We start from the raw sequence: 72,089 nt of genomic DNA on the forward strand, positions 1-72,089 counted from the left end.
TCAATTATGTATTTCTGAGATTCACCCACATTGTCACATGTAGTTTTATATAATTTATTCCTGTTAAGCATTCATTGTATATTTATCAAAGTTTCTAGATTCAAAATCAATATACAAAATAGAAAGTGAAATGAATAAGCAATACAATTCACAATAATATAAAAATTCATTTAAATTCTCAAAAATATGTGAAAAACCTCTGTAATATTAGGAATAACAATAATTACTGAATTTTTAGAAGACTGAAAAAAGGGTGAATTGGCTTGTTAATATATTGTCAGACTCAACACTTCATAGATTTCAATCCTCTCCAAATTAGCCTAGAAATATAGCATAGTCTAATACAGAGTCAAGCAGGATATTTTCCTACAAATAATGAGTCTAAAATTAATAGGCATTTAAAATGCAGTGAAATACAAATGATTCTTGAATAAATGTAGAGGACTTACATTGCCATTATTAATTCTGATTATACAGCAATAATATTTAAAACAATGTGGTTTTGGAGAAAGGAAAAATGTATTGATGAATGAAAAGGAATGTAGAGCTAAGAAAGAGACTTTAAAGATTATTCATTTGTTTTGTAACAAAGGAAACACTATGGTTCAGTATAGAAAATTACTGTCTTTTCAATAAAGACATATTAGATCATTTTGATAAGTAAATGTCTTATATTAGTTCATTAATCAAGATGGATTGCAAATCTAATTTTAAAAGGTAATACAATAAAATTTTATAAAAAATAAGAGATCATATTACCCTGAGTTTAATTCCTGGTACCATAAATAAATAAATAAATAGATTCTCTCACTTAAAAAATTATGTATAAAAGATATTTGAATGATCTCTAAATGGTGTTTAAATGTTCAATGCAAAAATAATTTTCACTGTGAATTTTATCATACATGTGTAAATAAGTTATATGACAATATAATTCAAAGCTAAAGGAGGGATAACTAGGAATAATCTATTATATACTTTTTTTTTTTTAAAGAGAGAGTGAGAGAGGGGGGGGGAGAGAGAGAGAGAGAGAGAGAGAGAGAGAGAGAATTTTTAATATTTATTTTTTAGTTCTCGGCGGACACAACATCTTTGTTGGTATGTGGTGCTGAGGATCGAACCCGGGCCGCACGCATGCGAGGCGAGCGCGCTACCGCTTGAGCCACATCCCCAGCCCCACTATTATATACTTTAATGAAAACTCGATATATATGTAGATGCTGGTAGATAAATATGACAACCACTAACATATTTTAAGTAAATAGATTAATAAAGAAAAAGTACAACTAAAAGTCCTAATGAAATTAAAATTGAGTATTTTTAAAAAGTATGAAAAGACTGAAAATTTGGTACATGATAGATAAAGGTAAATATGAGACTAGAGAGAGTCATGGCATCAAATCATGAAGACTTTGCCAACATGAGATGGGTAGACATTTATGTAATTGGCAGTCATTTATGAAAGACTTGAGCAAAGTGATTTGTATTTTAGAAATATTACTAACAGCAATGCAAAGTGCATTATTATATAACATTGAAAATAGATGATACAGGGGGAAGATAAGGGCATTAAATACAAAGGTGCATGAAGATTGATGTCAATATGCTGTAGTATATTTTCTAATTTTTTTTCTACGACTACATACATTCATCAAAAAATCATTCAACTGAATACCTTTTGAGAGGAGTGCATTCTACCATTTTTAAATCCTGTGTCAATAAACTTAGGGAAAGATGTAAAATGCATGGGGGTAAGAAAACACATGCAACATTTTAAAACAAAGATGATGAAAGTTTAAAGAGTGACCTAAAGGGAAAGGAGATTCAGATAGCAAAGATAATTACAGAGAAGAATTGGCCAGACTTGGTGATTACTAGAGAGAAGAAATAACATTCAATGTTTCTGACCAAGGAAATTAGGTAAGTTGCAGTTGCTTTTAGTCAAAATAGGAAATACTAGCCTAAACATTTGTGGGAACAGCACAGTGAATAAATTTGAGTAAAAAACTTGGTGATTATAGAGAAGCAAAATTTTTAAAATATTTGAATAATTATTTATTGAATTTGATGTTATTTGAATCACTATGACTAGAATACTCAATGAGAAAACTTAAAGGAGAAAATATATTGGGGACTCATGGTTTCAGAGGTCTCAATCTGTAGCCATATAACATCATTACTCTGTGCCCAAGGTGAGGCAGCACATCATGAGGAAGGATCCATTGGAGGGGTCTTTCAGCTTAAAGTGGGATTAGGAAACGGTGAGAGAAAGATCAGAAGGGGAAAGGGATGCTGGGAAGAGGCACCCTTCCAGGGCATGTTCTCCAGTGACCCACCTCCTCCAGCCATGTTCCACTTGCCTACAGTTGCTACCCAGTCAGTCCATTCAAACTGGAATGGCCTGATTAGGTTAAAGTCTCATAATCTAATTATTTTACTTATTAGTATCACTGCATTAGCAGGAGCATTAAGGAAGGAGGAAACACATACCAAAATCACAATGCAAAATGCATTTAGTCCATCTCCAGGAGTCCCATAGTCATAATCATTTTAGCATTGCCCAAGTCCAAAGTCTCCTCTGAGACCTGAGACATATTCCTGGCTGAGAGCCTCTGTAAAAATCAAAAGCAAGTTTCATATATCCTATATACAGTGGCACAGAGTAAACTTTCTTTTCTAAAAAGGAAGAATACAGACATAGAAAGAAGGCATTGGGCCAAAGCAGGACTAAAACCCAGCCAGGCAAACTGGTCCTGTAGCTGCCTATAATTCCATGGGAATTTCAAGCATCTAGTATACATGACTGTGAGATGTGCTTTCTAAAGAGCTTGGACAGCCACACTCCTTTGGCTTTGCTTGCAACACACATGTATTCTCTTTTAACCTGGCTCTCTGGAGCCAGCAGCTTTTGTCCACAGACAGCCCACATTACTGACACTTCTCAATTCCTTGGGGCTCCATTCTAGCTTCAGCTGGACCTTTCCAGCTTTCTGCATCACTCTCTCAAGGGAAGCCCACTGGGACTCCGACCCTACTACACTTTGCTTGGACTCCCAGGCCTGCCTTTGAAATCTTGGTGGAAGCCTCCATGACCCCTTAACCCAGGCATCCTGCATTCCTATAGAACAAGTATCACATGAATGATGCTGATGTCTCCCACCAGCTGGCACAGTACCTGTTAGAGTCAATACTATAGTGACCTCTGAGTGCCTGGGTGGCTCCACACCCTGAAACAACATCTAGGGCCCCCTGAACAAGCAGGATGCCTCCATGACCTCTTCTTAAAGGAATTTTCTCTTGTGAAATCCTGGCTGCTTCTGCCACATATAGTAGTTGGTGAGTAAAATATTTTATAACTTTGGGCTATTACTGTCTCTCATTTTGGATTCTCAGCATGTTTAGATATTTGGTTTTGTCTAGTTTGCTTTGGAAAGTTAATCTCTTTTTCTTTGATTCCTAAATAAAAAAAAAACCCAAACAGCAGGCAATTTGAGGATCATAAGCATATTTATATAGTAAGTAGTTATTCATCATATTATATTTTATGTTTGAAGAGTTTATATAGCCACAATCTCATAATTTTCTTTTTTAAAAAGGAATTTTCTGTACACTCTTGAGCTTGCAGTGGGTGTGGTCTTGTAAATTCCTGAGATGTCCTGGAGGCATCTTTCCCTGTAGTCTCTGTGCAAAGTGTTAGCATCTCTTTAGGAGCAGCAATATCTTCAACAAGTGTACCATCCTTGGCACTAACTTTGCATGCATTTTTTTTGTCAAACTGAAAAAAAAATACAAATAATCTGTTTTTAAAACTCTTCACCTCTGTTTTTTGATCCTGTTTCTCACAGTAAAACTGGCTAAAGGCTGCTGGTAATATTCATGACATTGACTCAATGCTGTGCTACCATAAAATTTTCTTTGCCAGATTAATTAGTCCATCATTTCAGAATTATGCCTCATACAAAGTCTCAGGACATGAGTAAAATATTATCAGATTCTTTGCCAGAATTTAACATAAGTGGTCTCAAGTTCAGTTTCCAATAGAGTCCTCATTTCCCTCTGAAACATCATGAGCACAGTCCACATTCTTTACAGCATTCTGGTCTTCTGAGCTCCCACAAGAATCACCCATTAAACTCTGATTACTGCATTCTGTAGCTTTTCCAGCTTGGATCTCTTACACTTTTAAAAATTCTTCCCTCCAACCAGCCATCTAAGGCTTTTTAACTACAAGGTCAGGTTAAGTCACAGCAATGACTCTGCTCTGGTTACCAATTTCTAGTTTAGTCAGCTTTTGTGTCACTGTAAACAAAATACTTAACAGGAACAACTTAGAGGAGAAAAAGTTTATTTTGGGCTCATAATTTCAGACATCTCAGTCTATACACAACCAGTTCATTGCTCTGGGCCCAAGGTGAGGCAGCATATCACAAGGGGGGCAGTGCTGGCAGGGGAAATTTTCTCATTTCATAGAATGTTAAGGAAGTGAAGAGAAGGGGATGCAAGAAGAATCACTGTTTCATGGAATTCCCTCAGAGACCTCCCTCATTCAGCCAAGTCCCACTTTTTTACTACGCATTCAGTCCACTCAAAGTAGGATGGACTGGTTAGGTTACAGCTCTCATAATCTAATTATTCTTCCTCTGAGTATTCCTGCATTAACACAGGAGATTTTGGGGGACACATACCCAAATCATAATAATATGCCTTTAAGAACACAAGTTGGAAATTTGTATTTGTTGGCTAAATATATTGGTCCATAAGTCTGGAATGAGGCCAGTGATTGGAAATTTGGTCACCAGCATCTTGTACTCTGTTACTGTCCACTTCAAACTGTTCTACTCTAGTTCAAACTCACACAGGTAGTTGCAGTCTGCTCCCACCCTGTTTATTCTATACTCTGATCCTGCCTTAACATTGCCGTCAGCTGTGTCTTTAATGTATTCAAAACAGAGGTGTCACTGCTTCATAAACCACTTCACTGTTTTCCATTGCATTTAAAATGGATTGACATTATTTAATCACACATTTAAGGTCCTAACATCAGAACCCCACCTATCTTTGCAGCATGATTACCCACTATTCCTGTATTTTTGGTCTTCATTCTCTAGCCAAGTAAAATCATTCGTGTTTTCCAGGCGCAACCTGCAATTAATTATCACTGTGCCTTTCCCCATGATGTTTTCTTCTCTGGAAATGCCTTTTTTTCTTCTTTTGTGCCAGGTGTGATTCATCCAACCTCAAACATTCTCCCAGCAAACTCATGCACACCTGTAAAGACAGAATATATTTCTTAACCTAACAAATGAATGGAATCACCCTATCCATCCCTTGAAATCCTATCAGCTTGCATTTTGCAGAATTTTTCAATTTATGTTTTTACTTACATTGAGCTGTATAAAAAGTATTCCTTCATTCCACATAACAAGCCCCATTTTACAGATGAGTAAAATTCAAAGACCCTGGATGATTGCATCACTTGATCATAAAACTTGTATTTGGTAGAGCTTGTATTTCACAGTGTTCTGGTTCTAAATATAAAGCTTTACTTCCATGAGTTTTACCTTCTTTTAAAACACCTGCATTTGCTCTTGTGATTTGAATTACTTGCATTATCCAATTCTATTAGTGTAGAATCTCCTTGGGGTTTTTTTTTTTTGTGCCTGGTTTATGTTGTTGGCCATGCTTAATGTGATGCTCAATATATGTACAATTTCCAGTATATGTTTTGCTGAAACATTGTGAAAGAGACTCTGCAAAGAAAAATTAAATATTTTAAGAGATACCCTTTTCATCTTGCCAATATAAAATGGCACTGCTATCACAGTTTTCATTAAAAAATCTTTTTTGTAGTTGTAAATAGACAAAATGCCTTTATTTTATTTGTTTATTTTTATGTGGTGCTGAGGATTGAATCCAGTGCCTCACACAAGCTAGGCAAGTGCTCTGCCACTACAGGTTTCATTTTTAATGAGAAGAATAGAACAGTTCAAATGACTTTTCTTTAGTGATGAATTAACATTAATGCTATACCTTCGATAAAAAGAATAATCATTTTAGCAACAGAATCCATTACTTACTTCACTCTGAAAAAATTCACTCATAAATATACAACTATTTCTGGAATTAAAATAGTGATATAGTGAAGAAAAATAAAATTTCAGTGAGTCAAAAGGAGTGATCAACTTCATACTACATCATCAAATTCATGTATTTCTATTTCTAGATTTACTGTGGACTATTCTGGGTAACTGAATCTTTCACCAATTTTTTGTTTTATTCCCTGTTAAATAAAATTGTCCTAAAGGATAAAGTTTTACCATAAAATGGTTGCCTATCCAAGGTCCTTTATAATTCTTTTGAGATACAAGCTGACATATTAATGCAATTTTGCAGGAAGTTTTTTAAGCACAGGAAGTTTTATGTTATCAGTACATAGCATGTATTTCTGTTATTACACAGGTGGTCAAGAGCTTCTTGCATGGTTCATGTTATATCATTGGGTAATCTATACCTGGACACGTCACTAAGAGCTGGTAGTGTGGAGTTTTAGTGGTCTTGTTTACTGAATAAAAATTTTGGTGGTATATTGCACCTCTGTAATCATTAATCACCTCTGTAATCAAATTAGGCTCTAATTTCTTCACAAGGAGGGTAGGAATGCCTTACCTTAATACTTCATCCACATGTGCCCTAGAATTACACTTTAAAAAGCTTATTATTTAGGCAACCCTGTCTAGTTTATACACACAGGGCAATTGATCCAAAGTATTCCCACTTGCTTGCCCCATTGCTGTTATAAGTTCTCCTCTCTTAACTTGTCTAGGCAAAGATTAACTATTTTCTAGTCTCAGACTTATGTTGGCACAGAACTAGCCATCTTACATCTCCCAGGGTCAACTCTGAAAGCAGGAAATTTTTTCCCTTTTTCTTATACCCAAAGATTGCTATATGTCCTATTCTAGATATGTCACTTTTTCCTTGCAGAGGACAAACTTATTACTTCAAGTCCTAAGGAAATTACTTAGTACCTATGATCTTGTTTTCTTCCTATGGGCCAAAGTTCCCAAGTTCTCAAAATGTTAAATAATCCCAAAGCCATTTGTGTCAAATAAAACAATAATAGAACAAAACTTAAAGAAATGTAAATGTTTGAGTTTTAAAACTGTTGTCCTACTCAATAATAAATAACAAAATAAAGAGTAAGAAAAATAAGATATGGTGAGTTATTCAGAAGACTTTCAATGCGAATCACACTTTACACAAGATTTTAGATGATTAGGCGGTGTGCCTATTGCTTAATGGGAAAGATGAATTTACTTATTATTAAAAAATTAAGAAGAGTACATTGGGATGTGGCAGGCAAAGTGGATGGCAATATAATAGGCTTTGTTGGTCAGTTGGGATGCTGTAGAATGCCATAAACTAGATGGTTTTTGGACAATAACAATTTCTCACAGTTCTGGAAGCTAGGAGTTTGAGATCTTCCTTGTGGTGGACTGCCACCAACTTCTTGTTGTATCTGCTGATGAAAAAAGGAAGGCTAAAGAACTCTCTTGGATCTAAAAATAGTGCCCACCAGAGGGGTGGCAGGGGAAAGGAGGGGTGAGGGGGTTAGCAATGATGGAAGAATGTGATAGACATCATTATCCAAAGTACATGTATGAAGACATGAATTGGTATGGACATACTTTATATACAAACAGAGATGAAAAATTGTGTTCTACATGTGTAATAAGAATTGTGAAGCATTCTACCACCATATATTTAAAAAATAAAAGCAACTTTAAAAAATAAATAAAAAATAAAAGTAGTGCCCTCAAAATTCCATTTATCAGGACTCCACCATAATGATGGAAAACCTCCCAAAGTTCCTACCTTGTAATATCATTGCATTTGATATTAGGATTTCAACATATGGAGTGGGAAATGGGAAGTGGGAGCACAAACATTCAGTTCATAATAGTGGAGCTCATATTTGTATATAATCGTTTTCTTATTTTTCTGTTGTGCTCAATAGTGAGTGAGGTAAGTTTTCAATGCAATTTAATTTCTCTGTGCAATTGATAGTGATGGATACACTGGTGGAGATTTTACTCTGTAAAATATAGACATGGAAATGGTAACTTTCCATGATGAAATATGGAAACATACCCTAAAATTATTTGCAGTTACTTAGTTGTTGCCTGATTATTCAAAATTTCAAAGTATTTTTAATTGGGAATCATCACCCATGCAACATTCTTAAAATTAATTCTTGCTTTTCCTTACATAAATCAGGAAGTTCCATCAAGGAATTTCATTTCCATGATGACAAGAAACTGAAAAAAAATCATGATTAAATATTTAAATGGTCATAAGAGCGTGTTAATTTGCCTAGATGTGATTTCAGAAAATGTTCTCCAACTTTACCTTGTGAATATCAAATATGTTTAATGAAACATAATATATACCATTTCTGCTTTGTGATGCTTGAAAATACTGTATCACTTTTAAACTAGAGATGAACTGAAATAGCTGCTTTCAATATAATTGGGAGAAAAGCAGATAAAATGTAGATTACCTAATGCTTCCTTATGTATGTATTAAATTTACTGACCACCCCTCCCCCCAAAAAATCCTCACCTAGTGTCCAATCTTGATGTTTTGATAGGAATCCTTTGATAAATGTTTGACTTTTGGAGAAGTTAATATGTGTGATGAGCCTACTTGAACATATTACAATGTGAAAAAGTGAAGAAGTAAAATGACAGGAAGTAAGAAATTGACACACATATAATATATGTAAAAGCAACACAGAAGCTATCTGAAAGAAGCACCCAGTCTCAAATCTGAAAAAAAAACTAAATAAATGAAGTAGTATTGGTGTATAATCAAGAGTTTAAATATAAATCATGTAACCAATCTGTTATAAAATTGTGATTTAATCAATTAGCCAATAAGAACAGGAATAACTCCCACATGGAAGAATTCCAAATAATCCACCTGGATATTCTTCTCTCAAGGAGCTACAGTGTAACTTTCTACTATAGTGTGGATGCACATGGTAACTTCCTTTAAACAATATGAATGAAAAAAGATGGAAATAAGTAACTTTACAGTGCAGAAACCTTATCAACAACTCCAGTTAGGTGAACAAGATCAGGATCAACTGTGATAAGAGAAATTCATTGTATTTGCCCTTATTTTTATCTGAACTTAAGTATTTTTTAATATTTATTTTTTAGTTGTAGGTGAACACATACCTTTACTTTATTTATTTATTTTTATGTGGTGCTGAGGATCTAACCTCGGGCTTTGCATGTGCCAGGCGAGCACTTTATCACTGAGCCACAACCCCAGCCCTGAACTTAAGTATTGAAACTTGTCTTGTCAATTGCTGGGAGAAGATAGGGAAGATATGTATTTAAATAACTGATTTTATTTAGAGCCAACTATCATACAGTTCAGAATTTATATACAGAGGAATCTTTGCCTAAACCTTCATACTATACATAGTTCATGACAAGAGATGAGTATGTATATTTAAAGCTCAGCACTAGTATACTTTAGTGCTTAGAGGTTAGAAGAGGAGTTGTTGGCATGGGGCAAGAATGCTCTCCAGATGCTCAGCTTCATTTCCACATTGCATTAAAAAAAAATCACTCCATGGTAAAAGCAAATGGAAAGGCTAATTGCATGGGTCAGATTGTTGTTATTACTTTACCTAAAGGTAATATTTAGTGATTAGTGCCTCATGAATTTTGCTGTATTATGAAAGCAGTTGTTAAGCAAATGTTAAAGTCACTAAACTGTGCATACAATTTCAAAAGAAGCCTGAATAGTTCATGCACTTCCTATTTTCACAGTAGGCATACATGTGTGTATATGCGTACATATGCTGCAGACAGTGAATTTTCATCTGAGTCTGTTCATTTAACTTCACTTTCTTAAACATTTTGGAAACAAAATTATGAAAGAGTTCATCGCCATTTTAAAGATTGGAGAATTTGGAATCCCTTTGTGTCTCTTTTTGAAGACTTTGTTTGAACCATTTGGCAATTATTTTACCATGTAAAGGAATCATGATGCTAGAACAGAAGTCTCTCTTAAATCAATTCCTCTAGTAGCTGTAACCCCAATGAAAACATCAAAGTATCTAAATGCAGCAAAAGTCCTGGATTTCCAGTGATGTGGAAGGAGAAAATAGCCTTTCCACCTCTAAGCATAACATATGCTGTAACTTGAAGGAAAAAGGGTCCCAGAGGTATCCCAATACAGTGTCCTGTAATTAAACTCAGATGTAGATTTGACCCTTACACTCTTACTTCCCTCCAGATACTTGAAAGAAGAATGGATTAAAGACATTAAAAATTTAACTTGTTTTGGTTGCTTTGGAGTACCAGGCTTGTTTTTACACTGAGTTGCTTATATCAGTCTTAGGCTGTGCCTAAGAAGTTGTTTTCTTAGGCAGTCCTGGTCAGTGGTAGTGATATAAGTGTTGGAAACTTCATTTGTGGATATTTCACAATAAATACGAAGGTGATTCTAACAACAACAACAAAAATGTATGGAATTGCAAGGAATAAATTGGCTTGAATGGACTCAACAATTTAGATCGAGTCTACATATTCCTATGGCTAATTTGTTATAAAACTTCAAAGTCTTAGGTTGGATATGTATAATAAATTCAAAGGAAAAATTAACAATGTTTAAAATGGGTGGCTTATCCACTCAATCCTGATTCTCCTTTATACAGATTACCATTTGATTTGGTACCCAAAGTCTATGGATTGGTTCTTTCTTCTGCCCGACTTTCTGAATTTCCACTTGTGTCTGAGTTATGAGTATATACAGTGCAAACACTATTTTTATTGATACATTATAATAGTAGGATTCATTGTGCTACATTCATACATGTATATAATTTGGTTGCTTTTAAGGTTTTGAATCAAAGGAAGCAGATATGTTCTATGCAAAGTTCTGATTTGTACATTATGGATCACTAGGATTGACACCAACAGACGACATGTGTCTAATTCTTAGCATCAGTATGAGAGAAAAAATTTGTCCAACAATAGTAAATTATCTTAACCTTTCTCAGGAAATATGAATAGTTTCATAGTGAGAGAGTGGTTGTGTGAGTCAAAGGCATAAAACTGCCAGCCGTAAATAAAGGTGAAAAATCCTCATCTCCACTGGGATAAAATAACAGTACATTCCTGAGATTCTGGCTAGAGATAGACAATTTCTTTAGAGATTTGTTTTGTCTGAGAGTAGAGAGAAAATAACTTTAAATAATTTATCATCACAATGCCCCAAATCACAACCTTCAACATAGGAGGAGAAAACCTACTTTCAAATCAATTTTGCATTGACAAGTGGGGGACTAGAACTTTGATGAGAAAAGTTATCCTCAGCAACGATTTATAACTCTGAAAATAAATGTGTATTATATTTTCTATGTGATATTTTTATCATATTCATATGAGTTTGTTCATAATTTTACAGTTAAAAAAAGAGAAGAAATCAGGAAATGTGGGAACAGGTTATTCATCAAAATAACCAATGCCATAAAATTGTGTTTAAGATTTTATTTGATTAATCCAGATAGTGACTATCATTTTGTCAGTGGTATTTAAAGACTTACATTGCTTGGTGATTGATCAGTGTTTCCACACATTTAAACTAAAGCAGAAAGCACTACTTTTGCTCAACAATTATAACAGCAAAATTTTAAACCTTGACTTTACAACTGATCATATATTTTAACTAAATATCATTAATGTAAGATTTGCTCTAAATCTGTTTGACTATGGAAATGAAGAATTGAAAATGAAATAAATAAGAACAGGTCTGTTGCTTAGTTGTTTTTACAGTGGGCCAACTACAGTTCCAGCACTAAAGGAAACCCCAGATTGCCACTGGCTGTGAAAAGACCACTTTGGCACTACCGCTGTTTTCTTATCTGTCAAATGCATTTAATCACACTCACCTTGCTCAACTGTATGTTGTTTGGCTTAACAAATTAATGGCTCTAAAGTGCTTTGAAAATATAAATCTCTATATAAATAATAAAACATTATTATAGCCTTGGGATAAGTTTGAGAAAAGGGAGGTTAAAGGGTAATGACTTGTCTTTTAAGATTGTAAAGGTTTCAAAAGTAGTTTTATTTTTTAAATGAGTTATTTCTTACTTTGATATAACATCTTCTCAAGACAACTGAAAAGCAGTTATGTTGGATAATTAAAGACTATATAAGCAATTATAATTAAACTGTGATGTTAAAAGGACTGTACATTTTAACCTACAATATTTTTACAATTAAAGGGACACTTTCTATTTCCTTTTACTAGTTATGTACTCATTCATATATTATTTTGTATATATGCATATCGTCAAAGAAATAATTGATGGTATGTAGAATAAATCAATTGAAAAAATGTTTTTAGCCTCAAGAAGATTTAAACCTTATTAGGGAACTAAATGTGCAAAAGTTTCCTGAATAAGTATAGGATGTGATAAATAACATTAAGGATATATTTTAAAAAGATTATCTTAGAATTTTGGAAGTGAGATTATTTCTGACCCTGATGGGGCACTGGAAGATGAGGATGAAAGTACGCTTAGGATCTGGGATGTTTTCATTGATAACATAGCAGTAGTTCTCAGTCTTGAGGCAGATTTGCAAATACCAGTGCAATTTGGAAGGAATTCAGGGCAGGAGCCACAACTTGAATAAATATAGGTTAAAAAGAAAAATACAAAACATACTGAGACAAGTAACTGGTTTAAGAGTTTGGGATGTGTCAAACTATGTAGTAGGAGATAAAACTCTCAAGATAGGTTGGCGCCAGATTGTGTAGGCTCTTGAGTGACAGGTTAAAATGTGTGAGCTTTATTTAGGGAGGAATTGTGAAGTACTTCTTAAAATCAAATAAACATTTTGTAAGAGCTGTTTTAAATAGCCAGAAAAATATTTTTTTTCAAGATGAGTTTATATACAATTCATTTGGAAATGTCCTTCCTTCCTATGGTTAAAATAAATAATCTGAAAGTCAGTTTGATACTAGACTTCTGACAACACATGATCATGGTTTGCAATACAGTTACCTTAGTATGTAAGTAGTCTTGATGAAAGGACAAACTACTAAACTATTCTTGGAATTTAATACAAATTTATTTTTTAACTGAATAACATCTATTACTTATTATTTATAAAAAACTCAGATTGATGCATGAGTCTAAATTATTGATACCATAAATGTCTCTATGGAACTTAAATTTTAGAGAATTTCGTTAGATCATTTCTGAAATGAAAAATGTTATCATTTATTCTCATTTAAGAAGGACTAGTATGGTGCATGCCTGTAATCCCAGTGAATTAGGAGGCTGAGGTAGGAGAATCGCCAGTTTAAGGCCAGCCTTAGCAACTTAGTGAGGCACCATTTCCAAATAAAAATAAAAAGAACTGAACTCTAGATAGGGCAGAGGGGTTGGAGAGGAAAGGAGGAAGCATGGGGTTATTAATGATGATGGAATGTGATGATCATTATTATTCAAAGAATAGGTATGAAGACAGGAGTTGGTGTGAATACACTATGTATACAACTAGAGATATGAAAAACTGTGATCTATATATGTAATAAGAATTGTAATGTATTCCACTGTCATATATAAATAAAAAAGATATTATAGATATAAAAAAACAAATAAAAATAAAAATAAGAAGAACTGGAGATGTGGCTCAGTAGTAAAGCACCCAGGGCTCAATACTTGGTACCAAAAAAAAAAAAAAAAGGAATAGTATTTAAAAAGCAAAAGCAAGATTTTCATTTCTATGCTTCTTTAATCTTCTTTAGTCAGTTGAAACATTTTCATTTCCATGCTTCTTTATTCTTCTTTAGTCAGTTGCAGTAGCAACAACTTCCTTTTTGACAAATCCTTTGGAAGCGACATTGAAAGTGTTGGAAGGTAACTTAGAAATGATTTGGTTTAGATTTCTTGTTTGTAGATTAGAAGAAAATTGAAGTCCAGATATAGAAAATGAACAACTCACAGCCCACAGGGAAAAAAAAAAAAATGATCATCAAACTCAGATTTTTTTTTCCCCCTCAGTTCAATAGTGTTTGTATGTGTGTGTGCGCGCGTGTAATGGGTATAGAACCCAAAGCCTTTTACCACTGACCTTCATCCCCAGTCCTTTTTTTTTTTTTTAAATAATGCAGTACTTTCAACTTTTATTTATTTTTTTATCTTTTTTAATTGGTTGTTCAAACCATTACAAAGCTCTTGACATATCATATTTCATACATTAGATTCAAGTGGGTTATGAACTCCCATTTTTACCCCAAATACAGATTGCAGAATCACACCGGTTACACATCCATATTTTTACATAATGCCATATTAGTGACTGTTGTATTCTGCTACCTTTCCTATCCTCTACTACCCCCCCCCTCCCCTCCCATCTTCTCTCTCTACCCCATCTGCTGTAATTTAATTCTCTCCCTTGTTTTTTTTTTCCCCTTTCCCCTCACAACCTCTTATACGTAATTTTGTATAACAATGAGGGTCTCCTTCCATTTCCATGCAATTTCTGTTCTCTCTCCCTTTCCCTCCCAGGGTCTCACCATGTTGCTGAAGGTCTTTCAGTTGCTTAGACACCAACTTGCAGTCCTCCTTCCACAGCCTCCCAAGATAGCTGGAATTATAGGTGTCTCCACCACACCTGTCCTGAATTCAATGATTTTGTTTATGAATAGTATTTTAGAAAATATTTTGAAGTATCAGGTTTACATTAGGTTGAACCAAATACAGTAGTGCCCTCTAATTATTGATTGCCCTTATATGTGACTTTGTTAATTAAGTCAGTGAAATTGTTTACAAATATTAGCAATTTATACTTTTGTGGTTTCTCTTTTATACTGTCTTCTAAAATATCATACTATTATTTATGCATGTATATACATATATATAATTGCTATGGCATATTTTTAAACTTTGCTTCACCATTTTATTTAAATATTTCATTTTATTAAAATTGATTTCACCCAGGGAAATCTAAAGAGAAATAGTCTTCCATTGTTAACAAAAAGGATTTGTCTGGCTTAGGATTTCAGAAATGAAAGCGTTTTATAAATGACAGAAAGATATTGGTTATAAAAGTTTCTGATAATGATGATATGTGGCTCTGTAAGTTAAGTTTGTTATACTTGATATCATTAGGCCTAATTTTTTCTTATTGATTTTATTTAGTTATAATGAATTGCTTTATTATAGATATTCCATTGGCTTGAGTTTTATGATTATTTTCCTAGAATGACATCTTAGAGCCTTATGGTTCTTCTCCAGGATTGTTTTTGTTGTTGTTGTTTCAATTACATCACAGTAGTTTATAGTCCAGTGAGTATATGAAGAAGTGCAAGTCAAGAAATATATTTCACTTTTGTAAATCCACTAGAATGAAAGTGCTTTTGTAAATCTGTATATAAAAAATTTCTCCTTTACCCCTTTTTAATTTTTTGTTTAGTTGTAGATGGACATGATACTTTTACTTATTTATTTATTTATTGTGGTGCCTCAAACATGCTAGGCACTCTACCACTGAGCCACAACCCCAGCCCTGTAATTTACCATTCTTATATTTTTGAGTGACTATGGTATTAAAATAACTATAAAGCAGTGACAGCCAAGATTGACTACATAATCTGTGGGGCCTATTGCAAAATGAAAATGTGAGCCTTTTAAATTTTTGTTTAGTGTTTTAATGCACAACAGAAGGGTATTAATTTAAGTGTGTAGCTTTCTTTGGGTCCCTGTATGACCACACAGGCACATGCTTATGAAGCAAACACTTGCTACATCTTGCAAAAGCAGATTTATCTAAATTAGGAAGAAACACAAGTGTCATGCCTCATCTTTTTCTTCTGCATTCCTGATAATTTCTTCATAAGGCAAATTTTACCACAGGGACATAAATCTAGGTTTGCCTCATTTCTAAATTTATTAGTTTCCTATTCTGCTGTAATAAATTAACCACAAATTTGGTGACTTATAAGAATGCAAATGTAGAATCTTAAGCAGATGCTTGAAATGTTTGCATTGGCTAAAATCAAGTTAATAGGCCAGTTTCTTCTGGAGGCTCTGGACGAAATCACTTCCTTACTTTTTAAGCTTCTAGAAACTGCCTGTGTTAATTGGCTCATGACCCCTTTTTGTATCATTGAAGCCAGCAGAATAACATCTTGAAATTTACATCACATCCTCTGGTATTGTGCTTCCTTAATCACTTCATATTTTCTAACTTTTATTAAAAAATCTGTGATTACTCTGGGTTACCTGGATAATGCAGGTTCATTTATCTCAAATTCCTTAAGTTTGTCATATCTACAAAATCTCTTTTTCCATGTAGAATAACATATGTACAAGTCCAAATATTAAGACATAGACATATTTGGGGACATATTAGTCTGAATAAAATTGTATTTATTGTTGTATACATACGTCTTCATGGGCAGGGTTACACATTCATCTCAAGTTTCCCTGACTTAAAAATCATCAAAATAGTAAAATATCCTTGTGCTTTTAGTCAGTTGGATTCCATTAGCTATCACAAATTTTAGTTTAAAATATGAAAGAAATCTAATTATTTTCATTATACAGGAGTATCATTTTACCATCAAATGTCATCTATAATGTGTGAAATAACTTTTTTTAATCTATCTAAGAAAGATATAAAAACTAATGTTTATGAAGCATAAATGTTCTTTAATAAGAACAGTATATAAGAATAATCAGTATAATAAGAATAATCGTCTCTTTTTTCACAGACACAAATGTTTATAAGTTCATATTTTGTTAAATTCCCAAACATTATCAAATTTTCTCTACTGCCTTCATTTATTCATAATAGCTTTGCTTTTATAGATTCAGATTTTCCAATCCTTTTTCAAATTGTAAAACTCAGTGCTTTTTACAAAAAAAAAAGTGAATATTTAAAAGACTTAGTTTCAGCTACATGCTCAGTGTTTACTTATGCATAACCTAATAACAGGAATTATGGGGAATATGGAGTACACATTAAAAATTTCTGGGGAAAATGATGCAGATACCCAAACAGCAGACATAAATTTAATAAAACAGATATGCATCAGCATGTGAGCCGGGTGGTCTGCATGTTTGGTGTTCATCTGGAAAAGCTCCTTGAAAAACCTGTGTTTAGTGGGAAGTATTATTAAATGAGAGGATTGGGCTTGATAAATAAAAGAAGGTAGTCCTTATTGTAAGTGAGTGGTACAGCCAAGAACTCCAAGGCATCAAACAGAAGACTAATGGAGGGAAAGAAAGCATATCTAGCTGGTAGTAATGGAAAAGACCAGCTGGTGTTGCTACAAAATAAGAGTTTCTTGTTAAGAGCAAATACCAGAAAGATTCATATCTTGGTGACTAAATTATTGGGTTTAATCTTCAAGACAATAATTTTGCATAATGTGTATGTAGTGATTTTCCACATTCAATATTTGAATCAGCTAGGGTGATTTAAAAAGGACATTACATTGTGGAGCCCAATATTGAATTTGGGTGAAAAAGTTCAAAACCGAGGGTTGGGGGGGGGACAAAACTAGTCTAGGAAAATTGGTGGATGGCTATAGTGCTGCCAGCATAGCATATTCAGACACTAGATTTAATGGAAGAGGCAAGAGTAAGACAGGCAGATCTAGTTAATATTATGTACACACAGACACACATGATATAGCTGAATGAATTCATGTCATGTGTAGTGTTACACTGAAAGTCAAATGAAATAACCTAAATGATAGTAATGATGCCAAGTTTCTTTATTTCCTGCCAAACACTGTTCTAGGTGATTTCCAGTGATTTCATACCCATCATAACAATCTGGTATTATTCATTATTTGGATTAAAGAGAATTCCCCAAATGACCAGTGAACAGATTTCAGGATTTAACTCCTGAATTTTGAACTCCACAATCTATACTTTCTCAGGTTTACTTATCTAACGAAACCAAAATTAGACTCCAAATATATTCCCCTTGTGTACAAAATTCTCATTTTTTAAGAACCATTAAATATTGGGAGGAGGCAAGGGGGTAAAAATATGGTGGAATGAGATGGACATCATTACCCTAAGTACATGTATGAAGACACAAATGGTGTGAATATACTTTGTATACAACCAGAGATATGAAAAATTGTGCTTCCTTTTGTGTAATATGAATTGTAATGCATTCTGCTGTCATATATAACAAATTAGAATAAAAAATTTTTAAAAATATCATATATATCATTTTAATTCAGAATTCTATTCCATCATGAATTATCACTGCAATAAGTATAGAAAAAGATTATTTCGGGGCTGGGGATGTGGCTCAAGCAGTAGCGCGCTCGCCTGGCATGCGTGCAGCCCGGGTTGGATCCTCAGCACCACATACAAACAAAGATGTTGTGTCCGCCAATAACTAAAAAATAAATATTAAAATTCTCTCTCTCTCTCTCTCTCTCTCTCTCTCTCTCTCTCTCTATCTCTTAAAAAAATAGATTATTTCACTTCTGCTTGAACACTTTCAGTAATGGGGATTTTATTATCTCTACTTAAGTCTTTATATGGTTCAGTGGCTAGGAAGTTCTTCCTTACTTTGGACTGAAATCTGCTGCCCTATAACCTTCCCTTTCTAACCCTGATTCTGCCCTCTGGACTTGTGCAGGTGTGCGCATGTGCACACGTATACACCCCCCCCACACACACACAATTTTGTGCCTCTTCCACAGACAGCCCTCAAAGTATTTGAATATAGCCACCATAAGTCTATTCCAAGGCATTATCAGTTGCTAACTAATCTAAAAAAGTGTTCATAGACTTCACTATCTTGGTGTATTTCTTATACTATGTATTATCTTTCTATACACTAGTACTAGTCAACAGGTCCTTTTCAGTCAATACCTTATACTTTTCACAATTAAAATGGATAACTAACTTAAGATTAAATGAGACCTTAGTTCCAGCTGCAACATGAACACCTGTGAGGCTGAAACTGGAAATTTGAGAATTGTGCAGGCACTTAATCATCATTTACACTTCCCATCTTTAATGCTCAGCTGTGAAGAACCAGGCAATGACCTGCTGAAGGCTATTCCAGTAAAACCCAGGATACATAAACCAGGGCACATCAAATATGCTTAACAAGAGCCTTCTCTCCAGCTGTCAATGAGCCTGGCAACACTAAAGATGCACAGTAGGAGGCTCTCCTATCGCTGACATTTGACTAGTTAAGAGTGTTTGGTTAAACATTTTGAAAAGTGATAGGTGAGTAAGGTCTTTAGTTGAAGTTGTGGGTCAAATTCCAGTCTTGCAGTAGCACATAGGAGACACAGAAAAATAAATTACTGGACTTTCTAGTGCATATAGAAATAAAATACCTTATGGCCTGATGGAAGGTAGGATTGAAGGCTAAGCTCTATTTTATAAGTCAACCTAAGTACAAATTATTGTGAAAGGAAAAATAAAGCTTCTAAAATTTGTTGTCAGTATATTCATAAAAATAAGAATAATAGAGATGTATCGAAAAATATAGCAGGATGTGAACCTAACAGTAAAGGAAAACACCTTTGCCTATAAACCTTAATGTTTTTGAAGATTGTGACTTATCTTAACTATCACCCTGTCCTCATATAAACAACATGTGTAGAAATATTCAAAATAATATAAAACAGGAACTCCCTGGGAACAAATACCATAATGTGAAACATTTATGAAGAAATTATATAGAGGAGATCTTGTTATGATACACATATAATTTCTATGAAAATTTATTTTTTACCCTGCAGACAAGATATCTACATCTTATTCATGCCCATTTATTTGAAATGAATATATATGGAGATATGTCATTATATGTGTGTGTATATATCATCTCTATTCATATTTTCCAGAAAGCTAAAAATGATATTGAACTATGCTAATGCATGAATCATTAATAGTTTAAGGAGATACATTGATAACCACGCCTTATATTTCAATACAATTTACATATTTAAGAATTTTCACAAACATCTTTTTTGATCCTCTCTCTTAATATTTAACTTCCAGAGAGTTTATTGTTAATTTTTCCTTAGTGTTGATAATAATGGTTCGTGGTAGAGAGAGTATCCAAATTGACTTTTTCTAACTTCCTAACCTATTTTTTTTTCCACAATGTAATGTCATGTATTTGTTTAAAAGAAACTTTTATGTATTTGTGGTCTATAAGTCTTTTTTTTTAAGAGAGAGTGAGAGAGGAGAGAGAGAGAGAGAGAATTTTTTATATTTATGTTTTACTTCTCGGCAGACACAACATCTTTGTTGGTATGTGGTGCTGAGGATCGAACCCGGGTCGCACGCATGCCAGGTGAGCGCGCTACCGCTTGAGCCACATCCCCAGCCCTGTGGTCTATAAGTCTTGACTGATAAACTTGTAATCTTAAGAATCTGCTTTATCTCTCTAAGAGTTAATGCTTTCTAATGTTTTCTCTAGCATTTTTATTCATATATATTTATTTATGTATAAACATTAAATATGTAATTGTACAAATAAATTGAATAAATTGTAATTGACAGGCTGGGTATGTGGCTCAAGCAGTAATGCGCTCACCTGGCATGTGCGGGGCACTGGGTTGGATCCTCAGCACCACATAAAATAAAGATGTTGTGTCCACTGAAAACTGAAAAATAAATATTAAAAAAATTCTCTCTCTTCTCTCTCTTCTCTCTCTTTAAAAAGATTGTGATTGACAACATAATGTGTGTGTGTGTGTGTGTGTGTGTGTGTGTGTGTGTGTATATATATATATATTTGACAAAAATTTTATATACTTATACAATATAATGCTTTGAACTATGTACATATTGGCACACAACTAAACTGAGCTAATTAACATATGTATTATCTCACTAATCATTTTTGGTGATGAGATGTTCCAATATGTTTTGCACAATTTTGAGAATGAGAAACACCAAGAGTAAGAATCAGGAGCTCTTCGTGAGAAATTCTTTATTTTTAAACAAAAGAACTTGCTTTCTTTTTTACCAAAAAAAATTTTTTTCATTCCTTTTAGTTTATTCACTGACAATAAGTGAAACATCCCAGTTGTTTGGGGGTAATTGTGTGTCTTCAGTAGGGTCAGCAACCTTATGACTCAAAAGAAGCTCTTCTGAAATTGTAACACCATACATATACTTAGATTTTTGAAGTCTGCTTAGTACTCCATGAGAGTTTCTGCTATGTACTTCTCAGTCTTATTTCCATAAGATGCAGTTTCCCTGCAGTGAACTGACCTGGTCCAAACACACAATGGCTTAATTCTATAATAAATTATGGGAGTTGTAAAGCTTTCCAGTACAGTTTACCTCTTAAGTAACAATTTTTTACATTGCCTTATAAAACTAAACTTATGTTTTATTTGTAAGTCATTCTGGACATAATAAACTTTGAGTTAGGGACACTTAGTTTCAGGAGTTTTGAGTATATTCTTTTTTGCTATGTTGTTTTATGATGGTTCTGGAGCTACTTATTAGCAAAGCACCTGAAATTCCTGGAGAATGCTAACTTCTACTAAAAATAACATCACACCTAAAGGTGCACAGAAATATAGACTTTATATAATTCTGAACTCCAGCTGGTTTTCATCTATTTCTATTTATTTTTCATACAAAGAAAGCCCACTCTTGCCATCCAATGTTGTAATGAGATCAGTTTGCTTCAGTTTTGTGTGAAGAAATATTGCACAGAATATGCATGTGGGCCCTGCTAGTTTAGGCAGCTCATTCAGACAAATAAAAGATTATTTGATGATATCCTGATGAATGTCTGATGTCAGAGAACCCTGACGTAATAATCCTTGCCCTTCTCAGAAAATTTTTTGTACGTTTCCTTTAATACCCCTCTTGCACCACTGCATATTGTTATCTCAATCATTCAAGAAATTTATTTTGCTGGTTTTCAAATTTACTTTGACTGAATATACTTCAGTTAGTCATTTCTGTTACAGAAATTTATAATGACAAACCAAAGAAAAAATTTATCCCTTCCTATCCCTTCTTATATGGGTGGATTCTTTAAGAAAACTGGAGATAAGTAGTTGAATAGCTTCTTATCTTCCAAATTGGTGGACAGTTTTACCTTATTAATTTAGCAAATTTAAAAAATGAAAATTATTGAAAAGAGGCTAATGTGCATTTGATGGCCATGAACTCATGGCAGAAATAACCTATTTCTAATTAATTATTGCTATTTTGATGCCCCGATGCAATGTAGGAAAATGATAATAATACTAATAAAAGAAACAGGCAGACTTCAGAATTCATATCTACCACTCCACAGTTAGTTTCCCTAATTCTACTTTTAGATGTGAAAAATGGAGATACAATCAAAAGAAAACACTTTCCCAGCACATACTGATGTCTTTCGCTGAAAATATAAATTGTAAAACAGGAGGTCTGTCTCAAGCAGGACAGGTTTGCTTTCTTCTTTGAATTCTGTGTAACCAGCTTTACATTTCTTTTTGAAGATCAAATTAAAATGTTTATCAAAATGCTTTAAAATATCTGATGCACAAAAGATACGGAAAGAAGGGGAAGGAGAGGTACTTGGATCTGAATAAGAGCAAGATATATTATGTCAAAATGGATTCTATTGTCCTATATAACTAAAAAAAACAACAATAAAATATATTAAGGCAATATTCAGCTCAATTCAATTAGTTTAATTCATATTTTTATCACTGAGTTTATTACATGACAATAATATACTGATGATAACCATCAGGAGAAACAAGCTCATGCACTGCACAAACAACATCAATAATAAGGAAGACTAATGAAATGATCAAGAAAATAACATGAATTAGGCACATCCTATAGAGAGTGAGCCTTCATGGGGCAAACTTAATGGCTTTAGGCCTTCACATTTGATCCTAAATGGATTAGTCTTCATAAACTATTAAAATAGGTGATTTGTAGGGGCTGCCATAACAAATTATTATAAATTGGGTGGCTTAAAATGATTCTTTCCCAGTTCTGGAGGAGAGATGTCTGAAGTCAAGGTGCAGTTATGAGCCTTGTTGCTTCAAAAGCTCTCAGGAGGAATCCTTTGCTCCTCTAGCATCTGATGACTGCCAACAGTCCTTGATGTTCCTTGGCTTATAGTAGCATCACTTCAATTTTTGTTCCCAAGGCAATTTTACCTCCTTGTGTCTGTTCAGTCTTTATTCAAAATTCTCTTTTAAAAAGATAGTATTCTTTATATTTAAAGCCCAACCTGACCTCATCTTAATTTGATAATATCTGTAAAGATCCTGATTCCAAATGGGGTCTCATTCATAAATACTGATGTTTACGAGTCCACAATGTTTTGGTGGGGAACACAGTTCAACCCACAAAAAAGTCATAAGATCCAAAATTTGAATGTGTTTTTAGATGGAAGCAGCAATGTAGGCAGTTTGGTGTCTGATTCTAGAATTTAGGCCTGCCTTTACGAAAATGAGTCCTTCTCGTGCTCTTGCTGAACATGTTAGGTTTCTACATTGAGAAATGCATTTATTATCTACATTAATAAAGGGAATTCTTATGTTAAATCTTCATCCTATGTGCATATACTTCTATAGAAATGTTTAAAAAAATATAGTTGATGATGGAATCAGGAGTCTGCATAATCTTATGACCCGAAATTATTATTGCCATTCTTTTTTTTTTTTCAAAATGTGGATAATATGTTGTTAGAGGAGAAACCAAAACATAAATTTACTTTTAGTTTTATACCTATAATTTTCAATAATATTAAATAATAACAGAAAATTCACTCTCTCACTTATATTGATCATACCTACTTTAATTGCTATAATTTCTGCCATATGCCCTCTTTCAAAAACAGATAAAATGTTTCACAACAAAAAGGTATTTTTTTGAGAAAAGATTACATTAATATGATGATTGTTTTTTTTAGAAGTACTGTATACAGAATACCTACCCCAATTTAATTTTTGTGTCAACCTACCTATATTTTAAAAACTAATAATGATCAGTGCAAAGGCAGAAAAACTAATTAAGGAATAATCTATTTCTCAAATAGTATTCCTCATATTAATGGAAATATTCTTTAAATGTATAGTGTTAAATACACTAGCCATTAGTTTTACAAATATATACACATACACACATACATATCTATGTGTATATAAACATGTGTGCATATACATACACATCTCTTAAGTACTCGAAATGATCTTGTATGGATAAGTTGTTGAATTTTGTATTTTATGTTTTATTTATCTGTAATTAAAATGGTTACTTTTGGCTACTAGTTACTATACTAGACATCAGAGTTCTGTCAGCTTTTCATAATGTTATAAGCATATGAACATCCTTAGAATGATGTACTCCTTTGATCTCAAGATGGGTCTAGTGTAGCAACATTTACAAATTGAAATAAGAATGAAATAAAATAATTTCTTTTTCACATAAGTGCTAAATTTCTTTTGTAAAATAACAAAGGAAACCTCACATTGGGTGGGGTGGTAGAAGGAGAAATGATGAATTATGTTGCTGTATCAAAATCATTAAGGAATACAATTTGTTCTGGCACAATTACTACATATATTATAGCTGATTTAACTAAGTGTTCATTATCCTGTGAAATAGAAAAGCATCTGAGTGCTCAATTCCATCTGGCTGACTAAAGGTCACTGAAGATTACTTAGAAAGCCAAGTGAAACTGATTATTTCATAACAGATATATGCTTACACCTTAAATTCTGTTCATATATAAAGTATCAATTATCATCATTTTTGGCAAATTCAGCAGAGTAATATTTAAAAGAAAATGAATATCTTAAGTGAGCCAGTTTCAAACACAAAGAAATTATTGTGTGATTACTATTTTGTTTGATACATAATCATCAGTATAAATAATAGAATTTGTTTTACTTCTCGCCAGACCATGCTTTCATTAAAAAGAGGTTGTGTCAGACACGTTCTTCAGGGAATGAGTTTGTAACCTGAGACTTTGCAATGTGCATTTAAAAAAATATGAGTAAATGAATTAAAAATTATAATTGTAATTTTTAATGTTTTTTATAATCATAACCTAATAATAAATGGACAATTTTTTTTCTACTTTTTAATAAGACTTTTAAATGTTTATCTCAATGTCATATGTAATTTTATAAAACCTGCTTAATTCAAGAATTTGCATGTAGAATCTTACCTGTAGATGTTCACGACATGTTTGCCTCTTAGAACCTCCTTTTAAGGCCCATTTTGCAGGATTTCCCTCATTTTTATAATCTTTTTGGTATTATATATATATATAGAAAATGAATGGCTGGATAAGTTATGATTTAAGACTATCCATCAAACACTAATTCATAGTGCAAAAATATAGGAATTTCATTGACGGACTAAAAGAAAACATTGGAAATACAAGAAGAATAATTTCTGAGAAATGGTAAGCTAGAATGCCATATATGAGAAAACAGCTTATAAGAAATATGACTTTTTTTTCATGGAGTTCACCCAAAGGATTTAATTGTGAAAATGCCATTTGTACCATTAATTCTTCTCTATCTGTACATAAAACATTGACTTATGGAAATTTGTTTTTCTCAATCAGATTCTGAGTTTTCATCCTTCAAGAAAGATGCCATTTATTGATTTATTATCTCTCAATATTAGCCCATTCTTCATTGCTTGCTCTATGAACAATGAGGTGATTCCTTTCAATATTTTTATTTTGCCAGCAGAAAGTGTGGTAAGTTTTGTCGGTAGGAAATGCTAGATAACATGGCAAGAGGAAGGGGTTTTTCTTCCTGCTTCTGGGGTACATTGTTAGATAGTTTCTATATAGCTGTTTCCCAGAATTCAGCTCCTGCAGTGTGCAGTTGGCTTCTCTACTACCCAACCTCTACAGAGCACTGTAGCTAGTAGCACCCAGTTGTCAGTCACTTCTTCCTACTGGGGAGGTTCTAATGAGGACACACCTCATGAATGGCTTTCTCTGGCATCTTAGAAGGCAGCTTTCTAGCAAGTTCTGTTTCGAATGGCATCACATTTAGTGATCACAGTATTGCCCTCCCCAACAAAGTCCAGGTAACAGCCATGGTGGAGGGAAGGGATTTTTCTGGTGTGCACTATTGTAGCTCTGGAAGTCATAGTTGCTCTTTTATAGCGGCTAATCCTATATTCATTTGATTTCCCTTTAATTTTTACTAGCTAATCTTTCTTTTTTTTTTTTAATTTTTTATTGATTATTTAAAGCATTACATAGCTCATGATATATCATCTTTCATACATTAGACTCAAATTGTGTTTTGAACTCCCATTTTCACCCCAAATATAGATTGCAGAATCACATCTGTTACATATTCACATTTTTACATAATGCCATATTAGTGTCTGTTGTATTCTGCTACCTTTCCTAACCCCTACTATCCCCCCTCCCCTCCCCTCCCCTCCCATCTTCCCTCTCTATCTCCCCTGCTGTTGTTCAATTCTCTCCCTTTTTTTTTCCCTCCCCCTTGCCCCTCATAGCCTCTTATAATTTTATGTATCCTTGAAAGTCTCCTACCATTTCCATATGCTTTCCCTTCTCTCTCTGTTTCTCTCCCCCCATTCATCTTTGTTTACTGTAGTCTTTTCCACATGCTCTTCCTTCCTGTTCTGTTCTTAGTTGTTCTCTTTATATCAAAGCAGACATTTGGCATTTGTTTTTTAGGGCTTGGCTAGCTTCACTTAGCATAATCTGCTCTAATGCCATCCATTTCCCTGCAAATTCTATGATTTTGTCATTTCTTAGTGCTGCATAATATTCCATTGTGTATAGATGCCACATTTTTTTTATCCATTCATCTATTGAAGGGCATCTAGGTTGGTTCCACAGTCTAGCTATTGTGAATTGTGCCGCTATAATCATTGATGCAGCCGTATCCCTATAGTGCGCTCTTTTAAGGTCCTCAGGGAATAGTCCGAGAAGTGCAATAGCTGGGTCAAATGGTGGTTCCATTCCCAGCTTTCCCAGGAATCTCCATACTGCTTTCCAAATTGGCCTCACCATTTTGCAGCCCCACCAGCAGTGTACAAGTGTACCTTTTTCCCCACATCCCCGCCAACACTTGTTGTTGTTTGACTTCATAATGGCTGCCAATCTTACTGGAGTGAGATGGTATCTTAGGGTGGTTTTGATTTGCATTTCTCTGATTGCTAGAGATGGTGAGCATTTTTTCATGAACTTGTTGATTGATTGTATGTCCTCCTCTGAGAAGTGTCTGTTGAGGTCCTTGGCCCATTTGTTAATTGGGTTATTTGTTATCTTATTGTTTAATTTTTTGAGTTCTTTGTACATTCTGGATATTAGGGCTCTATCGGAGGTGTGGGGGGTAAAGATTTGTTCCCAGGATGTAGGCTCTCTATTTACCTCTTTTATTGTTTCTCTTGCTGAGAAAAAACTTTTTAGTTTAAGTAAGTCCCATTTGTTTATTCTGGTTGTTAACTCTTGGGCTATGGGTGTCCTATTAAGGAATTTGGAGCCCGACCCCACAATTTGTAGATCGTAGCCAACTTTTTCTTCTATCAGACGCAGTGTCTCTGATTTGATATCTAGCTCCCTGATCCATTTTGAGTTAATTTTTGTGGATGGCGAGAGAAAGGGATTCAATTTCATTTTGTTGCATATGGATTTCCAATTTTCCCAGCACCATTTGTTGAAGATGCTATCCTTCCTCCATTGCATGCTTTTAGCCCCTTTATCAAATATAAGATAGTTGTAACTTTGTGGATTAGTCTCTGTGTCTTCTATTCTGTACCATTGGTCCACCCGCCTGTTTTGGTACCAGTACCATGCTGTTTTTGTTACTATTGCTTTGTAGTACAGTTTGACCTCTGGTATCGCTATACCTCCAGATTCACACTTCCTGCTTAGAATTGCTTTTGCTATTCTGGGTCTTTTGTTTTTCCATATGAATTTCATGATTGCTTTGTCTATTTCTACAAGAAATGCCGTTGGTATTTTGATTGGCATCGCATTAAACCTGTAGAGAACTTTGGGTAATATCGCCATTTTGATGATGTTAGTTCTGCCTATCCATGAACAGGGTACATTTTTCCATCTTCTGAGATCTTCTTCTATCTCTCTCTTTAGGGTTCTGTAGTTTTCATTGTATAAATCTTTCACCTCTTTTGTTAGGTTGATACCCAAGTATCTTATTTTCTTTGAGGATATTGTGAATGGAGTGGTTTTCCTTATTTCCATTTCAGAAGTTTTGTTGCTGATATATAGGAATGCCTTTGATTTATGCGTGTTGATTTTATAACCTGCCACTTTGCTGAATTCATTTATTAACTCTAGCAGCTTCTTTGTAGACTCTTTTGGGTCTGTTAAGTATATTATCATGTCATCCGCAAATAGTGATAGTTTAATTTCTTCTTTTCCTATTTTTATGCCTCTAATTTCTTTTGTCTGTCTAATTGCTCTGGCTAGTACTTCGAGAACTAAATTGAATAGAAGTGGTGATAGAGGGCATCCCTGTCTTGTTCCAGATTTTAGAGGGAATGCCTTCAATTTTTCTCCATTCAGAATGATGCTAGCCTGAGGCTTAGCATAGATAGCTTTTACAATGTTGAGGTAAGTTCCTGTTATCCCTAGTTTTTCTAGGGTTTTGAACATAAAGGGATGCTGTACTTTATCAAATGCTTTTTCTGCATCCATCGAGATGATCATGTGGTTCTTGTCTTTAAGTCTATTGATGTGGTGGATAGCATTTATTGATTTCCGTATATTGAACCATCCTTGCATCCCAGGAATGAATCCTACTTGATCATGGTGCACAAGTTTTCTGATATGTTTTTGTATTCGATTCGCCAGAATTTTATTGAGAATTTTTGCATCCAAGTTCATTAGAGATATTGGTCTGTAGTTTTCTTTCTTTGAAGTATCTTTGTCTGGTTTTGGGATCAAAGTGATGTTGGCCTCATAGAATGAATTTGGAAGAGCTCCTTCTTTTTCTATTTCTTGAAATAGCTTGAAAAGTATTGGTATTAATTCTTCTTTGAAGGTTTTGTAGAACTCCGCTGTATACCCATCTGGTCCAGGGCTTTTCTTAGTTGGTAGTCTTTTGATGGCTTCTTCTATTTCTTCTTTTGTTATTGGTCTGTTTAAATTGTGTGTGTCTTCCTGTCTCAATCTGGGCAATTCATATGCCTTAAGAAATTTATCGATATCTTCGTTATCTTCTATTTTATTGGAATATAGGGTTTCAAAATACTTTCTAATTATCTTCTGTATTTCTGTAGTGTCTGTTGTGATATTGCCTTTTTCATCCCGTATGTTAGTAATTTGAGTTCTCTCTCTTCTTCTTTTCGTTAGCGTGGCTAAGGGCTTGTCTATCTTATTTATTTTTTCAAAGAACCAACTTTTAGTTTTATCTATTTTTTCAATGGTTTCTTTTGTTTCAATTTCATTGATTTCTGCTCTAATTTTAATTATTTCTTGTCTTCTACTACATTTGCTGTTGTTTTGCTCTTCCTTTTCTAGATTTTTGAGGTGTTGTGTGAGTTCATTTATTTGTTGGTTTTTTCTTTTTTTGAGGTAAGAACTCCAAGAAATGAATTTCCCTCTTAAAACTGCTTTCATTGTGTCCCATAAATTCCGGTATGTTGTGTCTGTGTTATCATTTGACTCTAAGAATTTTTTCATCTCCTCCTTTATGTCTTCTATAACCCATTGATCATTCAATAACATATTGTTCATTTTCCATGTGATGTAGGATTTTTCCTTCCTTCTTTTATCATTGATTTCCAATTTCATTCCATTATGGTCAGATATGGTGCATGGTATTATCTCCATGCCTTTATATTTACTAAGAGTTGTCTTATGGCATAATATATGGTCTATCTTTGAGTAGGATCCATGTGCTGCTGAGAAGAACGTGTATCCACTTGATGATGGTTGATATATTCTATATATGTCGGTTAAGTCTAGATTATTGATTGTGCTGTTGAGTTTTATAGTTTCTTTATTCAGTTTTTGTCTAGAGGATCTGTCTAATGGCGAGAGCGGTGTGTTGAAGTCACCCATAATTATTGTGTTGTGGTCTATTTGACTCTTGAACTTGAGGAGAGTTTGTTTTATGAACGTTGCAGCTCCATTGTTGGGTGCATACAAATTGATGATTGTTATGTCTTGTTGGTGGATGGTTCCTTTTAACAGTATATAGTGACCTTCTTTGTCCTTCTTGATTAACTTAGGTTTGAAGTTGATTTTATTCGATATGAGTATGGCCACTCCTGCTTGCTTCCGAGTGCCATGTGAGTGGTATGATTTTTCCCAACCTTTTACCTTCAGCCTGTGTATGTCTTTTCCTATCATATGAGTCTCCTGAAGGCAGCATATTGTTGGATTTGTTTTTTTGATCCAGTTTACTAGCCTATGTCTCTTGATTGGTGAGTTTAGGCCATTAACATTTAATGTTACAATTGAGATATGATTTGTATTTCCAGTCATGCTTCTTTATTTATTTATTTTAGTTTGGTTAGTTTTGCTTTTTGGTTATTTTCCTCCCCCTTTACTGAGATACTTCCTGCTGTTAGTTTTGGGCTCTATTTTTCACATCCTCTTCTTGTAGTGTTTTGTTCAAAATGCTTTGCAGAGCTGGTTTTCTTGCTGCAAATTCTTTTAGCTTTTGTTTATCGTGAAAGATTTTAATTTCATTGTCAAATTTGAAGCTCAATTTTGCTGGATATAGTATTCTTGGTTGGAATCCATTATTTTTCAGCGTTTGAAATACGTTATTCCAGGATCTTCTCGCTTTCAAAGTTTGTGATGAGAAATCTGTCGTTAACCTAATTGGTTTACCCCTGAAAGTAATCTGCCTCTTTTCTCTCGTAGCTTTTAATATTCTCTCCTTGTTCTGTACGTTGGCTATCTTCATAATTATATGTCTTGGGGTTGGTCTATTATGGTTTTGAATGTTTGGGGTCCTGTAGGCTTCCAGGATTTGGCAATCCATTCCATCTTTCATCTCTGGGAAGTTTTCTAGAATTATTTCATTTAATATGCTGTCCATTCCTTTGGTTTGAATCTCTGTGCCTTCTTCTATCCCTATGACTCTCAGATTTGGTTTTTTTATGACATCCCATATCTCTTGAATAGATTGCTCGTGGGAATTAAGCATCTTTTCTGTGTTGACTATATTCTTTTCAAGTTGATAAACCTTGTCTTCATTATCTGATGTTCTGACTTCTACTTGATCAAGTCTATTTGTAATATTCTCGTTTGAGTTTTTAATTTGGTTTATAGTTTCCTGTAATTCTAGGATTATTGTTTGATTTTTTTTTAATATCTCTATCTCCTGGTAGAGCTCGTTCTTTGCCATTTGAATTTGTTTGTTTAATTCATTTTCAAAATATATTTTTATTTCTTGGACTTGCTGTCTCATGTCTTCTCTAATATTCCTTTCCATTCGAGTTAGGTATGCCTTGAGTTCTTTCCCTATACCTATTTCTGAAGTTTCTATGTCCTCCTGTAGAATTGAGTAGTCTTGCATTGTTTGTAATCCTTTTTTCCCTTGTTTTCTCATGTTGTCCACGATACTTTCCAGCTCTTTTTGATTGTCGTGTTTCTGCTCTCCTCTATAGATTTGTTTTGTTTCTGTATTACTCTGATGTCTCTCGTTTGTGTTGTTGAAGTATGACTGCTAACGTGGATTCCGTTGGGAAGGAATTCCGACGTTCGAGCTCCAGTGACGACACTACTCTGCTATGATGGGCCCCAGTCTCCTTGCCGGGGTGCCCTAATGGGGGGGTGTGACTGGACTGTCTCTGTGTGGTTTCAGCTCCCGGTCGTGGCAGGCGGGTAGACTCCAGCCGCCCAGTATCACAGGCCGTGGGCAGGTGATCCGTCACCAACGGGAGGGCGTTCTCCTACCGCCCAGTTACGCGGGCAGTGGGTGAACTGTCGCCGGTGGGCCTGCAGTTTACAGCTGCCCAGTCGTGAGGGCCTTGCCTCTAGGCTCCTGGTTTCTCCTGCTAGCCTTGGTTTCTCCTGCTAGACCAGATTTCCCCTCAGTGATGATTCTCGGCAGTTCAAACTGTACTCTGTGCCTGTTTTGTTGTTGCAATCTGTCGGACAGTGGCGGTGGATACTTCAGCTGTCCAAGATGGTGGCCGCTGGTTACCTTAGTGGAGTGTCCCTTGTGGGGGGTGGGGCTGTACCGCTTCCGTCCCCGTCAGCAATCCCGAACTCAGCCCGGGGGTCAGTGCGGGCTTGGGCTTGGCTGGTGGGATACCACCGTGTCGCAGCCACTTAATTCCCTGCTGACTAGTTAACCCCTTCTCTGGGGCGCCACGCCTTCTGTAGCCTCGGGGCAGGCCCCGCGTATCAGACAGCCTGGATCTCCGGGGTCACACCGTTGGCTTTTGGGATCCCCGGCACTCTATGGTTTTGATTTTTTCTGCTTGCCCCTCCCCCAGCGCTGGCTAGACAGGTTTTGTTTTGGCCGCTGATGGGAGGGGGGGGTTGGGGGTCAGGTGCCTCTAGCTCTCCTTTAGTCTTTATGCAGGCTCACTCTGATAGTCCCTCCCCATGAAAGTCTAGGAGAGATTTTAAGCGAAATCCCCCTATGTATGGGGGCTGAGCTGGGTGACACACACCTGTTTGTTGTTGCAATCTGTAGGAGAGTGGGGGTGGATACTTCAGCTGTCCAAGATGGTGGCCGCTGGTTACCTTAGTGGAGTGTCCCTTGTGGGGGGTGGGGCTGTACTGCTTCTGTCCCCGCCAACAATCTCGAACTCAGCCCGGGGGTCAGTGCGGGCTTGGGCTTGGCTGGTGGGATACCACCATGTCGCAGCCACTTAATTCCCTGCTGACTAGTTAACCCCTTCTCTGGGGCGCCACGCCTTCTGTAGCCTCGGGCCAGGCCGCGCGTATCAGACAGCCTGGATCTCCGGGGTCACACCGTTGGCTTTTGGGATCCCCGGCACTCTATGGTTTTGATTTTTTCTGCTTGCCCCTCCCCCAGTGCTGGCTAGACAGGTTTTGTTTTGGCCGCTGATGGGAGGGGGGGGGGTTGAGGGTCAGGTGCCTCTAGCTCTCCTTTAGTCTTTATGCAGGCTCACTCTGATAGTCTCTCCCCCTGAAAGTCTAGGAGAGATTTTAAGCGAAATCCCCCTATGTATGGGGGCTGAGCTGGGTGACACACACCTGTTTGTTGTTGCAATCTGTCGGCAAGTGGCGGTGGTTACTTCAGCTGTCCAAGATGGTGGCCGCTGGTTACCTTAGTGGAGTGTCCCTTGTGGGGGGAGGGGCTGTACCGCTTCCATCCCCGTCAGCAATCCCGAACTCAGCCCGGGGGTCAGTGCGGGCTTGGGCTTGGCTGGTGGGATACCACCGTGTCGCAGCCACTTAATTCCCTGCTGACTAGTTAACCCCTTCTCTGGGGCGCCACGCCTTCTGTAGCCTCGGGCCAGGCCACGCATATCAGACAGCCTGAGCTAATCTTTCAATACTACTTTCTCCTGTTATAATTAATAATTTTGTTTATTAACTTTTCTCTATTCAAATTGTTGTGTGATTTTTGTCTCTTGATTGGACAGTGACTCATAAATGAATATCAATTGAGAGAAGCCAGGCTCTACTGCTCTCTACTTTGATAACAAAACAGAAAAGTGTTACCTGATACTCATATTCTGATATGTAGTAAGTTGAAAGTTACGTTCATTTCTTTCATATAAAGTCACAACCCTCCTAGAAGGTGGAGTTGTGACTTTATTTGAAGGACAAAAATTATTCATAGAGGTAGTTAACTTGATCTCAAAATGAAATCATCCTGACTAATTTGTGTGTACCCTAGTATTTGTATCAGGTATGTTTATAAAAGTGAGGCCTGGAAAATAGACAGACAGAAATGGAGTATACACAATGGAGATGGCTATGTGAAGACAGAAGCAAGGAGTTTTCAAGCTCCAAGTCAAGGAACAAATGGATCCAGGGGAAGCTGGAAGAGGCAGGAAATTTTCTTCTCTATAACCTGTAGAAGGAGATGATCCTGAGGAAACTTTGATCTTAGGTGTTTGGCTTCCACAATTGTAAGATAATAGATTTCTATTATTTTAAATCATTAATTTTGTGATACTTCATTATGATAGTTATAGAAAGTTAATATAGTATGCAACTTGGATCCAAATAAGGTTAAATAGAATATTATTTATGTATCATCCAAATTCTGAGTATAGATATATATAACAAATAATATTTTTTCTATCATTATAAAATGAATATGATCACTATTTTTATCAGAAAGACATTGCTTAATAGTAACTAATACTTTCAACATCAGTGAAATACAGCTTACCTAGAGTATATATTAAACATTAAAGTCAAATACAAAAGTAATAATTTTATTGAATAATTATGGTGATAATGCCATATTATGTCCTTGACATATATTACATTTTTAACCTTATACATATTATTTCTAAATTTTCGTAGAGATGTCTTTTGTTTGAAAGATAGAGAATGTTAGAATACTATTAACTGATAATCAAATAACACTAATATCATCACTAGAAATAAATGTAGCCATTAATGATACTTTGCTGATCACTGGACTAAGCATGTTATATTTAGTTCTTAAACTCAAAATAAAATCTAATAATTTCAATTGGATTTTTTAATTCATTTTCCTTGTTTTTTTTTAAGAAACTCTTGAAGTATACATAGTAAGTTCTCTTTCAACTAATTTTACTTTCATACTTTTGAGACCCCATTTCCACATCCTTGTTCTTCAGAACATTAAAATATTCATTTCCTTAAGAAAAATATTTTCTTATTAAATTCTTCATTGTAATCCACTTTTCCCTGCATAAAATTCCAGTAACACATATGACAGAATCTAAAATCCTTGTAAGAATTAAAATATAGAACAGGAAATCTATATGTTCGCATGGTCCTAAGAATGTACAACTCTGCTTTGGTTGTACTTACTTTCTATGTAAATAAAAAGATAATAATAAAAGGTAGCATACTCTTAATTCCTTCATGTAAGTTAATACATTCATGTCATGATTTGTACATTCTTTGGGATAGACCTAAATTCTTTCAGATTTGCGATTTTTTTAAAAATAAAACAGCAGTCCAAATTCAATCTTCAGACAGAATTCAGTGGGTCAGCTTTCAGAAATAGAAGATAAAGCAAACTATTATTGGAAATCCCAAAGAAAGAAAATGGCTTGTGCCAAGCCTAAGATTTAATTTTTTCTTGAATTAATTTATAGCTAACAAAGTCTGGCTTCTTATTTCTCAAATATAAACGAAAAGGCTTAAAAAGCCTACTTGATTTTGTATGCTTCTTTAAACATCTTGATGAGTTAAGTGTAAATGAATCAGAAACATATGGATTAACTCTTCTTTAAGTATTTATAGCTATAAATAGAAGAGGAAACTAAATACTTGGCAAAATGTACTTTGGGTTTGCCATACAACAGTCATTTTTAAATTACTTGAGTTTTTCACCATCAATGAACAAGGCTGGTTTTTATTCTAGAACTGCTTTGAATATGTGAAAATATCTTGTGGAAATTAGTAGAACTCTTTAGAGGAAACTCTTAGTTCTTTCTTCCTACACAGTTAAAATGTTAAATAGTCACCAATATTTAATCATAAATAAGTATAACATATATTGAGAAAATTATGTTGTTTTCTTTTGATTATTTGAAACATTTGCTTTAGTAATAATTGAATATTTTCTACACTTATGTTGCTACATAATATAATACAGAAATTGTGTATCAATAATATTTAGGCTAAATGTTGATTTTCTCAAAATGAGGGCAAATAAATAATTGCAACTTGAGGGAAATGAAATACATGACTTTAGGCTATTAAGTAACTTTGTACCATTATTAATTATAGAGTCAAGAATTTGAATTTTGTTTTCATATGGTATATTTATATTGTAACAAATAATTATTAATTATTTTTGTCAAACCCAGCTACACTTGGATATTGGAAAAATCTAACAGCAAAGACTTACAGGAAGGTAGAGTCTTAATTATGGCAGTGAGAAGTAGTATTAGTGAAAAAATGCATTTCTCTCTTGCCACAATTTTTACTTCTTTTGGTTCATATTTTACAAAATGCTATCCTTAAATTTTATCTAATTTAAATTTTAGCCATCTGTTTTTCCCAAATTACATTAACAAATTCCATCAGACATAGATTAGGTGTTTTTAAAAATATGCATAGTTTTTTTTCTTTTCTTTTTTTATTGATTGTTCAAAATATTACAGAGCTCATGATATATCATCTTTCATACATTAGACTCAATTGGGTTTTGAACTCCCATTTTTACCCCAAATACAGATTGCAGAATCACATCTGTTACATACTCACATTATTACATAATGGCATATTAGTGACTGTTGTATTCTGCTACCTTTCCTTCCATAAGCCATGTAAACCATGTATTGTGAGTAATGCTTTCTGCCAAACATTTAAAGTGTGAAAGGAGACATCCAGATTCACCACAGAATTGCTGCCATGGTAAGCTTTCTATCCTTTTCCTTCGTCTTTTCATTATTTATGTATCCAGACATTTTTAAGAGTCTCCTTGCAGGAGTAATAATAATACTACTACCAATCCTTGAGCACCTGCTTTTGGCCCTGAACTGTGTGTTTTAACTGCCTTTTTGGTGGTGATCACATTTTCTAATTCCTTACTTCATTAAGCAAGTCTAATATTTCTCACAGTGAAGACAGACTGACACAATATCATAAACATTGCTGGATTTGAAATCTTAATCAAATCTGGAGTATTCTCATTCAGTGGCATCTCTCTGTTGAGAATCTGGCACTTATGCTTCTGCTTCATCCTCAGACAGCTGCATCATGGTTCAAACGCCCAAATAATGGAGTCTCTGAGATTGTTGTTTAGAAACATAAAATTTTCCATACCATAATGAACAAATTGTTGAATAAAAAGGTGTGAATTCATAAACATCAAAAACACAACTGCTTTTAACTTTAGATTTTGTTCAGTCATGTTTAAAAAAAGATACAGTTTCCAAACTATCCAGTTTTAGCAATGAACCACATGTTGCCATTTGTATAATCAAAAATGTATGATGCTTGTCAAAGGGTACAAAAGATTAAGTTATACAGGATGAAAATTCTGGAGATCAAATGTACAGCATAGTGACTGTAGTTAATATTGTATATACCTTAAGTGATGTTATACATATAAAAAGTAGCTATGCGTAAGTGAAATATATGTTAATTAGCTTGGTTGTAGTAAAAACATGACAATATGTGTATCAATATATCATACCTTAAATGTACAATTATGATTTTCAATTAAACTTACATGAGGCTGAAAAAAATATATGGTGCTTTATGCTTCTACACTGTGTTCTTAACATGCCCCCCAAATTAATAATTATGCTATATTTACAACCTGGAACGAAGTGGTTGATCACTATCCATTTTCTCATCTGCTAGATGTAACTGAAAGTCAGTGAATCCAATAATCTCAAGGTATCTTTAAATTATGAGCTTTTGAGCTCATACTGATAGAACCTATTACATTTTTACAGAGTCTGCCTTTCTAATATCGGATGAATTTATTCTATTTATAGAATGATCCATTTTTTCTTTAATCTTCTCTTTAGTAAGTAGAAGAAATAAGAAATAAATAAGGACTAAAAACTAGTATCCGTTAGTAAATTTGAACTTATAAAAATGTTCTATTGAACAACATCAAAACATAAACATCAAAAACACAATGTATGTTATCAAATGAAAATGAGTTGACACAATCTTCCATATTTTTCATATCTACTTTTCCATAGATTTTAAGGCTGTAAATGTGTCTCAATTTATATGATCTAAGATATTCTATTGTTCAGTTTTACTGAGAATAAAACACCATGGGTAACATTGCATTCATTTGTCTTTAATGAATTGACTTTGTTAAAGTCCCTGGAATTTAGCATAGTGCCTAGATCATTGTCACAATGTGTGACATTGGTTTATTATTGTGGTAACTAAGACCTTATAGATGTGGCAACCTCAGGAATAAATGAACTAAGTGACACAATACCAGAAATTACAGCTTTGATCATTCAATAAATAAATACATGCTTAAATATAAACTATTAGTGGTGACACAAAATGTTCATGTTTTTGAATCATATTATTATAATAATAATTATTCACCCAGTAATTTTCAGATGTGGTCATATTTAATTTTCACATGTATTCTTTGATCTCTGGAGTAAGTATAATTTCCATATTATTGTAAGAAAAATGTTCTGAAAGGAGAACATACTGCTTGTCAGGGCATGTATCATTTATTAAATAATATATGTTATTTAATGACTTTTTTAGTAAAACAAAAGAGTTTTTAGCTTTTCATAAGACATGAATCTGAAAAGAATCTATACAATATATTAAAATCCTTGGAAAGTTTGCTCCTTTTTTTGTTTCCTTGGTTTATTAATTAATGACTTTTTATACTATAAAACATTTTCCTATTTCCTTTGAAATCTGCCTGCATAACAAAGATTGTTTTACACGAATATATTTTGTGGAATTTATGTTGTTTTTATTATGTTCTTGATTACTTTTTTTAAGGACATATATTTCTGTTAGTTAACTTTTTATAACTATAATAAAATACCTTATGAAAACAAGGTAAAGGAGGCTAGAGTTGTGGCTCAGTGGTAGAGTGCTCACCTGGCATGTGTGAGGCAATGAGTTCAATTCTCAGCGCCACATAAGAATAAATAAATAAAATAAATATATCGTATCCATCTACAACTAAAAAATTATTAAAAAGAGAGGAAAGGAAGGGAGGGGAGGGGAGGGGAGGTGAAGGGAAGGGAGAGGAGAATAGAGGAGAGGAGAAAGATTTATTTTGGCTCGCAGCTTCAGAGGTTGCAGTTCATGGTCCCTTGGCTCTGTTAATTCTGGACGTACCTGTGCTGAGGCAGAACATCCTGACATAGAAGATGTGGCAGAGCAAAGCTTCTTACCTCATGGTGGACAGGAAGCAAAGAGAGAAAGGAAGGGCTTGGAACACACCATGTAATTTCCAGGGACACACCGGCAAAGGTCTATTTCTGCCTCTTAGGTACTACCTCCTACAGTTTCCACCATGTGCCAATAATCCATTCTGCTGTTAATCACTCAACAGCTTAATCTGTTGATGAGGGTAGAGGCCTCATGATTTTACCACTTCTCAAAAGCTCCACTTTTGAATACTGCTGCACTGGGGACAAAACCTTCATTCAACACAAGAGCCAGAGCCTTTGGGGAATATTCCAGATTCAAACAGTTTTTCACTTATGATATTGTTAATTTTCTTTTCAATTCTTTTAAGTTCTATTTCTAATTTTAAACATTTTATTGTCCTTTGGTTAAATGGGTCATAAAATATTGTTTCTTAGGCACTTGTGATCTAATCTTAAGAGCACAAATATTCTCTCATAACTTTTTGATTGTGTCATCCCATAATTGGATCCCAAGTAAAGAAAAGGTAAAATAAAAATTTTAGAGTATGTTTTATGCCTAAAATCAGACATAATAGTGTTTTATTGTATGATATAGAAAAGCTCTATTAAAATAATTAAGTGGGTTCTATATATTATTATTATAAGTGTTTCCATGAAGGGTTTAAAATCTGAAGAATCAGCCTGCCCTGGGTTAAATTCATATATGTAAAATATTATTAATATGAATATTTCAGAAATCATATGCTTTAGGAGAAATTTCTAGTAAATGTCCTTGCTGTCTGTCAAGTGTTTTTATTCCAAGAGATAGTCTATTGTTTTCCTGTCTTTACCTGTTCTCGCAATGCTTTATCATACTAGATAAATAGTGTAATATTAGCACTCTAAATGTAAGTTATTATATAAGATATTTACTTGTCCACATCCTAAATTTTCTAATTTAGATTTCAAATTGTCTAACTACTGGCCCACTAAGTTTTATATAAATGTATACATAGCTAGATTTACTCTACTCTTACTGAGTCTCGCTCTGATATACTTGATATTTTAATATTTTATTTTATTTATTTTATTTATTTTAATATTTTATATGAGGAATGTTGTATATTTCAATGCATTTTGCTCCATCAAAATTATATCCATCCATTCTTATAAATCACATATAACATTCTGTATTGTCTTTGAAAATATACTTCATCAAATCCATATTTGTCTAATTTTTAAGGAGGGAGAAAGACTTTATTATCTTTATTGTACCTGCCAAGAAATAACCTTTTTAGTTGCATAATGTCCATTATGATCCCTATTGGACCTTTCACATTTGAAAATCATCAGCAATAAATTATTGACAGCCCTACATTTTTTTCTCTGCAGATAATGTTAGTTTTAATCCGAAACATACCTGAAAGCTGTGTGTTATGTGAAAACGTTTATATTTCTAATAAATGAGAATCTAATTCAGATTTTGTTTTCATAGATCATTCTCAGAGCCTCATGGAAAAAGTCTGTACTAGATACTTTAAAATTATTGTTGCTTCAAAGAATTTACTTTTGGATATCAGCTTCAGTGGCATCTCTTGAGTACAGGCTTCTGAGCATGCACATCAGACCATTAATTCTTAGTTGATAACATTAGCCTGAGTCAGGATTCCCAGGGTCCTATTTATCTAGAAGTAATCCACTTCCTAAAAGCAAAATGTTGAACAAGTGGCATCAGAGTAATCATATTAATTACATTCTACAAACTAAATCATGAATCAAATTTTATTATGCTCATTTGTTTGGAGTCATTTGACTTTGTTTTAACGTTCTAATTTTCTAGTTCTACGGATACCTTTCTCTTATTACATTTTTTTCCCAACTTGTTTTTGTAAAGTTATATAAAACATTTTAAACAATGTCATATTGTCACTGATTCCACCAGATTTAGAAATTCTTACTGCCTTGTTATTTTTCATATTCATTTGCATAGATTAATGAGAGTCTGTCCTCACATTCCTCATATTATTTTTGAACAATTGATTAAAACAGTGCTCATTTTTAAAAAAATATTATAGTATCATCACCAAAGTGGTAGAATAGAAAATTTCAGCCCTCCTCTCCACCACAAAAATATACTTACTACTATTTACAAACCAAAATATCCCAGAGAAGATTTTATAGGGCCTTAAGTAATCTATAGCAATACAATGGAGAAAACAGAACAAAGCTAAGCAATCTATAGAGAAAACATTACTGGTAAGTGTGACATACCTGAAACACTAGGAGATGGCTGGGAGCAAATAGGAAGGCAGAAGCTTCAGTGTCAGCCACATGGTGGGAACCATCATGGTCCCCAGTAGCCTGCTTCACAGAAGATGCAGGATACCCTGGCCACTGAAATAACCAAAAAAGTATTTTTGCCTGGACCTCCAGAGAAAAAGACAATGCTGTACATTCTTCTACCCTATCTCAAGTAAAGGCTACCATTAATACCTCTTTCAGAAAGGAACCACTGTCTCTTGTAATTCTGCACACATCCCAATCCTGATGAAGTCAAGGTCACTCTGTGAGTGATCACATTTCAGAGCAGGGTTCTGTGACTGCAACAGACCCACCCACATCAGATTCTAGAAATATCACCATAGTTAGTTATTTCACACTCCAGACCCTGAAGCCAAGCTCTTTTTGGAAAGGTCTGTTCTCCAGGCACTGATTCAGCAGCCATAAGGAGCTGGGCCCTACCCTGACCCTGGAGCAGCTATAATTCTAAGCCTGACTACGCTCACATTCTTGGCTCCTCTAGCTGTTTCATAAGCACCCATGCCTCACACATTGTTACCATTATGGCAGTAGGAGTTTCTGTACCAAGGGAACTAATGCAATTGCCATCTTGGATCCCAGAGCCATAGTCTCCTTGCATGCCCATGCTCAGGCCTAGCTCCTTGTTAGCTCCACAGTCACCATAAGTCACCAGCTCCACCACCACTGTAAGCAAGCCCACAAGGCAGACCTAGTACCATGAGGGTTCACCTCAACTATAGCTTCCCTGGTGAGAGAAAAAGAGATCAGGAGAATTGCAGCAGCCACCATAACCAGAGACCCCTACAACCAACATCACCACTGATGATGGTAGTAAAAGGACATTTTGAAGTAGAACAGGAAGCATAAGCTCAAGATATAAATTTTATACCATGATGACTACTATTAACAAGAAATATATACTTGAAAATTGCCAAGAAAGTAGATTTTATATGTCCTCACCACAGAAAAGCATACATTAAATGGCTTGAATGAGCAATTCCACAGTGTGTGTGTGTGTGTGTGTGTGTGTATGTGTGTATCTCAAAACATTATGTTGCACACTGTATATAGTTTTCACTTGCCAATTAAAAGTTCTTAATGAAAAAAAGAACTTATAAGCCATATTTATGGAACAAAAGTTGGTTTTACTTCTGGAGTCAGGGCTTACAAAGTCCTCCCAGAAATTGGTTTACTTCTAGACTTAATTGATCCAACTACTTTCATAAAGTTATGAGACCTTATGAAGGAAGAAATTTACCCAAATGTTTAGGTTCCACAAGTGAAAATGTTTTCAAAAATTGTGGGGCTTCCTTTTATAGTTTCATAATAGCAATTAAGAGAAGTCTTTCAAATTGTAACCTGGGATTTTCGTTTACAAACTGCTAGACAGCATTAATCCTGTGACTAATAATTGTTCACTACTGGATATCTTTAGATTTACAACACAAACTTTGGAAAGACAATATGATGTTTTTGTAGCATCTACCTAAATAATCAGGCTAATCATGATACAAGCTTTATCATGCAACCAATAATGACCCTTGTTTTCTTTGAATGAGCATGAGATTTGATGGGGAATGTTATACAATTATGAAAATTTTTGAAATTTTTTTTAATTCCTGAGTACTCTACCTATCACACTCTGTGACTATCTTTGCTTTTCATTGTCTTTGTGCTATTTTACAGCTTCATAAGTTGTAGAATGTTCATAATACAACATATTCATAAGAAATTATTGTCAGTAGAAATACAGACTCTTGCTGGTGTAGATTTGGTTGATTTTTATATATGAGTACTAACCAACTTTAACAGTTTGTCATCTATTTAGCAAATGTATTTCACCAGTACTGATGGTTTGTATATAGACAATTTTTAAAACTGTCTTTCCTCAAATTTCATGCAACTTCTCCTTTTTTAAAAAGCACAATTTTTAAAATTAAAAATTAAATGTATTATCAGCCAAAGTGTCAGTATTGCAAAATGAATATTTAATGTGAAAGTTACTGGGATTTGAGGTTGATTCCATTGGGTTCTCCTTAAATGCTTTTTTGCCTAGAAGTTTGACTGTTGCAAAGTAAATCAGTGGGTTTCTGGGAACAAAAACAATTGTCTTTTTGTTTCTTAGGGGCTCTTAAATTTATGTATAAGAATGTTTGTCACCACATTATTTAGAAACTGACAACAACCACAAAGTGGGAGTGGTTAAATCCTTTCACATGATGGAATCTTCAGGCCAAAATATAAATGACAAATTACAAACTCTATATCTTGGATTCAGGGTCTGGAGTGTGAAATAGCTAGCTATGGTGATAGTTATATTGAGCATGATCTCAAATATGTAAATATATGCATAAACAGAAACCTATTCACTGACCAACTTCAACTTACTTAAACAGTTTGTCCCACTGCTAATAATTTTCTACCTAACTGATTCTTATAATCACTTGTTTATCTATCTGGTTTCTTCTGTCTATTAGTTTCTAGATAAATCCTATCAAGCCTGGATTTATAGTGTACAAATATCTAATCAAGCTGAACTATTCCAAAAATTGATTAATCAGAACATTTTCTTTCTTCGTGTTATCAGAACACCACTGGGAAAATGTGAATAGCCATCATAATAACATTAATGTTAACACATTATCAACTTTAATATGCTTATCAAACATCGTGAGACCTCTTATTATTTTTGTAATCACTTCTCTCTTCCAGTCTCTGAGATGACCCATTTGCCTCTCTCACTCTGATATTTTTTTTTTTTTAAAGAGAGAGAGAGGAGAGAGAGAGGGAGAGTGAGAATTTTTTTATTATTTATTTTTCAGTTTTCAGTGGACATAACATCTTTATTTTTTTATTTTTTTATGTGGTGCTGAGGATCAAACCCAGCACTCCGAGCATGCCAGGTAAGTGAGTTACCTCTTGAGCCAAATCCCCAGCCCTCACTCTGATATTCTTAAGTCATGAAGGAAACACTGCTCCTCCAATCAAAGGCCATTTTCCCAGTGCCCTTGGATCACATCTCTTCCTAGTTTCTCTTTTCCCTTTCTTCTGGTGAATGATAAACTTCTACATTTTCCTTTTTACTGAAGTTTATTATGTAGTGTTAGATTCATTCTCTTCTTTTCACTCTCCATTCATTTCTCAACCTATTCTAAACATCTGCCTCCCCAAACAAAATCTTTTTTATGAAACTGATCTGGACATGTCTATGAATAATTTCTAGTGGAAACTCCCTTGTTATTTGACTTCTGAATTGCCTCCCACACATTTGATTTTTCCATGTTTTGGCATACTCTTCTCCTTTCCCTCCCAAATACTAAACTCTGCTTGTTTTATTGTTACCGCTGTCAGTTTCTCATTCTCCTTTTTTTTTTTCACTAGTCTGTTAGTGAAAAAAAAGTTCATGTCTCAGTTCATGTCCTCTGCTAATCGCTTTCACTCTTTCCCTGTGTCATCTAATTTCAAAGCCTTTAAATACCTTCTATGAGCAGATTATTCCCTGGTTATTTTCATCACCCCAGTTTTCTCTTCTAAAATTCAGCCCATGCATACAACTGCCTAGGGAACACCTGACCTTGGATGTAATCTCACAATTAATATGATCCAAATGAGTCATAATGTACCCATCCTAACTAGTTTATCCTCTAAATTATATTCAGAAACCTTTATGTCTTATATCTACCTATATATACCTTATATCCAAGGAAACCACCAACCAAATGCTTTTAAATATATAGAATATTATCATTCATATCTGACATTAAGTGCTATTTATTTCCTGTGAGTATATATCAAAAGAATTTAATTTGGTAGGCTTCAAGATTTTTTCAGATTATTGCCCCATGTAGAGAGAAATGATAATGGTCCTTAGATATTGACATTTAACAGATGGATTAAAATTTATTGTTTGCTGTAATTAATTACCTAGGACATGGCAGAATTTCTCCACTTAGAACTTTTTCAAAGTGAAATAGATTGCCAAATATTTGAACTTGTGAAGAGGAGGTTCTACTTTCAGGTAGAAAGCCTATAATTCTTCATTTTTCAAGAGCCTTTTAGTGGAAGGTGGGATTTTAACTCAGTGACAAGTCAATCCCCAGCACCAAAACAAAACAAACAGAAAATCTTTTAATAAACATTACTTTACATAAGTACTTTCAAAAACCTTCTCTCCTGTATATTTTTCTTTGTGGTTTCCACTTTCTAATATGAGATTTTGATGAGCATTGTCCTGTTTATTTTAATTTATCTGTTTTTGGTCTATTTATCTGTTTATTTAGTCTGTTTTAGTCTCTTTAAAGTAAGACAGTATTAATAAGATATCCACAGTGTGCATTGATGTGACATTCAGGAGTTAATACATCAAAGAGAAAGGAAAGAATTGGGAATATGATTAAAAAGTAGAAATAATTTCAGCTCAAAGAACACTATTTCCTCATTTGTACAGTGCAAATATGTATTTCTTCCTGAAAAACTACATTTTAGACTTTGCTCACTTCCAATTTTATAAGTCTCAGGGCCCTAAATTATACCAAATATAAGCATATCTCAAGATCTTGAGGACAGTTGAAGTTGTAGCTCCATCATAGAGCCCAGGCTTAGCGTATGTGAAGCCCTGCCTAGGTTCAATTCCCAGCACTAAAAGAAAAAGTAAAAAAAAAAAAAAAATCTTCATAGTAACAGTTCTGAAAGCTCATAATAATTATACTTCTAAGAGGTGGTAGATACTGAATAAAGAGATTATTCTTTTTCCCCCTTTTTTTGCTCATTTTACATATGAGAATCTTGCAGTGTTGATTTGAGAACCCAAACTTAATAAACTAACTTATCAGGATCTTACAACAGAAAACAACAAAATAGTACTTGAAAAGGTTTTCTTGACTTGTACATGTGAATAAAATCATATATAAATACCCAGATATGTATTTTTATTTTCATGGTTTTATCTGTCTTTTCTCTTTTATTTTTGTCTACTTAACATCTGCTTTCTTTAAAAAAATAAAGTTCCCATATATAAGGGAGGGTATTATATAATTTTTTCATCATAATAATGTTGATTATTTTCCAAGCAATCAGTTGCATCAGGATTTTGAAATTCAACTTAAACCAAACTTTTTTTTTAGCATTCCCTTATATTATTATAGTGAATTATCAAGCTATAGAATAAACCACCTATAGCTTTATAAAGGACTTTTTTGTTTTAGTTTGGCCTTGGGCAAATTGTTATGTCATCACTTACGCTAGAAATTAAGCTGTGTTTGTAATGACAATTACTTGTGTAATTTCCTGAAATCTCAGACTAGAGCTGAATCCATGCCCATGATTAAAGACAGTACAATGGAAATACAGAGCTTTGTCAAATATAGAATATATATATATATATATATATATATATATATATATATATATATTTCATAAATGATAGGGTTTTTTCCTCAGAACAACAGAATAAAGAATTCTTAGAGAAGAACTATTAAATTTAAGAATGTCTGCTTATTACCTAGTGATTAAAGATTTTCTTTTTCATAGTTTTTCATGTTCTTGGGCTGTGCATAAGACCTGATGTTCAGTCTATGATCTGTTCTGAATAAAACATTAAACCTTTAACTGTGTTTCACTGCTATGTGTCTTGATTAGATTTTCTCTTTTATCAAAGTCCTGATTTTCACATTTGAAATATTAAAACTCTTTCACACTTGTTTCTTGTTTAAATTCAAACAGGTGAAGAGAAAAAAAAATCTTTACAAGCTTTTCCCAGACTCTGAAGGGGCTAATTTGCAAGATCACGAAGCTCTGGAAAATGCTTTGGCTTAACTATAAAAAGAAAATGAATCTTAAATATTTTCTGATAAGCTGCAGATCATCACAATGAGTAGCAACATCTTTTTTTTATAGAAGACCAGACACATCTGCATTGCATAGACTAAGAGATAATTAACCTGAGTTTCATTTCACTGTTTCAGTCAGTGAATACAGAGTCTTGGGCATCAAAGCTTAGGATCCCTTGTGCAAATTACAGTGGCCATAATGTAGTTACTCTAATAAGCAGGTTTTGTTGTGCTGTTCCAAATCCAAATGCTACCATCCAGGCTGTAAAATGATCCTAATCTATTACGTTTGAGTTATCTTTTTGAAGGCAGTCAGAATATGGAGCCCCATACGGAAACAATCTTTATTTTCCATTGGCTGCATATGTTGCATGTCTAATGAAATGCATTTCACATATTTATTTTAAGTATGTGATAGAATTACAACATTGACAACTTTCATGATTGTCAAAAAATGGGATGCATTTTAAACATATGGGGATACCTAGCTCTATCATAGAAATGCTTAAATAAAATATAGTTATTTTGCATATAAGTAAATATAAATATATGGAATTAAATACATATTTTTACCTTCAATATTTAACAAAACAAATAGGCTATAAGACACCTTGGATTAAAAATAAATTGCTCACATAAAAATAAAAATATTGTGTCCAAGTACCTGATAAAAAATATTAAAAATAATTTTAGTAAATAAATGTTACTGAAGTTCTATAGTTGACTATAAATTTGGGATTTCTCTACAATGAAATATTGGAGAAACCTTTTCTCTAAATTAAAGTAAAACATTGATTGCCACCTTTTATTTGCTGAGTTAATTTCTCTAAATTTATCACAATGTACAAATACTCCTTTTACCCCCTCTCCTAGTGTTCCAGATTAAGGCTGTATATTTTAATGTATAGAATGCCTATCTTTCCAAGAACTTTTATGAAGTATGTAGTATTTCAAAATTACATCAAAGCTATCCCCACATTAAGAAATCAGAAATTGCATTCATTAATGACTCAACAATTACTAAGTGCCAATTTTGAACAGGAAACAGTCATATTAGAAAAATAAAACTGAATTTTTCTCATCTCTGTTTTTTTTTCAATGACACCAAAATACATTTTAAAAAATCAAGATAAGAAAAAAGTTACAGAGGTGACTACAGTCTTAAAATTTCATGTGTTTCAGAGTAGATTCAACTTTTCATATTAAAGAGTTGATAGAAGTATAGGCAAAAAAAATTCAATTTCATGTGAAATTAAATGTACATTTTGCAAAATAAAATAAGTCATTAAAATATTTCCTAAAGCAGAAGAATAAAAAGAAGTTCTATTAATTTTTTCTAAAACTTCCTCCTGAGAGGTGCTTCTAACTATTGTGTTTTAGGTTAACTCTCATCTTTCATATTCTATAGCACATACTTTTCAAAAAGAGTTTCAGCATTAAAATAATGTCAAACATGTCTGTTTGTTTATTTTACCATTTGGAAGATAAAATTGTATATTTAGACAATTTGAACTTCATTGACACCTAGGATTTCCAAGGAAGGGGATTCAGGGAAACTGGTGAACTCCCTGAAATTGTATGCAATCTCTCTCTGTTTGTGTGTATATGAATTTTCATAGGATGAAGACCATAGTTGTCTTACACTCACATAGTTAAGAGTCACTATACTGCTACAAGAGCTTCAACATTTCTTTCTGAAGATCCTCAAGTTTGGTCTGCATGATACTCATCACTTGGTGCCTATCTGCTGAGTTACTTTGCTTGGGATCAACAGAAACTACCTCTGCCTGGCTGTAGCAAAGTGAGAATTTACTATGAATATATGAAAAAGCTGATATACAAAAGAATAAGGAACCAAATTTGGAAGGAGCTGGAACTGGTACAGAGGCAGGGGTTCAGAGGAAGAAGCTGGTAGTTTTGTCAGATAGTAACTACTGAGAATAATCAGCAGCCAAACTTTCTCCCTTTGTTGTACAATCTGAAGATTCAAATTCCAAGGATAGTTTGGTTGACCTATTCCTGGGTTAGAGAATGGTAATGTGTCTGGATTAGAGTCCCACAAAGACATCCCTAAATGAGAGAGTAGTAGTTTCCCCAAAGGAAAGATAGTCTGAAGAAGATAGGGTGCTGGCATTCCTGGGTTAGAGAATGGTAATGTGTCTGGATTAGAGTCCCACAAAGACATCCCTAAATGAGAGAGTAGTAGTTTCCCCAAAGGAAAGATAGAGTCTGAAGAAGATAGGGTGCTGGCATCTAAGTCTACACCAGGATATTCATGGAATCTAGATAAAACTTAAAATTAAAAAGTAGTCTGTTCAAACCCAAATTTATTCAAAATCCTTATTGTCCCAAGTCAAGGTAAAACAGCTTTCTTTTGTGGGTACACACTGTTTTCTTGTCAATTCATAGCATAGGATTTATTTTATTGTGCCATTAGCAATCCTGGATTACCCTTTGCCTAAAACATTACAATAATCTCCTAATGTGTCTTCCTCCATACTTTCTTTTGTTCCTCTAATTTTATTTTCCCTTAAAAAGAATCATAACTGAGATCTTATCATGTCAATATTCTAGAAAACACTTTCAAACCCATGCATTATTTTTAGAATAAAATCTAAAATGCTTACATGGCCTACATTGTCTAGCCTAACCTGCCCCTTGCTTACTCTTCATCTCCATTCTCAGTGTCAAGTCATTATTTTAACTTGTGACACTAATTTATTTTTTCTTTGAAACACGGTGCACCTTATCCCCATCGAGCTTTCCTTATATTTTCTGTATTATTTCCTCTTTCAGAATTGTTTGCTATCTCTTTCTCTAGTTAATTTCTACTTCCTTTACCTCTCTACATCTTGTATATATGTTTTTCCCAAAGTGTTATTTTCTAAACCCTAGTATAAATTCTTCCTCTTTATATTTTGGACTTATATTTGAATTTTCTATCATAGTCTGATAATTTTGTGTTTAGCATTTCTCCATGAGATTCAGGTCCTCATTTCCTATTTTTTTTAAACTGCAAAATATTCCAGAACAAAATTGATGGTGATGGATAGCAGTCAAAAGTGCTCTGATTTTGCATCACAACTGGGTAGTTTGAGGAATAGCAAGCAAAGAAGCTTTTGAAAACAAAAGGATTGCTAAAAGTCTCAGAAGGAAACGATTGGTTTGCATAAGATGGAGTTGGACACACAAATCTCATGTACTGTTGGGATCTACCAGACAAAATCCTTCTAGAGTTGTCTTGAGATTTTTATTTTGGGGCTTCTAAATCACAATCAAGCAATGCTAATAGGAGGCCTAAAGCTGAGATGCTAGACTGAAAATAGAGGGATTATGTGTACATTGAAAATACAACTCCCTTTCCCAATCTGTTCTTAGAATGTTTGGGTTGGCAAATGCCTCCAGAAGTTTTTGGAGAGTTTTCTATGGAAACTCACTAAAAAATAAAATGGAAAATATGTATATTTGTGAGAGTACAACAAAATATACCCTCCTACATGAAGCCTGCTGGTCAATAATCCCTGCCTGCCCAGGGAAATAAAGGATAAAATTACTTTTACAGCTTACCTAAAGAAATTTTGTATATACCAGGAAATTTAATACATGTCTCCTTGATAAAAAATGAGAAGAAATAATAAAGAAAAAAATTTAGAGGATATTAAAAAATTTTTCAAGAAAACTTCAAAATTGTCTTCAGAGACACACAAACCAAGAACAGGATAGTATAACAATGAAATGTCCAGAGAATAAAAATGAGCTGCTCAAAATTAAAAATATAATGAGAAAAAAGAAAATTAATAAGGACTGGTAAAGGTGTTTTACTCATCTATTAATACAACATCTAGAGAAGGCATGGATAGAAGGAACAGACAAGGAAAAAAATTCTCTGAATTGGAGGTCAAGAGTTAAACCAAATAGTCTCATTAAATATTTACTATGGTTTGGATATAGTTTGTTCCCCCAAATTCAACATATTGGAGCTTGATCTCCAATGTGGAAGTACTGTGAAGTGGCCTTGTGACAGGTGATTGAATCATGATCACCCTCAAAAGGGATTAGTGCTGGTCTTCTGGAGGGATCAGCTCTCATGGGATTAGATGGGTTCCAAGGGACTAGGTTGTTATAAGAAATTCTAATACCTTTTCTGAATCCCTCTGCCCCATACCGTGCTCTTATGGGCTCCTGAGTTGTGAGGCAATCAACCATAAGGCCCTCACGAGAGATACAAAAATGCCAGCCCCATGCCCTTGCACCTCTAGAACTGTGAGACAAAGAAACTTTCTAAGCACCCAGCATCTGGTATTTTGTTGTAGCAGCATAAAATGGAGAAAGACATCTAACACAGTACATTAAAATCAATTCACTTTTTTTCAAATATCTACTTTTTAGTTGTAAATGGACACAATACATTTATTTTATTTACTTTTATGTGGTGCTGAGGATCAAACCCAGGGTCTCAGATGCGGTAGGCAAGCATTCTACCGCTGAGCCATAACACCAGACCCCAAATCAGTTCACTTTAAGTCACAGTAGAATTTCAAAACTTCAGGAACAATGAGTAGTATACAGAAAGAATCAAAAAAGCTCATTTAAAAGTGGGGGATAAGTTGGTTGGTAATATAACAAAGAAAATCTGTGGTCTAAACAGCATGCCTAAAAGTCAGAAAAGAATGAAAAAGTGCCTTTAAAATTCTTAGGAAAGTAATTTCACCCTACAAGGTCATTTAATTGACTGTGAAGGTACAACTAAGACAAACAAATTATCCAAACACAGTCATGTGCCTGAATTACTAAGTTCTAATCAAAAGCTTCATTATAACTCTACTTGCAAAATAACAAAAGCAAAGATCTCACCTTAGAGAAACAATTATGAATATGAAGCAATGCATATGTAAGTTGAAATTTATGAATAAAACACATTGTTTTAACCTTATTCAAAATTAAAATTTTACATACAACAGCAATAAAGCATCATCTCAAAACTAATCCATGTTTCTGAATTTGGATACATAGTCCTTATCCTAATCAAGCACACCACTCATACTGAGAGTTTGATATAAAGACATTTAAAGTGTAATAATTCTCTTCTACTTTTCGTGAGTAATAAGCACTTAGCTAGACCAAATGAATCCCTAAGAAGTTTTGCAATGTCAAATGCCAGCTCAAATTAATTTCTAACTCTCCACAACTACTTTATCATCATTAAACTATTTTTAATCTTGTTTTAATGATAAAATAGACAGGAGCTAGAATAAAATTGATAAACCTGCTGTAGTTACTAATTGCACCACATATAAAACTCAGGTAAGTGAACATTTTTCAGTGTTTCAATAGTTATTTTCAAAATGCCTCATAGAATAAGTTCTTGTTGAAGAATTTAAAATTGTTTTTAAATTTTCAGTTTATTTGTCCAATGCATATATTTAGCACCTTTGTCAAAAATCAGTTGACTTTTAGAAGCATGGGTTTGCTTTTAGACTCTTATTGTATTACATTGGTCTATATTTCTGTTTTTTTATGCCACTACCATGCTGGGTTTTTGTTGTTGTTGTTGTTGTTGTTGTTTTGTTTTTTTGTTTTTGTTTGTTTTTGTTTTTGGTACCAGGGATTGAACTCAGGGGTCCACCACCATTGAGCCACATCTTCAGCCCTATTTTGTATTTCATTTAGAGACAGGGTCTCACTGAGTTGCTTATATCCTCCCTTTTTGCTGAAGCTGGCTTTGAACTCACAATCCTCCTGTCTCAGCCTTCCAAACTACTGGGATTACAGGTGTGTGCAACCATACCTGATACCATGTTGTTTTGATTAATACAGCTTTGTAGTATAATTTAAAGCCCAGTAGAATAATGCCTCTTTCTTTGCTCTTTTGTTTTGTTTTGTTTTTCTTTTTTTCTGTATCGTTTGGATTATTAGAGTTCTTGAGTTTCCATACACATTTTAGGATTACTTTTTCAAGTTCTTTGCATAATATCATTGGTATTTTGATGAGTATTGTCCAGAAGAACATCTTCTTCTATTTTTAGACACAATTTAAGAAAAACTAGCATTAGCTCTTTTTTGAATATTTTGTAGAACACAGGAATGAAGCCGTCTGGTCCTGTTTTTTGTTTGTTAGTTTGTTTTCTTTTGATGGAAGACTTTTTATTATATAGATGCATTATCATGACTTTCTATTCATGATTCAATCTTGTAAGATACAAGGGCCAGAAATTTGTCCATTTCTTTTAGGTTACTTCTTCTTACTAATCTCCAATAATCCTTTGTATTTCTATGGTACCCATTGTAATGGTTTTATTTTCATTTCTGATTTTATTTATTTGAGACTTCTTTTCATTTTTCCTGGTCTGGCTAAAGGTTTATTTTGTTTATCTTTTTGAGGAGCCAGCTCTTTGTTTCATTGATCATTTGTATTTTTAATTCTAGTTGATTTATTTATGCTCTAAACTTTATTATTTTTTTCCTTTCTACTAATTTTGAGTTTGGTTTGTTTTTGTTTATCTAATTTCTTGATGTGAAATGATAGATTGTTCACTTGAAATCTTTTTCGCTTTTCCAATGTAGGTGTTGCTATAAACTTCTCTCTACATACTGGTCTTGCTATATCCCATTGGATTTTTTTCTAAGATCTCTTCTCCTGACGAAGATATTGATTAAAACAAAAATGAAAGATGTGTATACACATATTGGTGTTCTTTTATGCCTAATATACTCTCTCCAAAAAGGCTTCAAGTTCTTGAAGGCAAGATCTCTTTTTTATTTGTCTACTATATTCTACTAAAAGGAACACTAGATTCACAACTGCTTAACAAGTACCTGGTGGATAAATAAGACATGGGAAACTGCTCTCATTTTTACTTCCCACCACTCCTTCATTGTGCCTTGTAATTTTGAAAATCATATTTTGTAATTTAAAACACATTTTGAAATTTTGTAGGTAAATGTCTTCAATAGTTAATATGCTATAAATACCTACAGACATCAGTGATTAAAGTTCTTTGTATGTTCTAAGATTTAATTATTTTTCCACATTTTTAAAGATTAAGATTTACACATGCTAAAGCTGATCACAATAATCTAAGTTGATTCAAATCTCAGAGAAATAATTTAGACTTTTCATAGATTCTGCACTCCTCTGTATGCCATATTAAGTCCTGTGGATGGTAAAAGACATTCCTATATATTGCATTCTGAGAGTATTGACCACTTTTTAAATTGATTTTTTTCAAATTATGTTTATTGGCTAAGAGAAGCATTTTTATTAAAAAATCCCGACATTCTATTTTAGTAAGATAATTTCTTCATATTATTTGTTCTTCATCTATTTGCCCAATATTGTATTATATATACCTCTCTAATCACTGCTGCATTCAGAATCTTTTTAATTTCATAGATAACTGTGGAATATTCATTTTCCTTGATGCTACTCAATACAATATAAATAGTACATATAGATGATGTAATGTCTACTGAAAACCTTTCTTCCTGACTTTGGATCTTATTTTTTAATAACAAAAAATCTTAAATCTTTAAAATTTGTATGCTTAATTTTTATTTTAGATTGAGTTACTCAAGAACACATTGAATGATATGCAAATCAAATTGTAAATTCAGTATTTGAGGATACATCCACCATTGCAAGAGCCTAAAGTACCCCTTTCCCAAATTGAACCTGATGAAATTATCAAGTACAGATGCTTGTGCAAATAAATAAGATCAAACAATCTGAATTTTTTCTTAAAAAATTTGTTTTCTATACTACAAAATTGCTCAGAGATTCAGCACCAAAAGATCTTTCTAGCAATGTAAAATTATTGGAAAATTATACTTTTACTTTTTGGTTTGTAACTGAATTTAGCCTTAGTTCTGCTGAGTATAAATAAAATGGATTCAGAAGATGTCCTCAAAAATTTTTTACATACTTTATTTCATGTTAAGCCAAAGCTATATTTTAATTTTTCTATAATCATGTATACTTCATAGATATGGCAAGAATGTTTAGTTGAATTATTCAATTTTTCAGTTTCTCATCAGAATTTTGGCAGATCATAGTTGACTTTATAGTTAGTGAAGCATGGGCATATGCACTCTTATTATCATGATTCACACATTTAATAGACGTTTTCTATATCTTCTGTAATCATCATACCACACACTAGAGATACAACAGTGAGAGACAGAAAATATCCACCCTCTTAGAGATAATAGTCTAGTGAGAAGTGAACAAGTGATTAGGAAGTTATATTGTTTCACATGATACTGTCATACTAAGTAGAAAATGCCTTGGTAATACCTGAGAGGATTATTAACTTAAAAATGTGGACTTGATGACTGATTAGAAAAGGCTTCCTAAAAAAGAAGCATTTAAGCTGGAACTAGGAAGAGAGTGATTAAAATGAGGAGGCATTATTTATGTAAGTGATTGTGGATAAGAATGGCAATAGAACCATTCTAGTCAGAGATTTAGGGAACAGTAATCTAGGGCGTCTGAATAGTGATAGCTATTTAATATGGTTAAAATTTAAAGTAGGAGTAGGGTTATAGAATGATTAAGACAATGAAGCAGGAGAAATTATGGTATGTCAGATCTGAAGTGTAGAGTATATCCTATTCAATGACTTAAATTTTATATATTGAATAATAGAAAGCCAATGGAATATTTTTAGAAGGGGAACTGCTTGCTCTATTTTGGGATTGTAGAAAAGAATTTTTGTTACACTGTAAAATATTATGAGGATAAAAGAAAACTAGGAAAAGTTTGAGAAATTGAAAAATAATCTAAGTGCAAGACAATACACTCAAAAGGATAGTGGCACTGGGAGTGGAATTATGGAGTTACAGCATTTGGGGTATAACGCATGTATCTAGTGATTGACAATGAGTGAAGACATCAGTGTATACACTTGAATGGATGGAGAAAATTAGAGCAAATAAAAGGAAGAATTATTTCATTGGGTAGGACATTACTTTCAAATTTGGATAGGGCACTTTATAGAATATCAGAATGATGTACATTAGATTTTCTACTGTGTACACTAGATTTTCTAATGTGTTTGCCTTAAAACATCCATTTGAATATAGTTGGAAAGTGAAGACAGTAAGATTGTCCCATCATTGAAAATAGAAAGAAAGGAAGACCTGATCACAACACTGATAGGTACCAAATTTCTAAAACCTTGAAGGACTATTAATAGTGTGCACTATAGTAGCAGTCAAATAAGAGAAGTAGCATTCTATTAAAAAGTCAAATGATAGTATGGGCCCTAGTTAGATATGAATGTTTAAAATTCTAATGGTTATATCCACAGTGATTTAAAGATATTTATCTAGAAGGATGAGGATGGTAACAATTTTTGTTTTGATTAAGGAAAGTGAATAAAAGGCAACGAAATAAACACAAATTTGAAAGCTAATTATGAAAAGGAGAGTGATAGGGCAATACTAATGGAGAATTTAGAGTCTAAGTTTTCATTGTTTTGATTTCTGTTATTCAACATAGGTTTTATTTGCTTATTTGTTTGATTGATTCACCACTTTTTAGCATGAAAGTGTTTGAGCTAATTTGAAAATGAAAAAGATAAAATGTGACAAAAACGTGCTGATTAATGAAACATATATGGCAGAGCATTGTTGGGGGACTCTCTGAGATTATTTTAGGAAATATAATGTGAGTTTATGCCACTGAAATTTTTAAAGATTTAGAGGAAACTCGTTTCTAGAGTCATTTTTTATGTTAATAAACATTTTTGAATATTTGAATATTAGTCCGAACTACTACTTTGTCACCTCAGTCTGAGTGAGAGCAGTCTTTTCTATACAAAGTTCCTTTAAGTTTAAAAAAATGAAATATATTGAAATGTTTGAAAATAAGGCACATCATTATAGTCCTCTATGCCTAGAACAATAACAATGATAATTGAATAAATAATACAATTACTTAATAATATGTAAAATATTTCCAGAGGAAAAATATTTGCTACTTTTTAAAATACACAATACTATTCATTAAATTTAATATGAGACCTATGATTAATATTTTCATTTCTTGTGAATGTCTGCTTTTTCTGAGACTATGATACTATGTTGGATTACTTGGTGAAAAACAATGGCTACAATAAACCCCTTATTTCAGGGGAACAGATCATGCGATGTTTTGGAAGGGAAAAGTTCCATTAGCAGAATTTCAACTCTTGCACTTTTATCAAACTGTAAAGCAATTGAACATTCTTCTCTTCAGTCAATTTACAAATATGGGCTATTTTTCTTCCATGTGGAACTTCATTACCAAAACACATCTAGGTCTGGCAGTCAGATCTGGGATGAAAAAAAAGGAATTACAAATGCTTTTCTCATTCCAATCCTTTTATTGAACCTAAAACTGCTCATATAGAGAATAAAGGTCACAGGAATATTCATGATTTGCACAGACACAGTTGTAAAAAGTATTCTGAACTTCATTGGATGATGGTAAAATATTCCATTTTAAGTGTTAAGGCTAAATGTTTACTGACAATTTATTCATCTATTTTTTTCTGTCATGGTTCCATTTTCATGGAAAATATACTTGACATAAAATAGTTAAACATCATGTACTTAATTATATAAAAATTAAATGCAACACTGGACACTTAGACAGTAAAACACAATGTAAAGTCACACATACATATATATTTATAAATGTATATATACATATATGTATACACCCATGATATATGCTTTGCATTATAATTAATATAGTTAATTTTTATCAATAACAATATATATGGACATTTTAAAGTTTTAATGATATTTTGCCATCGTGTATTTATTTGTAAAGAAACTAATGGCTTAGACCTATGAACTGCACCATATATGGTAGGTTTCTTTGAACACTGAGATGTGAAAAACCTTTTCCCTTTTCTAGTTTTGAAGCCTATGTACAAGATTTATTCTTGGAAATAAGGCCCCATCTATGTAAAATCGACATTGTCAAGTATAACATTATACAGTGATGTTATGTAGCAGAAATTAGCCATTTATGATAACCATTTCCATGGGTAGTAACATTTAGGAGTCTATTTATCTTCTGTATTTATTATTTCTTATAATATTTTTATGAATAAACACTGCTTTTATTATTTTTAAGGAAACTAATGTTATAAGAACTATAACACATAAATAATAAGTGGCAGAGACATGTATAAAGCATGGAGTTTATGGCTAGAACCATAATGCAATTTTGTTGCTCAATATCCATAAGATAAAATGATGAAGAGCCCACAAGAGTCCCTTGCTAAGGCAAATGTTACTTACCATACTCAGTTACCAATTATAACAACTTCATTTCCTAAACATTTTCTAAATCCATCTTCTCCTTTCTATCACATCTTTATTTGTACTTTTATCCAGGCTCAGTCCTTTTATAACATATTAAAGATAAGGCTACCTTCACTTGCCTTTCTGCTTCCAATCTATTGACTCTTGACTCTGTCTAGTCCATCATCCAAAACAGAATGATTTCTAAAACCTGCTTATCTGGTCAAGATTCTTCATTACACAGTTCAAGAACTTCCTTCTTTATCCTTCAATAACTTCCAATCACCTTCTGGATTCCACCTGAATCATCTGGGTTCTGCCAGAGAAGCCCAATCAGTAGATAATATACAGAATAGGAAACTTACAGTATCTACTCCTAACAGTTTAGGAACTGCTTAAAAATCATTTATACATAGCTGATCTATCTGTGTCTAGTGCTGGGTCTGAAGTCAGCTGAGCAGCCAGTCAGAAAAGAAACATGAACTTGAAGTGGGGAAAACAAAGATAAACTGAAACCCATTAGGATGGGCTTGGATCTTCATGAGTAAATTGGAATCTGTGTTCATGAATTGGCACTTGCATTTGTCCCTCACTGCTTTTAATCTTCCAATAATTCTGCAGGTATCTGAGAGAGAGACCGGAATCATTTGTCACTGATCTAAATGTACACTAGAAAATCTAGAAGAGGATGTCTGCCAGTAACTGGAGAACCAGAGGGCTGAACAGCTACCACAACAAAGTGATTCAGCAAATCCACAATAGCCTGTGTGAGCTGCAAGTACCTGACTCAACTATATTAAACTGGCAACATAAACATGGCTTCATTTTAGAGCCTTCCAAATCTCACACAACTTTCTCTTTGGAGCTAATCCTTGCCCAAAACCATACAAGAGAGTGAATTTAGGATATGCAATACCAGCTTAACCAAGGTAACACAGTACAAAGCCACCAAACAGTGTACACTTCATAGTAGAACACATAAATACATCTGTCTTAAGCACTGGTCATATTTAACTAGTGATATTTTACCAAACAACACAGGATTCCCTTGTCTTCATCCTTAAAGCATGTTAATTTCTTTGCTTGGAAAACCTTACTTCTCACTTTGCTACAATGCCTAAATATTTACCTTTCAATCTTTAGAGCAAATATCACCACCTCTAAAAATCCTCCTCAGATTGAGAATCTGTGTTCTATATTGTTATTGTGTCGCAACAATATTACTAGCATAGGACTTGAGACAGTACCTTTTTCACTGGAATGCATAGTACTAGAAAGCAAGGTCTGAGTGTTCAACCGTCTACCTTTAAAATCTATTGCATGAAGCAGAGTGGTTGTCAAGGAAAGGAAAGTCATAAAGGAAAGTCATAAAGGAAAGTCATCCTCAGTTAAATTCTAAGAATTTCCTCATCAATTATGTAGACAACTTCAATGAGTTCTTTTAATATACTTTAAATAATAAATTAAGTAAATCCATTTTTCTGCTCTTCAAACTTAAATTATAATTGAACAACTCCAATATGCCAAGCTCTTTAAGGCCTCATTGTATTATTTTTTATTTGACTTTTTATGACATCTTTATAATAAATGAATAGACTATTATAAATCACTTTTTATTTATAAATTCTTATGGGTACTGCAAGAGACCTTAAGGTAATTTGTAGGTTATTTTTATTGGAATTGAGTAACATTATCTTCAGAAAATTTACAGAGTACAGACTTTATTTTAGTACACTTTAGTGTCTCAAATTCTACTGTGGCATGAAATATACCATTTGGGTAAATAATGCCTAAAATGTTATGTATTACAAAATTTGAACTTTTGTATTCTCCCTCCTAATGATTGTTAATCAGTCAGTAAACCACTTATATTATTTTAAAGGACTTTTAAATATTGTCTGATTCTACTTCCCTATAGTACTACTGTTTTTTAGTTAGTAGAAATTGAACCAGTTTTGCAGAATGGTTAGCAAGAAGCCAGATACACAAAGCCAAGTTCAGTGATGTTCTGACGGGGGCTGTGTATTGACCAATTGGCTGAGCCTAGAGATTGAGATTCATTAGAGGTGTTACAACTCATGCTTCCTGGGTTCCTAGATCACGTGAAAGACTACTGTACATAGCCATGATTTGAAAACTGCAAAAAATAGAGTCAAAGATCAAATTCAAAGTCCAGAGCCATAGGTTATGTTAAGAATTTGGAGATAAATAGAAATTGCAAGCGGAGGGAAGCAGGGTAATTTATAAAGAATTCGTTGCAAGTAACCTTCCTTTTGACTATTTGCCTAAATGGATCAGGTGTTTGGATATGTCTGACTGTTTGAAATGTTGGGTTGATGAGAATGTTTTCATCAGAAATTGATCTGTCATTTACTGACTTTCATCATAATGGAACAGCAAATCTTTGCCTTTTGATGCTGAGAAATTCCTCACTTCCATCCTTTTCCGTTATAGTTTAGTCAAAGTGACTGTATTAAATATTCGTGTTGGCTTAATATAGCATATCTCTCTTGTTTAAATGATGAAGAGATTCAACATTTTTCTTGCATTTTTGTAATCAATAGTAAATTATCTGTAACATTTTTATTTGTACTAATATATACAACCCAAGACATGCTTAAATAGTTCCTCCTAGACACCTTTAGTTCTCAATAGAGGTATCAGTACTCTCTTACTAAGGATTTATCTTAAAAGAAGAATCTGTTGATTCAATCAATCAGACTAATAAGTAAATGGAAAGTGTTATATTTTTTCCCTATGAAATATAAATGATTGGAAATCACTCCTGATATCTGCAGTATATTTTCTCTGGATTTGTTAAATGCAAAGAAAAAAGGAAAAAAAAAACTCACTCTCTCTCTCTCTCTCTCTTATATATATATATATATATATATATATATATATATATATATATATATCAATCATAATAAATTGACATGTATTTTATATATATAATACATAATAAATTGACAATCTATGAAAATATTTTACTTAACTATATATATATATATATATATACGAATGAACTTAACAATATGTTACTTATTAACTGATTTATTAAAAATATTTTTTAGTTGTAGTTGGATACAATGCCTTTATTTTATTTATTTTTATGTGGTGCTGAGTATTGAACCCAGGGCTTTTGACATGGTAGGCAAGCACTCTACCTCTGAGCCACAACCCCAGTCTCTTATTGACTGATTTTAATGTAAGATTTTTGAAGTTTAAAATAAATTAATTGTTAAGAACATAGGGGAGAGTGTGAAATGGAAAAGAAGCAGTTAGAACAAGGTGCTGAATTAGATGTCCAAGTCTAATTCAAGACTCAGATCACCCATGTGAATGACCTCCTTTTAAGGTATAGAATTAAGGAAGGCTTCAAAACAATAATCCCTAGTGATCCTTTGAGAACCTTAGTAGTATAGTAGTACAGAGCTAAAATTCTTTAAATAGGCAACAATTTTATAATTTTTATTAGCTAAAGGAAGAATAAATAAAGATGGAAGATATTTTATAGAAAATTTTTCCCAGGAGCTATAATAAATTGACAATCTATGAAAATGTTTCACTTAACTATATGAAACTGTGCAACATAAGAGAGCTGAGTTTAGTGACAGGCCATCATAGGGCACTGCTCCCTTGTCTCATGCTGGGTGATTGGTCCAGAACTAACTCAGAAGAGAGATCACCACCTACTGTATCACCCATATCACTTCCTGTAGCACCTTGTTTTTTTTTTTTTTTTTTTTTTTGGAATGTTTCCATCCACCTGCAGATCATATCTGACCTTGATCTGTTTGCAAGGGGCTGATAAGATCTTAGCCTGAGGTGCAGAGGAAGTGAGCCATGAACATGTGAGAACATGTTGTTATGTTTTCTAATAGTTATGTGAAGGGTGACTTAATCTCTGGACTGGTCACTAACATATGACCAAGTGGAATTTCTTAAAATGTAGAATTTCCTTAATAGTTTCCTGGTTGTAGATGAACTCACCAATTTCCCATTAGGATTGATTTTCGTCACAAGCTTGGACACTCAACATACTCATAATTTTTTTAAGTATCCTGTGAGAGAGTGGAAAATTACAAGTTGTTCAAATTCTGGGTACAGGAAGTTCAAATAAAAGGAAAAAGTTATGTTCAGGACATAGGAAGTATATTAAACAGAATTCTGCAAGATGTGCTATTCCTGTAATGTTGCTGATGTTTTGAGACAAAGAACACATATCTTGCAGAAAAATCTGTAAATCTCTGCAAGGTATTTTTACTGTTCCTCCTGTGTTTTAACAATTGATCTGCTTAGCAATATTTTTGTTGGGCTTGGTCAAAATAAGATATTTAGTGTGTACTTTATGAAATAAAGTAATAGAGATTTGGCAAACAACTTCCTTTATGATGATATACTTTTAAATTGATTTGATACTTGAAGTTTGAGCTATCTGTACAACATCTAAATTGTATATTATTTTCAAATATTCAACTTCTCTCTTTATGGAAGAGCCATTTAAACTAAAAGAGAAGAATATCCTGATTTTCTAGTTTCTTATCTAAATAGGGATGCATAGTATACTTCCCTTTTTCTTTTTGATTACCTGAGAGAATTTGAAAAGACCAGAACAATGTCAATGCCTTTCAATGAAAGACCACTATAAACAGAGTCCAGTTAAACACTTTGGTTTCATTATTTCTTGAAATAAGGAGAACAAACATCTTGAGATGAGGCCTACTACATTAGAGAGTGCAATCTGATTTTCTCCAAATTTGCTGATTTAAATGTTAATCATATCGTTTAAAAAAAAAATACCTTTACAGAAATATCTAGACTGGTGTTTGACTGAACAACTGGGCACCCCACCAAGCATAAAATTAACCATTACAATGGGTAATCATGGGGTATTGCAGTAAGAGTGTTAGAGAGAATCTATCATGAATTGTGAAGGCTTAGTCAAGTGATTTGGATAAAGTTTAAGAAAGCAGTAGTGGCAGAGAAGGTTTGACATATATTGAATGCTGTGAGAAAGTAAGATAATTTTATAATTGGTATTTCAATACATTTTATTTATAGGAAGAGGAGGAGACTAGAACCAGGATAAAACTTATTGTTGAAAAAATCATGAGCAGTCATTCATTTTAGCTAAAAGTAAGGTATTTGGTATTTTGTGGTTGGCATACTGACTTTAAGAGCTTAGACAAAATTATAAACTGGCTTTGTTTTGTCTTACTGTATTGTGGACTCTGAGTAGCCTTGTCTGAATTTGGCATTCTGTGGCATTATTTTTGTGAATAATACTGCCTGATTGTGACTACCAGGCCAAATTCTTGAAGCTAGGAACTGCCTTTTTTTTTTTTTAACTCTTAGCAATAATTTAATTTTTATCTGCTCTTTATAAAAATTTGCCTGGGGAATATTTCTGGTTTTGATTTTTGTTTGTTTTGTATATAATATCAAAATCAACATTTAAAAGTAGAAACATTTTATATATTATGTGTCTGAATAAGGGACATATTTTGGTTGTATTCTCACCCTCACCCAACTTTTCCCTGTCTATTATTCCTCTTTAGATGTGTCCTGTGATTGTGCATTCCCATAAATAACCATGAAAATAAGCCAATATCCATAGGACTTAATTATAACAAATATAGCTTTTGTATATAAGGTTTGTCTGTTGCTTACTCAGCCCACCCTTTTATACTCAGACAATAATTCCCTTCTGTCTATGGTTCCCAGTTGGTGTTTGAGAGTGTTTTAGAAGGCAGGAGAAAAGTCTACTATGGAAGTGGTTGCACATTTACAGAAGGTTTTTAACAAGTACTAAAGAAGCCACTTCACTGCTTCATAAGGAGAGGTGGTGGGTCCTTTTCAGGCGTTCTTGAAAATGCAGTGATTTTTTTTTTCCTATGGGATTTTAATAACTATCTGCTCTTGTGGTTCAAGCTAAGATCTTCAGAGTCTCTTCCTCTGAGTTTCCAGCTGTAGTTCCTTAACTTTACTCCTATAATTCTTCTAAAATTCCTTTAAGGTGTAATTCCTATAATATATCATCTATTCCCCAGATCCTTAGCATAGTTCTGTTTCTTGATTGAACTCAGATTATACAATGCCTCTTGGCATTGGCACTCTGTTTTCAAATAGACTGACGCTTCTACCCCGATTTATGCAGGCCCTTCTATAAAGTTCTTTGTGTTTTGTGTTGTTAGTACAATATGTAAGTCACTGGGTGGACATGTCTTCAAATAACCTCCAATCAGGGATGAACCAAACCATTTCACTCACATGTTGGTACATGTAGTGTCAACTTTATCATGTCATTCTTTAAAAGTTACAAATGGGATAGATAAAATATATAAGTTGACTTTCAAGTGTTCATATACAAAACATACCACATTAATCTTCAGGCAGGGTAGGTTGAATATGCATATTAATTTCATCCTCAAAATACTCTTATCATGAAAGTAAATGCCTAAATCTATAAAGAGAGAATGAACTAAGAACTTGAGAAGCTGACGTAATAGACTCAAGAAAGGTGAATCTTGTAGCAAAAAATGGACTGAAAAGAGGTCCACTCAATCTACATTACAGAATCTCTCAAACCTTAGCAATTGATATTCCCAGACACGTCTGGAAGTGTGTTGAATGAGGAGAGACCATTAGGAAAGGAATGATTGGTTAAAAGTCTAAAAAAAAATCACATAACCCACAATTCCTTTCAGTGGACTTTAAATACTTTAAATAGTGAGGCAATAGTGACATCCTGACAGAATATGGAAGGCATTTTCTATGGTGAGAACAAAACAGAAGATCTCCAAACTCAGGGACACCAGGTATGGCTGTGTGTATTCAGTACATGTATGGGTATTCATATGAAATGCTAACACATTCCCACACCCAGGCCATTTCCTTCCTTGGCTGTCAGAATGTTAACTCCAAGCAGAAGATAGGAGAGTTTGCAAAAGCAGACTAACCAAAAGGCAAAACATAAGTATCCTTGTATTTTCCAAAGATAATTGCTACCCACATCACTCTTGAATGAGACCCACTATTGATCATCCACACCTAATATTCAAGAGTTTCCAAGCTATATCTTGATTCCCTGATTTCCAATAAAATCAAATGGTCACTGATTAACAGATACATGAGGAAATTATGCAATATGGAATCCAGTGAGTAAAACAAACAAAAATAAAGTAAAATTCTTAGAGAAAACAAAGTATGCAGGGAAACATAAATTTCAAAAAAAATAAAAAATCATTAATATATTTAGAGAGATTGGTTCACTGTTTATGGATGGAAAGACTCTGTGGCCAAGATTAAAAGGCAAATAATTTCTACCAAGAGAAGTGTCAGTGCCTAGCTCAAGGTCTCTGAACAGACAACACACACTAGGCTCAATTGGTATAGTGTTTGTATACAGCAAAGGACAGAGAGTGCACATGATTCAGTTTTGTGCTGTGCTTCAACTCCCATGGCCACTGGATCCTTACTGCAGTTGATATGAATGATGTAGCTGAATACAACATACTTGATGCCAGTGGAAAAACTTCAAATCTTGCCTCAAGAGGTGTCAAATAAAGAAAGTTTGGGATCTGCCATTTTCAAAATTGCATAAGCAGAATGAAGGAGTGCACACTGAGTTTGAAAAAGGGAAAACTATTCCCACACAGAAGGTCCAGGAAAAGCTGTGAGTCCTCTTTATCTCTTAATAAGGAAGTCTTTCAGGCACAGAGCTCATCCTGATATGACCAAGTAGGGGGTTCAAAGTCTGTATGAACAAGACTGACTTTCCCAACAGAAATGCAAAGCTATGTCCAAAAAAATGAGTGAACATTTCTTTGAACATTCATTGAAAAACTGAACATTCAGGTAAGAGAATAAGAGCAACATCCTAAAAAGTTCAAATGTAAATGATAGAAATTTAATGATAAAATAATAGTTAAAAATAAAGTAAAAGAAATAAGTGAATTTTTTAAGAATTTCCAGGAGCAAAAGGACATCTTTCTAAATTGAAGACTCCTATCAGGAACCATCACAGTGAATGAAAATGAGCTTTCACTAATGCACATCATTGTAAAATTTTCTAACAGTTAAAAATGATGAGACAATTGTGATGCTTCCATTGAGAGAAGAAATGACATGTATGCAAATAATCAATAATGAACATGGCTTTTGACATAGCAATGCTGGAACTTAATAGGCAATGGAGTAATATATTTATTATTTCCTGAAGAAAATTATTTATTATATATACAATGTATAAACTTATTAATTAAATATATATAACATACATAAATATATAGGAACATATTTAATGAAATATTCAACGCAAAACACATAAAGAAATATATAACTAATTGACCAATTTCCCAAATCCATTGTAGGTTTATTTTCCATTGCAATTATTGTCAAATATGATTGATGGTAATATGTGGAATTACGAACAGAATTGAAAATATAGTGGAAAATGATTTTTTTCCTGTGGAATATCATTATATTTTCTAGAAAATAATTTAAAGTCTTTATAGTTACCCCAAAATTTTAAGGAAGGAAATCTTAAAAATTTGTTAAAATTAGCTTCTAAAAACAGAGATCATTTATGTTGGTTAAAAATTATTCCTAACAATTTCTTTTCAAACTCTTCTACACTATTTTGTAGTTGATCAAAGTATTTCTTAGAAATAACACATACATCAATCCCAAGGAAAGAAATGGCCTGTGGGAGGGGGGATGTGTTAGTGTTTTATATGAATACCCATACATGCACTAAATAACTCACACACATACCTGGTATTCCCCAGTTTCGAGATTTTCTGTTTTGTTCTCACCATAGAAAAAAGCCTCCCTTATTTTGTCAGGATGTGACTTTTGCCTAGCCATTTATTTAAAGTCCATTGAAAGGATTTGTGAGTTATGTGTTTTTTAGACATCAGCATTTGAGCCCACATGAGGATATCACAGTAATTCACATGTGACATGTAGGAAGTTTCTTCATAAGATGATAGAGTAATTGTCACTCAACAATGATAGTTATTACTATTAACAACTTGTAAACTACTTCAAAGTAATGTAAATTTGCAACATCTGTAGAAAGAAAGGATGAAGAATTAACATTAGTCTGAGTGCTTTTTTAATGAACAATTTATTTTCTTTCCCAGAGGTTTCCTAAAGTTTAATATGTCCTGACTTACTCAAAAGTACACTTGTTTAGGTTCTAAGTTACGATCAAATTCAGGATATTACACTTTCATTTTTAAAAACAACCTCTGTTGGAATTGCAGTTCTTTTGGCAATTGAAGGGCATTACACTTTTGTCAATGGTTCATTTTTTCCAAAATTTGCCTCTGCTTTTAAGAGTCACAGTTAATAAACTAAAGGCCAGCAAGCTATAAAAACAAACAAAAATCTCTACAAATAGCATGAAAATAATTATTTCCGGGTATATGTTGCTGTTTTTCTTTTCAAACACAGACTGTGTGAAGCATAACATTGGATTTAATATATTTCTATTTTTTTATAAGCAGGTCTCTTTCAAGGTGAATCTGAACTTAATGAATTTACTTAATCTACATGAGTCGTGATTTTCTTTATTATTTTATGTCTTATACATTTTATCATATTGTTCCTACCTTTGAAAACAGATTAAAAAAAACTTTTTATTTAAAATTGCAACAAAATTCCCCAAGTATTTACTATTAGGAGGTATGAATACAGAATGTCATCAAAGCACTGAGTTTGAGAGGAGGAGTCCAAGGGGGAAATTTGCAGCGGGCCTTCTCTTTACAAATAATCCAAGCTTTAATATAACAGGCATGCTATGAAGGCCATCTTGGGCAGAAATTGAAATAGGTCAGACCTATATTTTGATTCAGCTGACTTTCTCCTCATGCTGTTTCTATCCCATTCTTCTCATAGCCTGTGACTCCACTGTTGCCTTTATACTTCTCAGAGATCCCTGCTGTTAGTACTTGACCAATCTCATTAAACCTGCAGCAGCCAAAAGAGAAAAGAGGCATTTTTTCACCCTAACATGTGCATCCCTGCAGTCTCTACCCCAAAATACCTGTTCCCCTCTTTTTATGCAAGCACGTATAGGTTTGCTTAAGTTTTATAATGGCTTTGTGTATTATCCTTTCAGAATTATTTGACTATGAAGGTCAATGGCCCTACCCAAAAGAACATATCTTATTCTGCTCTGCAGTATGGCAATGTTGTTTCGTGGACTTTCAACTTTCTGAGGTCAGAGGTCATACCAAATTCATTCTTATATACCTTTCATTATCTCTAACAGAGTTTTAGAAATAGTAGGCTCTCAAATAAATACATGTGGAATGGAGATGATTTTTAAATAATAAAACAATTTTCTCATCTTCTATTATTATTCAGACCTTTTAGGAGAAACTGACAACTTTTTCACACCTGTCATTTAGATCCATTTTAGTAATTTTCAAACTCTTTTTTGGATGTTTTGTTGGTCAATTTCAGGCTGTCAGAACAGACAAATGAGGTGTCTGATATTTTTGATGTTCACTCCCACACACTTCTCGGTACCTAGCAGTCCTTTAGCAATATGCTGCTTGATGTGCCCTTCAGCCTTTTTTTTCTCCTTGACCTCATCAGGTTCCCTTCTTATGTTCTGAGGTGCATGAACCGACTTCTGCACTCATTCTTTGTGGTGTTCCATTTATTTCCTTCTGGGAAATTCTGTGTTCACTTGGCATCAGCAAAATAATGAACACGAAGAGGCCAACCACACGATAGATCGTTCTGCAGTTAATGACATGTCTTATGTGAAACGTTAGACATTATATTATGCTGTCAGTGAGGGCACAGTCTCAAGGGAAATTGCCACTCTGTTTGAAGGGCAGTTAATAAATATGGATACGTTGTTGCCTTCTGCCATGAAATTAACATCCCTTCAGGGTATCTGTTAACAAATTCACTTTGGGAGGTTACCCAGAGGAGTACTGTGAAGGGAACTTTGCTTAAGTGGAGTTTGTGGATGCTTTCCTTGGGAAAGAAGGAGTTCCAGGAAGTTTGATAAGATTGCCATTTCCTATTGAGCTGTCATGACGAACTTAGGGTGATACCATCCCGGATGCAGGTGTCCAGGTCAAAGGAAATAAAAGGGAAGTTCAAAAGCACTCCTCCCATAGTTGCTGATTTTATATCTCTATTAGTATGTCATGGGAAGTTTCTATGTGAGCATATGCTGGAAATTAGGCAAAGCCTAAATTGCATGTCAAGCAAACAAAGGAGCTTAAAAAAAAAAAAAGGAAAAAGAAAAAGACTTTTCAAAAGAAAAAAAAAATGTATTCATCTTTCACATTATAGTATTGTGCTTTTAAAAATCTGTTAAGGAGTAGATCTTAAATTTGTGTCAAACGTTCTTAGTACACTAAACAGGAGAAGTAGAAGACATTTTTTTTTGTGGGGGATGAATGTGTTTATTCCCTTGATTTCAGTAGTGATATTATTGATATAGGCATATGTCTAAACTCATCAAATATGTGCAGCTTTAATTCATCAGTTATGCCTCAGTAAAGTTATTATTTTGAAAAAGCATTTTGAAATATAAATATACCATTTTCATTTTTAAAGCATTGTTTTTATTTTGAAATTATTTCCAGCCTACTAAAAAGTCATAGGAATAGTGTCAGTCACCCACAAATCCTTTTAAAGATTCATGTTAGTTATGTCCTTTATAATTAAAGTATCCAGTCTAGGATTCTAGCTATACCTACTTTTCATATCTTTCTAGTCTTCATTGTTTGGGAACCTTCCTCTATCTTTCTTTGGTTTCATGACCTTCATATTTTTTCACAATTATAGGGCTGTCATTTTGTAGACTATTTCTCAGTTTGGATTTGTCTGATGTTTTCTCATACAAAGATCCATATTATACATTTTTGCCAGAAATGTCAAGGAAATAAAATTGTGCTTTTTTATTGTATTCTATCAGGTGGCACAAAAGGCTTTTTGTCCCAACACTTGTTTTAACTTTGTTCACAAATGAAGATCATGTTAGCCAAATTTCTTTTTTCTTTTTTGATTTTTTTAGTTACACATGGCAGTAGAATGTATTTGATATATTATATATGTGTGTGTGTGTGTGTGTAATTTCTCATTCATGTGATTATAAATGATGTGAAGTTACACTGGTTGTGTATTTGTGTATTCATGTATGTTTTTATACATGTATTCTACTGTCTTTCCCATTCCTGTTCTCCTTTCCTTCCCTCCATTCCTCCCTGTCCAGACCTGTGAACATCTACCCCTTCCTCTCCTCTACCTATTGTGAGTCAGCATCCGCCTATCAGAGAGAACATTTGGCCTTTGCTTTTTTAGGATTGGCTTATTTCACTTAGCATAATGGTCTCCAGTTTCATCCATTTATCAGAAAATACCATAATCATTCTTCTTTATGTCAGCCAGGTTTCTTAACTCCCTTTTCTTTATAATTAATAAATATTTTGTGTGGAGTCAACTTGAAACTACATAAATATTCAGTTCCTTATTCTATTGTCGTACTCTAGCAGTTATTGATGTATCATGTCTGAATTATGACTAGAGTGGCATCAAATTGTGATTTTTTCCCATTCTACATATATTGCTTGCTATTAATTTACTCATTAAGCTTATTTATAGCAGTGTACTTCACTTATTCCACTTATATTCAAAGACTCTTGTCTGTTAGCATAATTTAATTAAATGATAAACCTATTCTTTATTTGGCCAGTGGAAAATCCCTTAAGCTGGTTTCTGGATCCCTTTGTTATAATGCCACTTTTTTCTGAGTGCTTCCTTGGAATCAAGTATTTCTCTAACTATTTCTGATTCTCTTTAGTGGAGAGTGATATTTAAAAGCTGAAAATTCAAATGAAGCCAAGATATAATCATTATTAATGGAATTTTCCATACCACACCCCTCTAATATTTGTAACTTCATTCTGTCTTTTAGAAAACCTGGTTTCTGTTATCTTCAATTTAATACATATTTTCTAAATTCTCTCTGTGTGGCTCATTTCCCAAGACTTCCAACTGTCCTAATTATCTCTAACACACAATGTTTTCATTGCCATTACTGGCCACTTGGGGCCACATTCACTGTCTCATTCTGACCAAGCTCTATGCCTACATTGTTACTAACCCTGCCTAACATCTTTTGGAAACAAAAGAGAAGGACTGAGCTGAGGAGAGGAGGAAGACATGTTAAGGACAAGAGAAGAAAAGAGAGGAAAGACCTGAAAAGAAGAAGCAAAGATAATATTTTAAACTCTATATTATCTTTTGTGATGGATTAAAACATTCTTAACTGTGTAAAGTTTTGGTAACAAAAAAAGAGACATATTTTATAATTATTATACTCTGCATTTTACTAATTGAAATGCTGGCTATAACAAAAAGATTCCTCAAATCAATAAACAATATTATCTAAAGTGAATTTATTTATTGAACATCTTTCATTCTTTGTTAAAAAAAGAAAGTGGACTTACAAAAGATATATCTCAGGCTGATTTTCTTAAGTGTGGATTTTTATGCTTAGGAGAAATTCTTATAGTACATTTTAAAAAAAATAAGTAAGAATGTCTTTCATTCTTACTTGTCGAAAAAACATGTATTATCAAAACCTCAACATTTCTTTTACATATAGCTTTCTGTGATCC

General features: G+C 33.6%; 1 protein-coding gene across 1 annotated transcript; it reads right to left on the reverse strand.

Annotated features, from left to right (window-relative positions):
* Nucleotides 1–5,152: 5,152 nt before the first annotated feature.
* On the reverse strand, nucleotides 5,153–41,933 carry LOC308643457 (uncharacterized protein; the record flags this gene model as incomplete). Its single annotated transcript, XM_081283292.1, has 5 exons — nucleotides 5,153–5,268; nucleotides 14,611–14,713; nucleotides 41,279–41,401; nucleotides 41,501–41,551; nucleotides 41,847–41,933. The coding sequence occupies 5 exons, from the start codon at nucleotides 41,931–41,933 to the stop codon at nucleotides 5,228–5,230; spliced, it is 405 nt and encodes a 134-aa protein (XP_081139418.1). The 3' UTR covers nucleotides 5,153–5,227.
* Between the last annotated feature and the right edge of the window lie 30,156 nt (nucleotides 41,934–72,089).

Source organism: Spermophilus citellus (assembly GCF_964194105.1).
Source record: "Spermophilus citellus genome assembly, chromosome: 3".
NCBI lineage: Eukaryota > Metazoa > Chordata > Mammalia > Rodentia > Sciuridae > Spermophilus > Spermophilus citellus.